This window comes from Phoenix dactylifera, chromosome 2, assembly GCF_009389715.1.
Source record: "Phoenix dactylifera cultivar Barhee BC4 chromosome 2, palm_55x_up_171113_PBpolish2nd_filt_p, whole genome shotgun sequence".
In the NCBI taxonomy this organism is placed as follows: Eukaryota; Viridiplantae; Streptophyta; class Magnoliopsida; order Arecales; family Arecaceae; genus Phoenix; species Phoenix dactylifera.
Window position 1 is genome coordinate 16,283,881 of NC_052393.1, and position 71,012 is coordinate 16,354,892.

The window sequence follows — 71,012 nt, forward strand, 5'->3', positions numbered from 1 at the left end:
CTTGTTGGATTTGGTTTAAGCTTTTGCTGTAATTTACTAAAATGTCTAGCAAGAGTTGTTTTTATTTACAAGCTTCTTCTTCTTCTTCTTCATTTTTTTTTTTTTGCTTATAGAAGCTTATGTACTTCAGTTATCATTATTTATGTGCCTTCATGGATACCGAGGACGAAGATGAGAGTATTAAACATTTGTGCTAGTTAACCAGTTTAGTTAAGCAAATTCAAACATATTATGCCAAATTTGCAATCTTCCATTTATCATCACTTACTTGTCATATAAAATTGTTATGTAACTAATTGATCAAAAAAAAAAGCTTCAAAATGAAATGAAATAGTTCCACAACATATATTAGGGTTAACAAAGAAATTTCTTGGAAGATGGCTGATCATTTGTTGGGACATTCAACCCTACCGCCCACATGGCGAAGACAAACGAGGGAAACAAAAGGGGCAGGGAGGCTCCAACAAAAAAGCTAAGCAATACGAGAGACAAAACCTGGTGGGGAACTCCAACTTGGAGTCCACACTGTTTAAGAAAATAAGTATGGACAATCTAACTTCTCAACAAGTTTTCGAACTTGACAGAATTTTGCGCAGCCTCGTTCTCTAGTCACAACCATAGCATCATGAAGAGCGAGCGAGTGCTTTTGCCTCCTAGGTTGATGTCGCGTTGCACCGATGAAGGTTTAACAAACGAAGAGTAAGCGTTGTGATCCCGAGCCACCATTCTAATCCCAAAAACTTGATCAAAACAAGAAAGAAGCGTCAGCTGTTGAACTTAGTAGTATCTATAGGAGAGAGAGCTCCCGAACGGTTCAGATGGGTTCGAGTCCAGACCAAGACTGCTTGGATCGGGCTTGGGCCTAATAATAGGGCCCAAACAATTTTAGATCAGCCTTGGGCTTTAGTCCAGTCTCGAACTCCAAGCTTGAATCATTCTAATTCTAATATGAATTCATTATTAGAATCCTCTAAAAGAAGCTTTTTTTGCCGGGCCGAGTATTTTGGGCCAGCCTAGAATTTTAGATTAGTAGGGTCAATTGGAGTTGGGCCTAGCTTTTAGGCTAAAATGGGCTTATATGGATTGGGTCAAACTGGTTGCAAGTTGGGTTTTAGAAGGAAATTTCAGGTTTAACCCCAGCTTAAAACCTTAAAAATCTTTTAGGCCAGGTTCGAACAGGCGAGTAGCCTAGCCTAACTCCAGCCCTAACGGGTGATGCTGCCGAAGTCACCCCTTCATCTCCAAAATGCTGCTACTAGGGCAGCTGAGCATCATAATGATCCATTGCCATAGCTCATATTTTCCGAAACATCCTCGGTGAAATAATAGCATGATTAATATTTCACAATTACAGGACTTCCATTTAGGTATAACCTATTAAGGAAATGAAGCATGCCCCCATTAAAAGCATCCCTCAATATTCTATGGCACCCGACCCAACCAACCCACATACGTTCCAACGCTAGCGACATCGAAACAAGAGATGCGAGATGGTCTCAGCCTGCAAACTACAAACAGGACAAGCAGAGTCTGAACTAAGATGGATTATAATGATAGTAATTATACTGCATAAAATAATTCAAATTATATTTTATCTTTTCCTCCCTTATGTCTGGATTCCATTATAACTTGGTGGGTGTTGTTTCAAAAAAATATAAGAATTTACTTTAGATCCTTTTTTTGTCGGGGGGGGGGGGGGGGGGGGGGGGGGGGGGGTGAAATTTTGGGATTCAACTTACAAGATTTCAATCTAAAATTTTTAGTACTGAACAAAAGATATGAAAGAGAAGGTAATCCTATGTTCATAGAGAAGATTGCTTTATTATTTTTATTTTTTTAAAACACAGAGTCTCTTCCTCTCAATCTTTGCCAGTCTCTCCGAATCATTTTGATCCTCTAAATCTTCACTAACTTGGTAAGAAGTCGACCAAATTCTCTATAATTTGGAGAATCAAAATGATTCTTATACATCAGTATTGTTATTGAATCAGTTTGATCTCCTGCATGGATGTTGTTATCACCCATCACTGTTCCATTCTGTTCGTAGCCATTGTCCAACCCTTCCTGTCCACTTTCCTCTCCCTTGCTCTCCATCCTGCCAATTGGCATCAAGATAGCCTGATATTTCCCCGGCCTTTGCCGGCATTATTCTTCTCTACACTGCAATTAAAATGCAGAACTTTACATGCACAAACATACTCAGAAAGACGAAGTCATGACATAACAGGCTGGTAAATTTCAACTTGCACCATCCCAACGCCGGTGTCTCATTTTATTTCACTATACAGCAATCGAGACATTTCGGAAGACTGGTAGTCAGCGACTTTATTTTATTTTTTTTGTCTGTGTGTTGAGTAAAAGAAGACTAACGAGCAAAGAGACTAGAAGTCAGCGACTTTACCTATAGAAAGTTGTATTAAAAAAAAACATATAGAAAAAAAATATTGCATAACATCTCTTTCAATAAAATCAACAAATTAACCAGATTACTTATTAAGAGATTAAAGTCACTGACAAGAAGACTAGAATCATCGATGGACTACAGAATTACGGCCTTCGATAGATTCCCTCCCATGACTAGCTACAGTGGGATGCACTGACAAAGAAGTTGATAGTGTGATTCTCGGGTCACAAACCGAAAAAGAAAACCGACAAGGCATGAAGCGATCGACGACTTTGTTGGGATTGGGAACCGGCGACCAGGGCCTACAGCCATGATCAGCTCGGGCTGAAAAAGAACAAGGAGAAAAAAAAAAGAAAACGGAAATTTAATTGCCGGCCCATCCATAGACTCCACTATGGAAAGCTCCCATTGACTGCCTGTAATTATGAGTCCATGGGACCATTGCTTCCTTAACATGGGGTCCCTATCACATTCCCATCCCTCCTGGAATCCCAACTCTATCCTTCTCCATCTACTTCTTCACCTCGTCAAGTTAAGGATTCAAATCTAATCATAACTACAGCTCACGGTCAGCCTCCATAAATCCGTACTGCAGTGTTCTCTAATCCAAATAGACTATGAGTCGAGCCAGGATCTCATCCAAAATGATGAGACAAAAGATATTTTTTACGTTCATTAATCTTATATAAGCACCCAATATCTACTAAGTAAATAACTGATATAGAACTAAATGCACGCTCACACGAGTCCTCATAAGACCAACACCACATGGCACCATGTGTTGGGCTTTGTTGCCTCTGGTGCTGCAGCCGGTCGAGAAAACGCATCCGTAATCTCCATGATTGGCCGATCATGCCTCAAAGTCCTCGCCAGCTGCATGGGACACGACCTACTTGAGCGCCGCCCACAAATCCTCGTAGGCTACAGGCAATGGATACTTGGGGCGCAAGCAGCTGTCCATCAACATGGTGATGACGTTGGCTTTGGGCACTAAAGGAGTAAAGTAGTCGTTACTTTGGAAATTATTTATCTAAACGGGGTCACATCCGCTCTTCGATTGCCGCCGCTCGACTACTCTACTCCGTCGTCGGTGCCAATGAGCCCCAAGCTCCATTATTGGTGCTTTGGAGGCCACTTTTGAGTGCTCGCAGGGAACATGGGGATGTTGAGTTGGCAGAGAGAGCAGCAAAGCAGCTCTGGAGTTGAGGCCTTTTGATAGCTATTGTAACATTCAATTGTCGAATGTTTATGCATTGATGGGTAGATGGGATGATGCAAGGATGGTGAGGAAGATGATGAAGGTGTGATAAGTTAAAAAGAAATGAAGTTCATTACAAAAAAAGAAAAAAATGATGACATATACATGCCGATGCTAGATAGAAACATCGATAATTTTGACTCCGACACCAAAATTTGCCAATGCTTCTAAGTAGCGTCGACAGCAGGGGGTCGTGGAAAGCAAATTGTAATACGACGCTTATAAGTATTGTCGGAGGCTAAGGAGGGAGGAAAAACAGCAAACAGTGCTTAAAAGCATTGTCAGACTCCTATGCATTAACACTAATCTAAGACGACGCTTATAAGCATCGTCGGAGGCTAGGAGGGGGAACAAGCAAACGATGCTTAAAAGCATTGTCGTATTCTTACGCACTAACTCTCTCCTTTTAGCACTAACTTTCACTAAACTCTACCTGAACACTAACGTAAGATGACACATATAAGCGTCGTTGGAAGCCTAGGACCTAAGAGGATGCTTATAAGCATAGTCAGAGACTAGGGACCTAAGATGATGCTTGTAAGCGTCGTCGATGCCTAACCCACCACACCCTCTTTTAAAAGAACCCACCAAACTTCTTATTTTGCTTTCTACTAGCCCTAGCCCCCTTTTCCTCCTCTCCGACGCCTCCGAATCCCTTCTCTCAGAACAACAGCAATAGCAGCACCTTTTTTTTTCTTAGAACCCACCAAACCCTTGTCGGTACTTTCCTCTTGTCAATCGATGAGATCACCACCATCTCCAAGAGGATCGAGGGTGTTGATCCCCTCTTCAAACGCATCCGGGCATTCAAGATCGTGAGCTCTCTCCCCTTCTCTTCCCCCAACCCTAGAAATTAGCCTCGTTCTGGTTCGCTTCTCATTTTATTCTCTTCTTCGATGGATCGTTGCAAACCATATCGTTACTGAAATCTCTACCTTCTTCCGAGAGCTCCTTGACGAATATTCTTGTAAGGAAACCCTTCTCCTCCACCTCCTCCGTATCAGGTGAGGAAACCTTCCGAGAGTTCCTTTACTTTTTTTATTTGCATGTTTCTGAAGAAATTTAAAGGATGGATTTGGTTGCGCGCTCTTGCTGCTCTGGCGGAGGTCGAGCGGCAAGAAGGCCACCCCAGCGATCGAGCCCTCGTGGTCGCTGGCGATTAGGGAGGAGCCAAAGCACGAGCTTGATGGCGGGAGAAAGAAGGTCACCATCTTCTTTGGCACCCAGATCGGCGCTGCAGAAGGCTTCGTCTAGGTCAGGATCTTTGGCACCCAGACTAGCATGAGCTTGATTGATTACTTGTGGTTTGATTTTAATCATTGGCTTATTTTTGTTTGCTTCACTATTCATCGGATGATTATCCAGCTGATGATGATGAATACTAGGAGAAGATGAAGGAAGAGATGTTGGCGTTGTTCTTCTTAGCAACGTGAGCTGTAATTTGTATGTTATTCTTTCTTTCTAGTTTCCCATACAACTATTTTTTTTATTTACCAATTTTGTTTGGAAATCATAGTTATGGAGATGGTGAGCCAATGGATAATGCTGCTTGGTTCTACAAATGGTTTACCGAGGCTAGAGAAGATTTTAATAGCCTTTAGTAAAACTTTGTCTGATACCGTGTTGTCTTTTGCAAAGGCGTACTGAAGGCAGTGTCTAGCTCATTTGGTTTTAGGGGAAGGAGAGAGGAGTTTGGCCGGATTGTAAACAACTTATACTAATCATGCATCTTTCTAAATAATTTTTTTTAAAAATAATATTTATAACAACGCTTCAAAGTGTTGCTATCTAATCATGCATCATTTTAAATATTTTTTTTAAAAAATAATTGTAATGATGCTTTAAAGCGTTGCTATTAAAAGCGACGCTTGTAAGCATCTCTAAATGCAGCGCCGGTAATTATCGACATTTTCTCTAAGCGTTGGCATTTTTTTTTCAATGCTCATATTGCCGACACTTTTGCAATGCTTTATAAAGCGTCGCTAATAAAACTAACGACACTTATAAGCATCGGTATACACAATAAAAAACGTCAACCGATTTTTTTGTAGTAGTTGTAGCATAGTTGAAGTGGACGAAGCCATTCATGAGTTCCTTGTGGGTGATTGAACATATCCTAATACCAACCTTATCTATATGATACATAACTTGGCTGTGTAAGGAATTTGAGGTTTTCTTCGCTATTTGTCAAAATTAATCATTTCATTGAGGGATGTAAGTCTTTTCCGAGACGTGCCATTTATGGGTGTACAAATTTTGTTTGTCAGTTGATCAGCCATGCATCTACTATGAATATGAAATAGAAGGGTAATTTTGTTCGCATAAAAAGTCAATAATTGAATCTGGTGTTATAAGTCTGGTCCCTAATAATTAAAAATTATTGCACGGTCGACGAACGATCAGGCGTTATTTTTTTTATAAAAAAAATCTTAGCCGTGAATATGGCACCTTTTCCACCGACTCTTGCATTGGTCGTTTCCTGTACATTATTCTACGCTAAAAAAAATCTTAGCCGTGAATACGGCGCCGTTTCCACCGACTCTTGCATTCGTCGTTTCCTGTACATTATTCTACGCAGAAGCGGACCTCCAGTGACTCATAGATGACGCAAATAATATAACCTCTTCCTGACGTCATGTCTCCCACGTCACTAGGCTTGGGTAAGCGCTCATGGAAGGAAGCGTACCAGAAAATAAAGACCCGAAATGAGGAGTTATAATGGGATCAGAAACATCATGATTACCATAAATTTGGCAATGGGCAGTGGCCGGCACCATGCGGGGAACGCCTGAGCTTTTTTAGCTCAAACCCAACAATTGGATTCAATCTTCGTGAGAAAACATGATTTCTGATGTTTGGATGGAGAGCAGTAAAAATATATGTTCACTCAGCGAGAAAAGGTGGCACATTATTATTACCATATCGACCGCTATTTATAGGGGACTCTAAGCCAGTTAGTCATCAGAAACGTAGTCATAGAGTTTAGGTTAATTTCCCCTAGGTTGTCTTCCTCCATGGCCACTGCTTATACCAAGCTTCTCCTAACTGACCTTGTTTCTTCCCACGTTAAACAAGTCCCCCACAATTACATCAGGCCTCTTTCCGACCGTCCCGACCTGCTCAACGTTGAGTCCAATGCAACGATTGCTCTCATAGATCTTCAAGGTCTCACCTGCGAGGATCGATCCCAGGTTGTTAGAGAAATTGGTTTGGCATGCCGGAATGACGGGTTCTTTCAGGTAGATCTCTGCAAATGGTGTTTGAAGCATCGGTTTTCCTTTAGTGCTTTCTCTTCTCTGAATCCGTGGTGCATGGATTTTGTAGGTTAAGAATCATGGCATCCCAAAGGATGTCGTTGATGGCATGCTACGTGTTGCGAAGGATTTCTTTCATTTGCCGGAGTCGGAAAGGTTGAAGAGCTACTCTCAGGATCCTACAAGAACGACCAGGCTATCGACCAGCTTCAATGTGAAGACCGAGAAAGTAAGCAGCTGGAGAGATTACTTAAGACTCCATTGCTACCCTCTCGAGGATTTTGCGCATGAGTGGCCCTCCAACCCTCCATGTTTTAGGTACGCAAAATCAAAGCTTCTACCATTCCCATCTATTTGAAGGTTAATATTACTTTTTGGTTTTTTGTTTATGTTGACATTGTGGTTTAAAATGAGATCCATTTTAGCAGTTTTAGAGAAATATAGGACGTTATATCTATCCATCCATCTATCTATATAGGTAGTATCTAGGTACTTAAATAACAGCTGTTATCTTATGATTATATCATTATAAGAACAATTTTTATACATTATACAGAGAAAATAACAACTGTTATTTTCCATTTGGTTACACCAGCTGAAATTATTTTTTGTTCAACAAATAGATCAAAAATAGTATTTTTATAGGTCAGTAGTTATTTGGGCAGATAATGGTGTTGCTCTTCCATTATATATTGATTGTTATTGTCTAACATAACGATGAGTAATGACTGCTATAACCATTATAATCCTTTTTTTTTTCTGACGAAGGTAACTACTATAATCTTGAAGTCAAATAATTGCATTCTAGAAGTGTTGGATAATAGTGACTGTCATAATTTTTGTAATACTTCATAAGCGTTTCAGCAACAATTCACCATGCATATATAATGGAATAATGCTAGCTGTTTTAGAGAACTCGGTTGAGCTAAAGAAGATTGGACAGCCCTCAATCAGTTCAGCTTTATTTATTAGGCAAAAAAAATGGCAGCTCCACTTTATCTCAAGTAAAAGAAGAAGAAGAAAGGAAGGAAGCTCATCCTCGACGAAAGTTAGGAAGACCCCTGCCAACGACAAAAAGACAAACAAAAAACTCAATAAATAAAAAAAAGTTCCAGTTGAAATCAGTAAAACATCACTTGAATGTTTGAATGCACAAGTTGTCTTGCAGGCAAGTTGTTGGTGAGTACTGCAAGAACGCGAGAGAGCTAGCCTTGAGACTGTTAGAAGCCATCTCCGAGAGCTTGGGGCTTGAAAGTGACTACATGGAGAAGGCACTGGGCAAGCAGGGACAACATATGGCAATAAACTACTACCCTCCGTGCCCCCAGCCGGAGCTGACCTACGGCCTGCCGGGCCACAAAGACCCCAACGCCATCACCATCCTTCTCCAAGATGGAGTCTCTGGTTTGCAGGTCCTCATCAGAAACGGCAAATGGGTGGCTGTCAACCCAGTCCCAGATACCTTGGTCATCAACATCGGTGACATGATACAGGTATATTTGGATTCTCTTGTTCCATTCATAAGTTAATGCTGGACTCCGTAGAATAGTAGCTGGTTACATATACATATATACCGGACGAGTCCTCGCCCACATCATTTTTTCGTGTTTTCCCCCCAAAATTCGCCTACTTTCTCGAGCTAGTTCAGGAAATGATTGGTGTGGTAGTTGGATTCATTTGGAGTACTATCTTATATTATTAAATCTAAGACTACCATCAAGCAAAAAAATATTACCATCGAAAAAACAAGAAGAAATTATTGTCTAAGGGCGCGTCGTTATCTTCAGCATAAAGAACTAGCTGCATCTAGGAGCTATTCCTGACACTGTTGTGATCTGGCTATCAGATTAATAGTGAATGGAACATGTATGTAGCACAAGGTGTCATAGTATGGCCTGCTATCATTTAGAAAAGAGCCAAGTTAAAATAATCTAAGCTATGGTGGATCGTGGTCAATTTCTGCAGTTGCTGCATCGGCATCAAATCCTCCTCTTTGGAACAACACCAGCATGCACATCAGGGATTCCTTTGGAGAGGATAATTTATTCGATACATATGTGCAAGAGCAGGGCAAACTGGACTGTGGCCCAATGGCTGCATCCCTGGCCCATGGGAGCAGGGGTTTCAAGTTTGAACTTTAGATGGTGTTATTTCCCAGTATTTGAGACTAAGATAATTCCAATAGGTGCTACCTTACTGTAAGATATTCTATACAAGAAAAGAAGAAAGTATATGGTTTGGAAATCGCGGACTCTTAATTTATGGCAAGGACTGCAGAAAAACAGAGTTGATGACTGTGCATAATTGTTTTATCCTTTTAAAACTAGGCTCTTATTCTTCTAGCTAGTTGGTCAGAATTACTTCTTGAAATATCTATTAATTAACTCCAACAGAAATTTGAGCAGAACGTACATGGTTTCGACATGGTTTTTAAAATACAGGAATGAAGTTTAGGTAAGTTCGGTTATGGGCTTGGTGCAATTTAAGTGTCAAGTTGGCTGCTGCTACATGTAGGAGTTGGATAATATCATATAGACTTATTCGACACAAAATTGTATGTTTATTTTTTCTGTAGGTTCTTAGCAATGATCGTTATAAAAGTGTGCTTCATCGTGTAATTGTGAATGATACAAGTGAGAGGATCTCTGTCCCTACTTTCTATTGCCCATCTCCAGATGCACTAATTAAACCAGCGGAAGCTATAGCTGATGAGGAGCATCCACCCATATATCGAAGCTTTACCTATGGGGACTACTATGAGAAGTTTTGGAAACGAGGGCTCCAATCTGCAAGTTGCCTTGATGTGTTTAAACTTTAAAGCCGCCTAGCAATTGTTGCTCCAAACTATCTAGTTTGCTTTAAATTATCTTGTTTAAAGTATGTATTATCGAGTAGCCTTATTTGGTTTTCTAAGCCGGAAAAATGGTTTCTATGTTGAAAGATCCTTATTCTTAACGTCAATAAGGTTCGGCCTTTTATGGTCTTTCACGCGGGCAAGCATCCGGTGGCCCGGCCCACGTTACGTGGAGCAGAAGCCCGTTAGTCGGGCCCGATCAAAAGAAAACTCCCTTGTCTCCACCAGTCTAGAGCAGAACTGAAGGAAACCAAGTAGAAACATCAACATAGTTAAAATATCCAGGCTGCGAACCCTTCATTAAGCCATGAGTGGGTCCACCACTCCACCGTCACCAGATTCCTGAACCATAAATGTGCCACTTCATGTATATAAAAAAAAAAAAGCGACGAAAAAATATCAGAAATTCTTAACATTTTGCAATAAAAAAACAATCAGTCAGAGCCTATGGGATGTGAAACAAGAGGAAATGTATACATATTTTTCTTATGGTATCCTTCTCGACTTGTCATGAGCCTTGATAAATGGCAACTATGGGCTTCCAAAGATATTTTTTGGTGGAGCAATGGAGAACTTTGGGTTGATCCCTTCTCATGATACAGTTTTGTTGTATAGAATATCGCTCTGAAGCTGCAAACAAGCAATGGGTGTCTTATGTTTCCTGCACTATGAACATAGACTTCAGCGAACTTTTAAATGACTCCATCCTCAAAACAAACTCCAAATAACTAAAGTGCAATTCTAATTATCATGAAATTCATGTGAGCCACATTGTATTCGATGCTGAAAAAATCCAATTGAGGGCCTGTTTGAATAATCCTGTGCGATCTAACAGGATTCATAAGAACACAGGCCAAGCAAGACTTCATTTCACAGTATTCACAGGATTTTTTTTTTTTTTTGTATACCCATAAACCAAGGATCTGCTGTGTATCTGAAATGTCATGCATATCAACTTGCATGTACGTGTTAGCGTGGACTTTCCAAAACAGATGCAGATGTCTGAGTGCAGTAGAAATCTGAAGAAAATTTGAAGGGAGCTGTTGGATTCACGAACGGATGACGGATCCGTTCGTTCCTTTTTTCCCTTTTTATTAACACAGGGGACCGCTTTAGATTGGTTGATTTCAATTTATGCAGGCCACCAATAAAAGCCCAAATGAAACACACGATGAGAACCCACTAATCAGCCACAGACAGCAAACCACTAATCAAAAACAACTTCTTTATACTTTAGATTACAACCTTTATGACAAGCTACGAGTCCTTAGTCTCTCTTGATTCTCTGAACTAAATTTTAAAAAAGATATCACATTAGTTGTGGTTCTCTTGATTATACAAGATTTTATAGATGTGATTGTTCTGGTGATGCTGCTGCATTTCGCGGGATAATGTTTGTCTATTTGGATCTCTAAAAACACTTGCAATAGTTGCCATTCTTGTGTATAAGTGGTGAAATCTTTCATCTTATCATTCTGATACACTGCTTCTTCTCCGATAAATCCATGGTAGGTGAGATTTCAATTGGTTATCACAATATCAAAAGGATAATCTAGTTAGGCATCTGCTTGCTGTTCACTGAAGCTTCCATGTACAGCATTTCACTTGACTTAATTCTACTTTTTTATAATTCTAAGTCCAAATCAGGATATCATCCATTCCTTTAGAGAAGATCATTGTGCTTCTTTATATTATTTTATAAGAGGAGAGTCTTCTCGGGGAGGGAAAGGGAGTAGGGGTGGGCGATGGCGCAAAAGAAGTCGAGTGGGGAGAGGAGGCGGCTCGTGATCTTGGGTCGGAGCCCCACAATTTGTGCCATTTTGCACCGCATCCCAACCCCATAGCGACGACAATGTCTGGCCTCCTCACTTCCTCCTACTCTTCCTAATAAAATTAGAAAAGACATAACACAGGAACAACAACAAATGCTCAATTTATTGATATTTTTTTAACAAATTATAATAGAAATAATACATGAAGCATAATTACAAGTTACAAATTAAAAATTACAGTAGAAATAGAAGCATCCCTCAGCCTTCATCTTCATCTTCATCTTTATCTTGGTCTTCAAATGCTAGCTCCTTGAAAACCCAGCTGCCAGCGAGATCAAAAATGAATTAAAACCCAAAAAGAGGACAACCTGAGAGCGAGAAGATTTAGAGTTGCAAAAAGGCGAGAAGAAAATTCGAGAAGCTGAGAGCGAAGAATGATTTAAGAATTTGGTTGTATACTTTTTCAGCAGCTCAGATCTCGACCTTGAGCTTCACGATATGGAAGAGCGAGCAAAGATCTAACTCGTCTATGCAAAAAAAAAAAAAAAAGATCCAACTCGTCTCCCTCAAACATGATGAGTTTAATCTCCACAATATCCCCAGTCTTGATGTCTGGCACTAGCCTTTCCTTCTCAGCAGCCTCGACTGCTCTCTTGTTCACTAGTTTGCATCAAAAAGAAATGAAAAAAAAAAATCTACACATCAATCCACACTCTCCCATAGCAAAAATTTTTAACCATATAATTTATGAAAAACAGAGCACCTTAAAAGAATTTACCCCCATGATATCTTCAAGCTTGATTTTAGGTTTCCTCCTCAACTTCACCTCGGTTTCGCCATCAGAGACCTTCGACTCTTCCTTCACCTCCGACTGGTTTGCTAGGGTTTCCCCTTCCTCCACTGCCACCTCCTCCGCATCTCCCGCCGCAGCCACCTCTCCCTCGGAGCTCGATTTTGCGACCAGCACTGCGGGTTCCCGGCTCCAACTAGGTAGAACACGGGGACCTAAGGGAGGGCGGCGGTGGAAGGGGAGGGGGAGGCGCACAAAATGGAGAGAGGGAGAGCATGAAGGGGGAGAGGGCTAGAGTATGGTTCTTGATTTGAAGCTCGGTGGGGGGATTTGGGGGGAGAGGGCTAGCCGATCAAGTTGGGTGAAGGAGGGGCTTGCAAGATGATGGCGGCTGGGTGAAGGGGTTAGGGATTGCGAGAGAGAGAGAGAGAGAGAGAGAAAGGGATTGGGGAGGGGTGATCCCGCGATTGTTCTCCAACGATGCTTTAGAAAGCGTCGTCTTAGTCTATTATTAGGCCTCCAACGATGCTTTTTAAAGCATCGTTTTTCGGAGAGATTAGCCCAGAGGTGATTAGGCCTCTGACGACGCTTTATAAAACGTTGTCTTGGAAAAAAATTAGGCTAGGGATGATTAGGCCTCCGACGATGTTTTCAAAAGCGCGCATTAGTACACTAAGGCTTCTGACGATGCCTTCTAAAGCGTCGTCTTAGTTTGAGAGGGCTTTCGGCGACACTTTTAAACGTCGTCTAATCTTGATTTCTTCCGACACTACTAAAAAGCGTCGGTAAATTTTGGCGGGGTACCCAAATTGCCGACGCTTCTTTCTTGCATCGACAGAAAATAGTCAGGAAAACCCATTCTTGTTGTGGTGTCCCCCGCCTTCTTCCACAACAAAGGCCACAGCTGTCGCCCAAGAAGAATCCCATCAATGGCTCGTCGGATAACCAAGACTTGGTCCCTGAGTTGGCCGGAATCTTTGTGGGGAGCGAAGGCTGAACCAGATCAGAAGCCCCTCTCAGATCCATCTCGCCCTACGCAACTCCTCCTCATGCTCTCCCCCTAGCTGCGCTTTCTCTGGAACAGGTTAAACTGGGGACAAGTCTATTCAGAAAGAGCCCCTTAACTTCAACAAAATTATGCTTCCTGCCATTCGAAGCAATGTGAAAACAACCTTAGAGTTCAAGAAAATTACGACAGTAGCCACGCCTATCACCCGCCATAGGTGGTATTGACTTGGGTTAAAGATGATCTTACCCTTTGGAGAACCATAAAAAATTTCAATATAAGATATTATTATATGGTATATCATATTATTGTTTACATTCTATATCAATAATCTAGCCGGCTGAATCAAGTTAGATGGAGCCCGAGCACATAAAAGTTGCATGTTCTTTGCTAAACTTGATAAGACTCGACCATGATAGATCTTACTAAATATGGAGGCATAAGTCGAAGAGGTAGAATTCAACCATAATATTGGTAGGCAGGACGAAAGATCGGACTTTAACTGTGAGCAGCCATAATGAGTGATTATGAGTCACAGGCTGAAGAAAGTTGGATCATGATCTATTTTGCAGTTATACTACATGTGGGATTATGGAAGCAAAACTCTGAAACCGCTAAGGATCATAGCAACATAAATAGTTACAAGAATCATTGGTTATATTCTAGTTATTGTACTACGTATAAATAAATGTAATTGTATTCTATGAAGGAGCTTTCGGCATCCAATATATCAATAGATTTTAATTTATTTTAGCTTTATGTTATCCTACACTTTATTTTTCGGAAGAATTTTACCTTTAGACTAGTGTTAACTTAGACTTCCTCCACCACAGTCTAAGCTACATATCCCAATCAATCTTTCTCGGATGATGATATGATGATGGTAATAAAAGTTCTTGAAAATCAAAGTATCTGAACCGACGCAACTCTCGAATCCTCCATTCGATTATCCTCTTTTCGACTATTCTAATATTGGGGGCATGTCTGCTCATTTTTCTACCAATCTTGTCATCATTGACTTGTTAAACAAACTTTCTGAAAATAATTATTATATTAACAATAATATGGATTTGGATGATAAACTTTCTAATTTTATAAGAATCACTTCTTTTTATCCACTAATTTCCGAGTTATATCTAAACAACATTGTTTATTCCCCCATCACCATTCAAATAGAAAAAAAAATAACTACAATTACAACACTGTATTTTTCAAATAAAAATAAAGATTTTACATCATTTTACACCCTGACGTGAAAGAGTAAAATATACTTTATTCTCCGTCCTGGAAGTTTTTAAAAGAGTTAAAAAGGACAGATAGTCGGATATCATTTTCAAGTACAGTGAGTGACTGGCATCGCAAGTGAATAGTGAAATTGGACCGGTCAAGAAACCGGTGATTTTAATAAATTTTATGTGAAAAAAAAAATCTGGATTCCAAAAATTTATCCAAGTAAGCCAATGTTTTTTAAGAAGCCGATGCAAGAAGTGCGAGCTAGCATCTGTACCATGACTTCAAATCAGCCAAACTTGTTGTGGACCGCACGTATGTCCTCGCCTGCGGTTCTCGTCACGGAATGCTGCTGCCCATCTGACCACCGAATAGCCCTTGGGTACCGCCCGCAGGCCATGTACTTTTTTTTTTTCTTCTTATTTCTTTCTCTCTCTTTATTTTTTTATTTTTTTACTTTTTTTAGCCCACGATTTATATACTTTTCATATGAATATATTCAAAAAAAAAATACCATACATCACATAGTATGCTAGGCGGCTCTCTTTTTTCGATCTATAGGCTTCTTTCAGAATTAATCGACCACATACGAAATCATCCAGTCCGCAGCTTTATTAATTTTTTTTAAATATTTTTAGCTTGAAACTCAACATCATCTTTCGTCATGATCCGAATATTTTGAAATAGAAGATAGCGCTCATCTATCCGCGCTCATCTATTCTATCAATGTCTTCAAATTTCAGCCACTCACCGTGGCCAAATTACTCCTTAGAAGGACCGCTCTTGGTGAGCAAATCACATCATACCAGGGCGATTCATTAATTGAGATGCGGCTCCCCGTCCTCATCATGAGCAGAGGAGCGTCCCAAGGCCATGTGCGCTTGTGGGCGCAGCTCCTCTTAGTCGTAACCTACGGTCCAGCGAAGCAGAAGGTGAAGGCTCTTATCACAAATAACAATAAGAATATATAATAAAATAAAATAACAGGAGGTAAAAATTAATGACTCTAATTACTGCAAGAAAGAGGAGGGCTTGTTTCTTATTTAGATGAGGTACCGCTGCTCTAGAGAATAAAAGCAGCAAAAAACCAATGAAGACAGACAAATCCAAATTTTACTAGGCTGGTGGTAGATATTTATACGCCAGTAAGTAAGTCATGCTTGACTCAGCTTCTGAACCGAACTAGCTTCAGAGTTAAAATTTAGATTTGGATCTTAACACATTCGCATTGTCAACATGTTAGGTCACATTTTTTATTAGGACTCGTCAAGCTATGCTGGATGGGTTCCATACCTTTCAACTCAAACCACTGGAACACCAATGACATTTTCATCAATCATAATGTAAGGAAGTTATGCATTATGTTTGCTAGAGTCTTTTGCATATACTATGCATATACTAGGAGCATGCTTTTTTATTTTTCTTTTAATCATTGGGTCCGCGCAAGGAGAGAAAGTGGCATGGCGGAGGCATTTATAATTTTCTTTTTTTCTCTCATGTATTATATGGTATAGCTGGAAAAATTAATACGATGGAAGCTTACAGAAGTGCGAGATTTTGGATTTTTCTAATAACATGCAGCCCCCAACTTCAAGCTTTAGTGCCATTTGGTTGAAGCCATTCTTAAAGCCTTTCTTATTGTATATTAGTAGATATTAGCAGATGGTGGATATGGAGAAGGCTCTAATGCATCAAATTGACTATGCTAGACTCAAAATTTTCTAAATGATTTGCATTACTTGGTACAAGGTGATGCTTGGGAAGTATTTGAGACGACTTTGTTACTTTTATGCCTCAATTTTCTTTTCTTGTATGGAGCATCTGACCTCTTTCATCCTACTTACAATAAATAAACAAATACATAACTATGACTATTTGGTAGGTAACGTATTGTACTAACATTTCTGCTATTCATGTAAATCAGATAATATTTAATCTTTATATCAACTAGGAAATAAGATTATTCAGTGATAATAATTTAACAAAAAACTGTTATTCTTCCTTTATTGACCATTATTTGTATTATAATAATAAATAATGATTATCATAATAGTATTTTATATGAAAATAATTTAAAAGTAAACATTTCCTCAGAAATAACAGCTGTTAGGGTAGCATTTTCTAGGAGAATAAGGAGAGCATAAGATATAGAATAAGTTTTATGCACATAGAATTTTGGAAGACACATATTAAAAGGAAATAATGTAGAATCAAGCTTGCTTATGATAAGTATAATTATTTTAGTGGAAAATTATTATAAACCATGCCTAGCACAAGAATGTCTTTTGCATCAACCTTATTATTTTCATGTGGATAAATAAAAAGGCCTTTAATTTGTATTACACCCTAGCTATAAATATTGCTTATTACGTATTATCCTTCAAAAATGACCACTGCATATATAACTCTGAAATTTCTTTGCAAAATTTGCAACGATGCACAAAATAATATTTAGTTTATATTGTAAAAAGCTATATTTTTGCATAATTTTTGAGGAGCGGTGATATAAAGGGTAATAAAGTAGTTTTCCAAAAAAAAAAAAAGAGAGATAACTTCAAAAATATGCATGCAAAAAAGTAGTTTTAAAGAATAAATGCCTAAAAAAAAAATTGTAGGGATGCATGCAAAAAGTCCTAAAATGGCTTTTCTTCAAAGATTAATATAATATTTGCAGTCAATAAATAAACTTATGACGTAACTACTTCGATAGATATAATGTTATTTCTATTTTTTTCTGCAGCCCATAATTATTTAAAACAACTAATAAATATTTTTGAAGCCGAAGTATTGCATCACCCGAGGCCGAACCTCGCATCGAAGGCCATGGAAGCAAAAAAAACGCAGAAAAGACACAGTCCGGATCCTCTCCGGTCCGCGCCGTTGAAAAGAAGAAGGCAGGTTTAATTGTTCCATCGAAGTCAGCTGACAGCCTTCCAAGCTGTTGGACCGTCGGATTCCTGTCAGATGCTTTCCGTAAGGAGGACGGAATCCTGCAAGGTCAAACTTCCGGACAGCTTCAGCTAAAAAAAGGTACGCTTGTACCCACCATCCCACAGCCAAGGGGACAGCTTAGAAATGAGTAGTTATTACTTCTTTTTTCTCCTTTTTTTTTTTTTTTTTTTTTTTTTCTTTTCCCCTCGAGGAAACGCGCTCCTCTTCCGGACAAAAATCATACGAGGAGACTTGTCCATCTTTTCACCTCCCTTCTCCCATCACACACAAATTTATCTTTCAACGGAGAGGATGATGGTAGTAAAACCCGTCCGCCATAAGTGAGCTGGGTACCACCAAGATAGTAGTCTGATGGTAAGGAGGCGATAATTCCGTTCTAGTTGTCCGGGTTCGAAACGCACGGACGTCGATTAAATTAGGGGATTGAATGCCCCACGTCCGGCTAGCTTGTTAGCGATTATGCTTTCCTTCCACTTGTACCAAGATGGCACTAGGGTGACATACCCATACGTGAGGCGGTGAACCCAGTGGGGTGAGCCCACGGATCGGAGAAGGCACGCGAAACCTGCGACCTGTATCGAACATTTCCTAGTGGAAGGGGGGCCCAGTAATGGGGCTGCTACGTGGGTGTGCTGGTCCCTCCCCTCCCCTCCTATTATTTACCAAAAATAAGTGAGCTGGGTTGAATGTAATAGACATAGTTCTTGAACCCGAGCAACATTTTATTAGAGACAGTAAAAAAATTAAAAATATTATAAATAAATTTATATTATTTTATTAGCTTAAATTTTTGGAACAAATGGTGATTTCAACCTAGTATCAGAGCAGAGATGCGGAATTTAAACCCTGTCTCCGCACTTTTTGACTCCATTATTAAAAATTTCGCATGTTGGGATTATTCATTAAAAAAAAATGGCCCACATGTGAGAAGGACTGTAAAAGAATATAAAATATATAAATAAATCCACTTCATTCTATTAGCTTGAGCTTTTGAAGTAAGTGGTGATTTCAACAGAGACAATGATGAAACTTAATAAATTTGTTAAGAACGCTTGTTCTATTCTCCACTGAAAGTATTAATTTTGGTAGCAGATTTTATCGGAGAGATCGAAGATGTCCGATCACCCGCTTCTAGATGACATTCGAAGGTTACTGAGAAAGTGCGATGCCTACCAGGTTATGCATATATTCCGAAAGATGAATCGAACTGCTGATTGCATCGCCTCTTTTACTACTCACTATTCTGAAAATATTTTTGGACCCATTTTATATATGTTCCTCCACCTCTGTATAGTATTTTGTTTCTTGACTCTAATGGCAATGCTCACGTAAGACTAGTGTGAGCTGCCGGTATTAAAAAAAAATTAGTTTATAATGATAATTAAAAATTGCCATGAATAGATCATACTTATTATCTCACCAAATATAATTGAATGATGTGGTGATTTTTTTTTTTTTTCCTTCCTTTCTAGTTGCGTTGCCAAACAAAAAAAAATTCGTGCATGACAATATTCATTGCTTTGAAATTTATAACAAGGTAAATAGGTGTACGCCGTAGAGTTCATTCCATCACCTTTCGCGCGTTTTACCGCGACGCTTTACCGCAGTTTTGGAGGGCGGTAAAAGATATGGCCGGAGCGCACCGAGGACAGGCAGGCCTCGGGAATATGTATTCCGCGGTCAAAAGGAGGACAACTACGATCGACTGAAAAGAAGGACAAGGAAGCAGGACGCAGAGAGGAACGGAGAACGAGGGGATGGAGAGCGTACGTGTTGCTCGTCTATCTAGTTCATTTCAAAGTTAAAAAGCCCAAGGGAGAGCTGTCCAAAATTTTGCATACATCCCTCGAACCAAATGATCCTTCTCCTGCGAATGTTTACCAGCTTCTTCCAAGATTCCCTGTCCATGTGCAATCTTATGCGATTCTTAGAGTATGACTTCTCACTACAACTTGCTAATCAAAATCAATGTATTCTTAAGAGCCATGCACAAGGAACCATGGCTATAAAATGTAAAAGGTATATTGGACAAGGTGCATTAATTGTCACATCTCGCCTCGGAGGGACCGTGCCTTAAAAGGTGCATCTATAACTGTTTCGATTTGAATAATTTATTTCAAATAGGTCTTCTTTCCCTTTCCCGAGACCAAGACTATGTTATATGGGTGAAACAGATATTAATGAAATATTTTCCAAACATAGCACATGTTTCTCTCTCTCATAAGTCGTCTTGTCCATGTATCTCCATATGATATACGTGGCAATTTGATTGAACTGATTAATGGCCACCGATATTTTGAATAAAGCAGTTATGCTTGATAGATAATTTACGACTCTTCAAAAGACCATATCTAAATATTCTCGGTTTACTTATGATTAAAAGCCATATGAACAAAAACGCCATCATTTACTTATGAGAAACAGATTTTTATCATATCTAAATATTCTCGGTTTTTCTGGCTCTAAGCTGCCCAATAAATTAAAATGGACTCTTATCAGCTGTGGGCACTCTAAATCCATCCAAGTTCAATCTATGGGATCCCCCTCCTGCATGTCCCTATATCTTCCACCTGGGCATTGTCCATGCGCGCACGACTCTCCGTGGGTGGCACTTTGTGAGGCCACAATCCTTTTAAGATAAAGATACGATGATTCTCTGTACTAGCGCTGACGTACCACAACGGGCAAGACTGGATAGCAGACCAAGTGAGGCCTTTTGGTAGGGCTTGCGTCACATCCAGTTTATCCCAAAAAAAAAAAAAAAAAAAAAGGGAAAACTTAGAGGCTAAACATGTATATAGAAAGACCAATAAAACTGTAGATTGAATAGCTTCATTTGTGATTGACCATTCTACTATTCTAGAGAAGCTATGGAGTTAGAGACATTTGTTGTATTTTGACTTTTTTAAACGTATTCATACTAAACGTGTATAAGTCATCCGTTGAAAAAAAAACAAGAAGAAGAAGAAACAAATATAAACGGTTAAAACTAAAAGGTTGATAGAATGAAATTTTCCTTCCCATATTGTTGGATCCTTCCGATTTCATCACAAAATATCTTGAGATATGTGCTTGAGCTAGACAGAATGAAATTTTTTTCCCCATCTAAAGATGGTAATTTATGATCTAACCATCAATCCGACCCATGAACGATCCACTTTAAGCAGATTTAGGTTTGACGTGGATATATTTGGGTTACAAACAGATCAACCTGTTTAGACCTATTTATTCAACGGGTTGGGTTCAGGTTTAGACTTTTAATCCGGTCAATTCATTTTGACCTGTTTAATAATTAGGTCAGATCATTACCCGACCGATTTAACCTATTTAAAACATGTTTAACTTTTTTAAAACCTACTTAATTTGTTTCTGACCTATTTAACCTGGCCCGCTTAACTTATTTAACCTATTTTAATTCATTTAATCTGTTAAAAATTGTTTAACCTAATTTTATCGTTTAATAAATAGATTATGTTGGTCGGATGGAGTTATTTGTTTAATAAATAGGTTGGATTCGGATCAAAAATTTTGATCTGTTTTAGTAAACAGATTGGCTTCGAGTTGATGAATTTTTGATCTGATCTCCATTCAGTCCGACTCATCTTAGACTCGACCCGATTTGATTGCCGCCCCTATAATCCCATCCCATCCCATCACGGAATGCTTTCAGGTTTGTTCTTGCTTCCCTACAGCTATTTGATTCCGTCTGGAAAAAAATACAGAACGTTCAAATGTTTTGAGCTATGTGCTCGCTTTCCATGTAAAGCCGTTTGAGTCTGTTTGGAAAAAAAACAAAGAAAAGAAATGTAAATCGTTCAGAATGTTTTGAGATATATAAATCGTGGAAAGAAGGGAATGCAATGGAAGGAGGCACGAAAGTCACAAATAAACCTACATATTTTTACCAGCTGGTCTCATAAACCAACAATATCATTATAGAATATAATCCGAATGGTTAGAAACTTTTTGGAATATTTTAGTACAGTTTATCAGGACAAAAATCTATAGGTACCAAATCAGTCATTTTCTTTTGGTAGTTGAAATATGAAGTAATAGAAAGAGAACTACCTGAATTGAATCTTGAGGACCGGAACACTGCCTTCCAAACCTTTGTGTGACCACATCAAGCGGACCGTCCCTAAATTATGCTTCTCATTGTGAGTTCGCTTTCTACTTCTGAGAATGTCAAATGAGCTTGTCATTGACTAGTAGCTACTTTTGGGGTAGAAATTATGTAATCAATCGCTGGTTGAGCCAGGCTTGAAATTTACCAAAATTTACGTTTTTTTTTTTTCTTTTTTAAAGAAAGAGGGCCAAAGGGGAGGTTTTTGTTTCAATGGAGCTTGAATATTTTTATTAATAGATAATATATATTTTTATTAGTTCAATTATTATTATAAGCAAGTAGTTAGATAAGCTTTTTCATAAAGATTAATAGAATACGTTATGATGCCTAAGTCTAAATAGATCTCATATCTTAGAGATAATCCTAAACCCAAGACTATAAACTGAGCAAGTCATTTGTCAGATCACTCATTCATAACTAGAACTAGGCTTTGGAGACCTCAGGTTGTCATCAATCTATTAAACGTATTATTTTTGAACATGGGTGTTGGATGGTCATTTTTCGTAACAGGGTTTTGACTCGGCTACAATATAAGTTGAATTGGAACACTCCGTGCATTGTTTTAGCTCAACTTTTTTTTTTTTTTTCTTTTAGCAATATTCAAAATTTGAAGTCTAGATCTCTCAACAATAGGTTCTAAATCTTATGTGCCTAGTTTAAATTCTTTTGTTACAAGACATGATAGCATGGAAGAATATATTTCAAGCTTTGCAGGTTTCTTATGCATACCGAGAGGTTAATCGGGCTGCTGATTACTTAGCAAATAAAGCCCGGATTGCTGACTTTGTCATTCAATTGGATGACCAAGTCCATCCAGAGTTTGTTACCCTTGAATCGATGATGCTGAAACTGAGCATGTATATCTGTATGATTAATATCTATAAAGGTGAAATAGGGACTCTTGCGTTTCCAGATCAATTTTATTGTCCTTGGAGATCAATTTTATAATGTATATCTCTATGAAATGTTTGTTATCCTTGCCTTTCACTTGATTAGCTATGAGTTCCCAATTGTTTACATTTACATCCTGTCATGGCACTTGCATAGTTCCTTCTATCTTGCTAAAAGAAATGTAAACAAGTTTTAAAGGCTAATGATGTCTAACATAGTTGTTGGAGTCTGTTCGTGGGAGACAATGGATATGCAAGTCTACTAGAGCTTACCTCTCTAGAAAATTTAGAGCGGATCGTAAAAAATTAATTGATATATTTATATCTTATAGTTGTCTTTTGGTTTGTTATATTCATTAAACTTTCAGCTATATAGTTTCTTGTTCTACTTCAATATATATATATATATATAATTCTGCGAGTGCACAAGCGGAAAAAGGGTCATCCTGGGGATTACGAGTATCGATGTCTTCCCTCTCAACGCATGTATATATACTTGTTAGTATTCCATAATTGCTCGTTTCCTCTTTATCCTTCTTGCAGGGATTCAGAAACTTTTCTCGCCCACCAGAAATTTTCTTATACTTGTAATCTCTCTCCTATAATTAAAACAGCGAGGGAGAAGCGGTGTAGAGGAGGGGTGGGAGTCCCCACGGCTGCTTGCCGCCACTTCGGGACAAATCTGCCATCCAGCAATAATGCATGGGAGCTTGCAAACCAGACAGGGCCACAATCCCCAGATCCGGACCCCCATCCCTAAACCCTAACGCAAAGGTCCCCCCCCCCCCCCCCCCCCCCCCCAATGCTCTTATCTCACCCACTCCTCCTACTCCCCGGTCCATATATTGCCTTCATATTATGATACTCAACACTACTTCCCAAGATGCTAAAGCATATATCTTTAGCTGCAAGCCTTTACCTACCTTTCTCATTTATCACCACACTCATCACTTTTTATAGTTTCTATCACCTCCTCATCTCTTTCCTTCCTCTAATTCCTGCTTCTTTTTCCTCCTCTCCTTCCCCCTCTTATACGGCCATAGCACTATATTGTTTCACAACGCAGGCGTAGAAGGGGGGCAAAGCACAGAAGAAGAAGAAAACAAAAGAAGAAGAAGAAGTAGGGAAGGAGCGGAGAGTAATGAGCTCTAGTTCCTTTCTCTCTCTGCAGCCTGTCTTTGCCTCCATATTTATTGCTCCGTGCGGGTGTTGAGGGGATTTAATAAGCCTCCCTTTTTTATTTGATTGTGAAAGAGAACAGGTGGTTGAGTGCGGAGTTTTAAAAGGTACTTCACACAGCTGGTAGGAGCAGGAGTGCTCAATTATCCCCACCACCTCCAATGGAGAGGCTCCAAGGGCCCATTAACCCCTTTGTAAGTGCACTTCTTAATAAGTTCCCTCTCTTTCTGGAGATTTCATTCAATGCGGTACAAGTGGTATATAGAAAAATTCTAGGTAGGAGAAGAACAGGATAAACCTTGTTTCTTCTTCTTTGTTATGTATTCCTTTTGCACTTAATTCCGCCTTTCCTCTTGGGTGGCGAGTGTAAGCTGCTATTTTTAAGGAAATCCGTTTTCTAGTCAAATCTCTTGCTCAATTCGGTCCAGTTTAACTTTTTTTTTTGGGGTTAATTTCATAAAAAATAATGAAGTTGGCTGGAGAGGGGAGGAGCTCGGAGTGCTTGGAACTGGAAGTCTGGAGCCCGAGTTCTGGTCCTGAGACGAGCTACGGCAGCTTAATTCCAGACCATTACGGCCACATGCCCTTCCTCCAGCTGCTCCAAAGCGCAATGCAAGTGGAGGAGGAGACGGAAGAAGAGGAAGAGCAGCAACTCCACTTCCAAGTCGTCCAGCAACAGCAGCAGCACCACCACCACCAGCAAGAGCTCTTGGCCTCCTTCCCACCGGAAGCCAACTTCCAGCTCCTCCTCCGCCTCCAGAGCCACCAAGATAAGAAATGGACGGCCGAGATCGACTCCGTCCGTGCCGCGGAGCAGCTGGAGAGCTGCGTCACCCACGCCTCCGAGTCCCAGTCCGACGCCAGAGGCGCCGAGGGCCACGAACCCGACCACCACGGCCAACTCTCCGCTGGAACCACCAGATCTCCGGCGGCGGCGGGGACGAGGGAGCGGAAGAAGAGGAAGCGATTGCGGGCGGCGGCGGCCTCGACGAAGAGCACGGAGGAGGCGGAGAGCCAGCGGATGACCCACATCGCCGTTGAGCGCAACCGCCGGCGACTCATGAACGACCACCTCGCCGCCCTCCGCGCCGTCATGCCCTCCTCCTTCGTCCAACGCGTACGCTCTCTCTCTCTCTCTCTTCCATCTCCTTCCAATTCCATCCACGTTTCCTCATTTGACGACGTCGTGTTTGGCCCCAGGGAGACCAGGCCTCCATCATCGGTGGGGCCATCGACTTCATCAAGGAGCTCGAGCAGCTCCTCCTCTCCATCCACGCCGAGAAGCGGCGGCGCACGTCCGCCGTCGTGTCCTCCACATGCACCGCCATCCGGAGAACCAGCAGCGAGGAGGACGCGTGCCCCGTGGCGTCGGCGCCGGCCTCGCTGGAGGGCTTCTTCATCTCCCCTCAGTACACGAGCTACTCGCAGTCCCAACAGCAGCGCCGGCGGGTCAAGGAGGAGGAGGACGGCGAGGAGTCGCCGGAGGCGGTGGCGGAGGAGGTAGGGGTGGACGTGGAGGCGACGGTGGTGCAGGGACACGTGAATCTGAAGGTGGCGGGGCGGCAACGGGAGGGGCAGCTGGTGCGGGCCATCGCCGCCTTGGAGGAGCTCCGCCTCTCCGTCCTCCACCTCAACATCACCTCCCTCGACCCCTCCTCTATCCTCTACTCCCTTAACCTCAAAGTTAGTACTAAAAAAAAAGTCTTCCATTATTAGTCTTAAAAACTAAATGCTTTCTTCTAAGCACCAACTCTAAGATATTTTGTCCGGTAATTAAAACGAGCAAACAGATGGAGGAGGGGTGCAAGCTTGGATCCGCGGACGAGATAGCCACGGCGGTGCACCAGATATTCGGCTACATCAACTCCTGCCGATGACGCTGGGTCTTGTCATGATTTCAGAGAGATGACATGGGCCAAGAAAGGCAGTCCAAAGCTATGCTATTATGCTGATGCTGCACCGTGGAAGGGGAGAGTGGGGGGTTACAGCAAGGGAGCAGCGGGGGCAGCAGCTTTTTCCTTCTCTCCGGAGACCAGAGAAGTGAGAGAATTTCTTGCTGTTTGGTTCCATCTTTCGAGCTTTCAGTCCCTCTACTTTTGGCTTTTCTTTTCTTTTTGTTCTCTCTCTCTCTCTCTCTCTCTCTCTCTCTCTCTCTCTCTCTCTCGGAAGGAAAGGATGCGCCTTTTGAGATCGCTGGCGTTGAATTGCTTCGTTCATGATTGCAGATGATGCTCGAGGCTAGCCTTCTATGTGTTATTCTAATGTGTTTGGTTCCCTTTTTTTTCGGTCTTGTGTTTGGCTCCATGGATAAAGCGGCTGTATGAGTTGCCCATGATGAGAGGTTCCTGACCGTTTGTTAAAATTCCGTTTTAGCCATTGATTTATTTATGGAATGGTGGACTTCCGGCAATTGGGCTGAAACAAGATATTCACAATTATTTTATTTATAATTCATATAAATTAGATTTTAGATATATAAATATAAATCTGAATATAAATTGGATAACTAAATTTTACGGATATAAAGTTAAAAGAAATTACTAAAGGTAAGGAAAATCAACTTAGTAGTTTGTTCATATAGTTATTTATTCTTCTTGATTATTATATAAAATTAAATAGGATTATATATAAAATATAGATTAAATAATTGTTTGTCAATTTATATATATATATATATATATATATATATTATAAGTATTGATATAAATATAGATATTAATTAATTGGATGCTCAAATTTGAATAGAGAAAAATATATCGAAAGTAAAAGAGTGGGCGACAACAGCCCGGTTTTCTCTGTTGACATTTCCCATGCAACTTATAATTATATTATACATTACTTTAGCTCGTGATAATTCTTTGATAGAGTTAAAGGTCTATTATTGGTTGGTCACATTTAAAACTAATGGTGCCTTAGGGTGGATAGAACTTGCTAATTATTTATCTATTTATATTTATATTTTTAATAAATATGGATATAAATATAAATATTAATTAATTGGATGTTTAAATTTATATCTACATGAGGATAGATTTGGATAGAGAAAAAATATATTGGAGGTAGAAGAGCGGGGGACAAGAACTGGAAAAGCAATTTATAATTATATTATGCATGGCTTTGGTTCATGATAACTCTTTGATAGAGTTAAAGTTCTATTATTGGTTGGTTGCATTTAAAATTAATGATGTCTTAGGAAGGATAGGATCTGCAAATTGTTTATCTATTTATATATATATATATTTGACGAATATAGATATAAATATAAATATTAATTGATTGGATATTCAAATTTATATTTATATTTAGATAGATTTGAATAAAAAAATATATTAGAGGTAGAAGAGCGGGAGACAACAACAGGGTTTTTTCTATTGACATTTCTAAAGCAACTTATAATTATATTATACATTACTTTGGTTCATGATATTTCTATGTTAGAGTTAAAGTTCCATCGTCGGTTGGTCGCATTTAAAATTAATGATGCCTCAGGGAGGATGGAACCTGCTTTGATGGGTCGCTGGAAACGTCTTCCATGTTCACGCTTCTCTAGGCCTACGGCAGTGCACAGCAAGAATGTAATTTTCTCGACTTTTGATTAATAATTTTATGATTCTGAGTCCTTCATCTACCCTCGATAAAAAAAAAAAAAAAAATCTCAGACCTTTGTAGCACCCTCAGTGGTTACAGCTGATCATAGGAAAAGATCAAATTTTAAATAGATCTGGCTAAAGTTTGACTAAAAATAAATAGAGTTTAGCCCTGAAGCTCCGCTTGTGATCAGCTCGGCTCCCAATTAACTTTTCCTTAGGGTGTGCTCGATAATGTAAAAACAAAAAACTAGTAGTTGGACATATAGTATAAATTTTTATAATTATTATTTTTTATAAAATAAATAAGTTTTTAAGGAAAAATAAGTTTTTTTATTAAATCAAATATATTCTTGAAATTAGTTGATGATATTAATATCAGCCGATGATATTAAGCTTTGTTTTTTTACATGTTGTGCATGTTTTCGATGAATAGAAATTAGAAACTAAAATAAAATAATGGCTAATAAAATAATTCTCTACATTCTTTATGGATTTTCGGATAACTATCTACATGTTTAATTGCTATAATATTACTCCTCTATTTTTCACATTGTTGCAATGTGGCTCACTCTCCCTCTATTTTTTTTTTTAAAAAAAGAATCTAATATGAACTCAATCGACTCCAAGCATCAAATTTTAATAACCCTTCTATCGCTCCTACCATCAGCAGTCGTCATGAGCCACCACCTCTTTTGCCAAGGCCATAAACTCATCTTTCTATTTTTGTTCTCATTTCTCTCTTCTATTAAGGGATAGCAAGTCGGTACATTAAGAGCTTAGAAACAGAATAGCTATTATGGGGATACATTAATTAAGTTATTGAACTCCTCAAATTATAGTGCTAATGCAACTAACACAATTTGAGCATTTTTTGGAGTTTTAGTTATTAGAAATTTTAAAACAATTAGCGAACACTTATATTTAATATTATGTACATATTGACCATTTTGATATATGATACAGCTTTTGTTAAACAAACTATTACAAAGCAATCATATAATTTCATCTATATATATATATATATATATATATATACCCTGGAAATGCTTTAAAGCGTGGAATTTACCAAACTGGCGACGGAAAAAAGCATCATCATCCATGCCACGAAACAACTTTCTTGGCATCCAGTGGCAGTCTAAATGAAGCAACAAAGTATGGAGACCTTGCAATGCTTTTCAAAAGCTTCATCAATCATCGACGTTCATAAGCGTCATTCAGAAAAACGACAATGCAAGTGTTACGCGTCAAAATTTTCATTTCCCATGTTTATATAGCCGATATCTAGGTGAGATGCTTTTGGAAACATCGGCGGGAAATTTAGCTTATCACTTTTTGGGTCGGCAAATGATTTGCAAAATATCTTACCATGGATCATAATAACTATAGCGACGTGAATGTCGGCACCGTCTCCGGGGATGCACGCATTGTCTTAATGATATTTTCTTAGTAATGGAATTGTGGATTACGTGAGAGGAAGGAAGACATTATTGGTTGTTCAGGCCCACAAGCTGTCGCAACCCTCAAAGAGTTAAATCTGATAACCTTATCAGGAGGGAAGCATAGAATGGAGAATTTTGTCCATGTCGGAGGATGAGATATGGTTCTAATTTGGCCTGATATCATGCATAAGTCGCTAATATGGCTTCTCGACTGCATGAAATCTTTTATCGTGCGCCACTGCACCAGAAAGATAAAACTAGGCGATATTTGAGAAGAATTGCTACCAAATCAATGACCCTGTCATCATCTATCTATCTGAAGTGTCATGGAGGAAGCTGAGATGCTTCCCCAAGTTTATTAACTGAAAAATCTGAAGCAAATTTAGAGGTATATTGAGGACGAAGAGAGAACGGCCTGTTCGTTGATGGAGGAAGCTATCATTGAAATTAACTACCTTCTTTAACATAAAGGGGTGAAACAAGGTTTCGTTTAATCCTCTTCAACAATTCCACCATGAAGACACGTTTTAGAGCAAAGGTTTGCTCGGCAGTTTGTCTTAGGCCGGTCCTAATGTTAATCTCATCTCCATAGTGAAGATCTAAGCTACTATGATGTATATCTTGGATGCTTTCAACCATCTTATCTCGGAATTTCTCATTCATCCTATATCCTTCCACTATATTTAAATAAAAGAACATTTTTATGTACCCCGTCGTTATTATGGATATGGAACAATTATATGATGATGGTTATTATTTTTTTTTAATCAAAGATGATTATTATTATTATTATCTAAAAGATTATCATCAATAACATTCAATGATGTTCGAGAGATCACAAAAAAAGCAGATGCTCATCTTAAAGCAGGGAACATGGAAGAACACAATAAACCCGTGTGCTCGAGGATCAATTACAGATATGCTTGAGCATATCAATTGGCTCAATTGGTAAAGTCATCGAGGGACATCGATTAATTTTGACTAAGTTTACTTCTACCCTACTTGTAAAAGAAGTTATTTTTTAAAAAAGGAAGTGTGCATGCATAAAATGCAAATGCTGCGGCAGAAATTCCAAATTTCATGACAAATGGTTAATTCTCAAGGTCCAGAATGAGAAAGAACTCTCGAGGAATCAACCCCTCCTTGTATCACCTATGGCATGCTCCAAAAAAAGTTTCTTATCCGGTAAAAACATCCCATCCTCTCTTTTTGAAAGAATAATAGCAAGTCAGCTTCAATACTCAAGGAACCTAACCCTCCTTTTTGGTTCCCATCATCCTTGAGCTCCTGACGGCTTCTCTTCCACGGTTTCTACTTTCCAACAGCCTTCACGCTGTGAGCAGTTAATAGGATTAGGAGAAGACATCCCCACCATGCCTCTCTAAAAGATAAAACACATCCCAGCACAAACCCCCTAGACTACAGGAATTTGAGAGAATTAGAGGTGTTTGAAGGAGAGAGATGCCTGTGGACGCTTCCTAAGAAAAGAAAAAAAAAATGAAGAACACCACAAACTTGAACTGTGGGCAAACCTTCTGCACCTATCAAGGACTCTAGCCCTCGTAACCAGCACCGAAAAAAATAGAAGTAGGTCCAGATAGATGGTTTGGATTCTTTAGAACTTTCATAAATGATAACTCACAGCACTATTGTAGCTACCTTCAGATGGAAAACTATTCCATGCCAAGTTTTATTCATAGTTGCCTTTGGACTGGCAAAAAAAAAAAAAACAAACATTTTCAGGATTCCCGCCTGCAGTAGAATTTATGCAACAAAAGCCTTTGCACATTGGGGATAATTAGAATTACTGTTTGACAACTTGTATACAACAAATGAGTTCCCAAAGAATATAAAGTAGGGCCAAAAATTTGTTTAGACCGAATAGGGATGCCAACACATAAGTGGAAATTACAAGCCACTGATTCCAATTGAGAAAAAATGACAGTGGAATAAGAAAAATACTTGCTATCGAAGTACTTTCTTCTTGGGTTCAAGTACTGGAGGGTCGATGTCGATGCCCATGTTAGCTGCAGTACCTGCTACAATTCTCATGGCAGATTCAATATTTTTACAGTTCAAGTCTGGCAGCTTTTCTGTTGCTATGGCACGTAGTTGCTCAATGGTTATCTTCCCCACCTTTTCTAGCTTTGGTTCCTTTGAACCTTTCTCAACTCCTTGGCATCACAAATGGGACGATCAATTTAGCAGACCGCTAAAAATAAGCAAGGTTGGTAGAGAAAGATAGGCAAGATAAATCTATTATCATAGAATAAGTTTGTTTTTCCACATGCACAAAAAATTCCATGAGGGTGCCCGATCTGCCATTTGTGTTGCCTGTCTGAAGAAATTTTATTTTACCACCTGGTGTATAGTGTGGACCAATGGAAAAGGATCATGTATGAGTGGTGTTGTATATGGATTGGGAGATGTATATGGGGAGCAACTTACAATGCCCAATTCAGACCCATGTGTTTGGAGGACAACATTGTCCGTCTCAAATATGCATACATTCGTAGAGACATACAAGGTGTATGCACAAAATTTGACACAACTATCAACTATACTAAAAAAAATTTGATGCAATTCAGAAAAAAAAGCCAGATATTTTATTTTCAATATTAATGACTCGCCAAACAAACATTAAAAATACATGACATATGCAACAAGGTTCGCCGTCTCGGTACTAGACCCCATACCAGTGCCACACTAGCACAGTGTCGTTATGGTACGGTATGAAATTTTTTTGGTGTATCGAGTGTTGATACGCAACCCATACCGAGCACCAGTTCCGAACCGGTACAGTATGCTTCGTACCGCTAGATTCAGGCCGGTACAGCATTAGTTGATATGCAATCACCACATCAATTAAAGGCTGAATCACAAAATTGTGGTTGACTGATAACCACGACAAACATCAATTTATAAAGCCGTTACCTTGTGATGATCATATGTTCACTGAATGTATCATACCTCTTTCCCTACTTCCAGTTCTCTGTCTTAAGCAGTATGTATGGTAAATGTCAATACATGAGATGGCAGCATAGATTGATAAAAGCATGTGGTACTCATTTTGTTCAACAAGACATGTCAATAATCTATGAGATAGCAGAGAAAATTGGTGGATTGGAAAAAGAAATATAGTGTAACATTTTTTGGCACTTCATTAGTGAATGGCCAAAAAAGGGGGAAAAACATACAAATCAACATGAGATGCCAGATTTGGATAAGCTTGCGTATCTCTCCACATGAGAGTGCATCCAAAGTGGCAATTTGGCATGTCACAAAACTCAAACTGTCATAATATGCGATGCTTCTAGGCCAACCTCGACAATCTCATCTTTGCTATGCTTGTGTTTATGAGCCCACCCAAATCTCTATTGATATTCAACAATCATATCCATAAGCAAATCTCAACTTATCCACTTTTATATTAGTAGATAACCTCCATCTTTCTGAGAATTGAGAAGGTGAAGGAGTGGGAGTGAATGGGGATCCAATGGAGGAAACAATCTATTAGTTTGAGTTGCAGAGAAGTGTGGCTCATAACAGCTTGAATATTTTTATCTAGCAATGGATGCCTTTTGAATTTATCATGGCATCCTTTTGTGTGATGGAATCAAGATAGTGCTGCACCCAAACTTTTTCCTTACACGAAGGTCACACATTATGAGATACAATTATCCTTATTAAACTTTGTATTCTCTACAGAGGGACATAACCAAAGGATCTTTTAGAATTAAATATTACTTTTCTTTTAAGTTTGCGCTATGGTGTTAAGTTTTGAAGGAAACCAAACCGAAACTGACCCCAACTTCGGTGTTTTGGCCAGTTTTGGCGGGAAGTCCACTTTTGGCTGTTTCGATCAGTTTTGACCAAAACTAACTGAAAAATAAATATGAATGCTTTTTTAAATCTCTGTTTTGAAGTTTGCTATCATATTTTTTTGTCCTCTGTTTGTTTATTAAGTATATAAGTTATTCAGTATCAATTTTTAATGGATTTTCCTTTTGTTTTTTGAGTTAAAAGAGACACATAATGATATAATTCTTGATGGTCAAGGTTTCTAATATCCCCTATCATAGTATTTTACAAAGATCATCATAAATAACAAAACACAATTCATTTCACAAAAGTAATATTTTTTCATATACAATAGATTAAACATTGTATAACTACTTGGATTCGTGGTGAGCTACCTCATTATTATCCTCATCTTTATCAATACTCCCACTTAGATCCTGATAATGATGATGATGGCTATTATCAATTATGTAAATCTTGCAATAGTATGCAGTATTGAATAGGCAAATCTAATTTATTTTATAATCATGTATACATATCTTGTGAGTTTATACTTGATAGATTGATACTTGATATTTTACTTTGAGATTAGTACATTTATGTGATATATTTAATAAATTGAGATTCAATATAGCTTAGTTACAGCTTGAAACTACCCAGATTATATAAATTATGATCTTAGATAACTTAAAATGCACTCAAGTCAAAGGAAATGACTTACAAATACTTTAAACTCAGCCGAATCTACGCAGACAAAGTTATGAACATAGATAATATGAAACACAGTTAAATGATGGAAAATAATTTTCCTTGTTTTTTTCTTTATTTTTTACTTTTTAGACTGTTTCCTAACTATTTTGACCATAACTCGATGTGAAACTGCTGAAACCACCAAAATTGCTGAAACAGAAACCAAGTTTCTTATTCTCAATATATATATATATATATATATATATATATATATATATATATATATATATATATATGGCTGTCGTATTACTATATTTAAATTGTCTATTTAAGCCTAAACCTTGCCATTATTGTCCACTTGGTACTTGCGCAGACGTGGTACTTGTTAAAAATAAAAATGTAAGAATAATGTCAAATCCATCTTCTTTTGTCATGATATAAGATGGTTATATAAGAAATTGCTTCCCATTGGAGCAATCGCGAGATGTAACACGAAATATGACTATTAAATCAGTGAAATCTTTTCTATACTCAGTCTGGTGAAAATTGTTTATGTCGTGTATTCACTGATTGTATGGATCCGTCCTAATAATTTGGATGCTGTTTCTCTGAAAAGTTTTATGGCGTCTCAAAGTTTTTATGCAATGGAATGAACCACTAGTAACGCGTTCGGATACACTAAAATTACCTTTGAAGGATTATTAATGATCTTTTTATCTTCATAAACATATCATGTCCCAGCAACACTAATGTCAAAGTGAAGATGCTTTTTATGTGCTTATCAAGCAATGCCTCATATGGATTAAATCTAATCTGAAATGTAAAATAGACTTCTAGTGGATGAGCAGCATCTACATTTTCAGATACAAAACTGTGGAAAAAGTAGGATCCCAAAAGTTTTCCAATATTTTATAATCCATGAGGTTCGTTCAACAATCATGAGAAGAACCAATCCCATGCAACTAACCTCATGAAACCTAGATGGTAGACACAAAACAGCAGACCATTCACAGGGTCAGAATGAAATTCATTGTTGAAGTACAAAACCGTCAGTTTAAGCGAGGCATTTGTTCATATTTAGGAAAAAAATAAACTGCTTAACAAAATTCGTCATATATGTATATCTTTTACTAGAATTAACGGTAAATAATTACAGGAACAGACAGCCACAGAGTACAATTGGCTAAATGCTTCATAAAAAGGTTCTCAAGAAAAGCAATCATCGATTCTCTCTACATAGATGGCTTATATTTTATTCAATAGCTGCTACATGTAGTCTAATATGATAACAGCATTAAACTTTAGAATTCTGTATACTTCAGTAACAAAGAGGCACTGCATTATCAAATACTTTGAAAATAATAACAGAGGGGAGCACACCTGCAGCCTTGAGAAGCAAAACCGAAGCAGGAGGAGTCTTCAGAATGAAAGTAAAGCTCTTATCCTATTCAAACAGCATAGAAGAAACGTATCATATACAACCATGTCACTTTTTCGAGATAAATTGGCCACAAAATTACTACAGTAAGCATTCGTTTCCGGAAATCAATCCCCAGAATCGCACTCAAATGGCAAAGAAGAAGGGCGAGATTGCATGCCAGAACCAAACAGGAGAGAAATCAAGTTAACAGGAACCAAGTAAAGAAAGTAATTAGATAGCTCACATCAAAAACCGTGATTTCCGCGGGAATCACGTAGCCGGCCTTATCGGCGGTCTTGGCATTGTACTCCTTGCAGAAGGCCATTATGTTGACGCCCTTGGACCCCAGTGCTGGACCCACCGGCGGGGCCGGAGTCGCTTTCCCCGCCTCCAGAGCAAGCTTGATAACACCCACCACTGCAGCACTCACAGCAGAAACACACAACAACAACAACAACAACAACAACAACAACAAAAGTAAAGGAAAAACCATAGCAATTCGAAGAGGTTAATCAAAGGGAAGTATAAAGAAAGGAAAAGTATGGGTCTGGAGATCTACCCTTTTTGGGTTTCCCTGAGGACTTGGGTGGAGCCATGGCTTTCACGGCGGGAGGCCTCGGAGTGCGAAGAAGAGAGGGTCCGCCGCGGAGGAGTGGACGGAAGGAGGAGGAAAAGGGAGGGAGGAAAGAGGATGAGAGGTGGGGTTTGCAGGGGGACGGGGAGGGGGCGCGGGGCAGTGAGAGAGAGGTCGACAAGGCGGTCGCCATGGGAGAGAGGAGGGGATGGTGAGAGGAAGAGATAGACCTAGGAGATGGGTTCGCCCGTTATCTAAGCTTGGATGCGGGATTTGGGTCAAAATCCCTGACATGGACCCGATCCGTTTGATTATTGGACCGAACCCAACCCCACCCCAACCCTTCTTTCCTGACTGTATGTTTGCTTGATGAGGCAACATTTTACACCGAGGACAAGAGTTCTCCAAAACAACCTCCCCGAAATAATTAGCCACATAAGATTTAGTATAATATACCTCACAATACATATGAGTTTACTTCAAATCCTGCAAGGCTCCTGATAATCTTCCACACATCGAACAACAACTGGTGGGCATGTGTTATAGTTGATGACCATGTCACGATAGAACTCAAACCACCTTCCAGGATAATACTATAATAGTAGCATATGGGAGTCACTTCCGCTAAAAATGAAAAGAAAATAAAGAGAAAGTAAAGAATTTATACCAAAGGAAAAAAAAAAAAAAGGCCAGATAGACCGTAATCTTAGCCTATGAACCACAACATTTTTATAATGGTTCTTGGAACTCATTTTTTGAGATTAGGCCAAGTGGAGACTATATCGTTTTTCCACCTAACTTGATGAACATGATATAATCCAGCTCAACCCAAAAATTCAATGAGCTTGGAATCCCTAATTACTCTATCACAACATTTATTCCTAATTACTCTGTCACAACATTTAGTGCAATTTTTTGTAGGACGATAATTCAATCAAGGTTCCACAACTTGTTAGTTTTTTTAAGCTTTTTCGACCAAGTCCTTGACTTGATCAGACTTGGACTTGAATGCATTGGGTTGAGTTCGGATCACGTTTACTTTGGAGGCCCAGGCGACGGAGGCTGCGCCGGAGGCTAGGAGGGCCCTGACGGTTGGAATGTCTCCAACAAAGCAAGGCGGAGAGGTGGCACGCGGTGGCCGCGCAATGGCTCACGGCGATGGCGCGGCGGCCACACAGCGGTGAGAGGTGGTCATGGTTCGGTGGCCCGCAGCGTGGAGCAGTGGCCACGTGATGGTGAGCCATGGCCACGGTCACATTGTCGTGGAAGACCGGCGGCGATGAGCGGTGCTGCCCGGGGTGAGGAGTGGCATCAGAGCGGACTAATCTAATGCGGCGTGGTGGTGCTGCATGGAGGCAAAGCTACAATAAGTTGAGCTGGGCCGGAATCTTGACCTAGGGTGCCCGAGACTGAGGAGAAGGGTCGGATGGCGGCCGGAGTGACGAAGAAGCCAGGGAGAATAGGGTTGCAGCGTCCTCCTTGCGATGAAGCCTGAGGCGGAGGTATGGTGAAGGGATGGTGCTTGGAATGCCCGGTAGCGGCGGCAGGTGGAGAGGTAGTGGAGCATGTGTGAAGGTGTGTCGGTGCCAAAAGAGAGAGCGAGGATAGCAAGGGAGTGGGCTGTGGTAACGGCGAGGTTGACGGAAGTGATGAGAAATCTCGGCTGTTCGACGAAATGCCTAAAAGAGGTTCTCCATTAGTGCTGATTGGATTGGAGTTTGCTTCCCGGGGGGGTGGGCTTTTAGGCTTGGACTAGTTGGGTTGGGCTGTCCTATTTTGTTGGGCTCCCCTCCTTCCCTCTCTCTCCCGCTACCCCCCTCCTTTGCACTTATTTCGTCTCTAATAAAATCTATGGCACTGTATTGTTCAAAAAAAATAATGTTGGAGGTTAAATTGTAAAAAACATTTTTTTTCTCATCCCAAATGGCAGATGGCATGTATCTCAATTTAAATACTTTATTTTGTATTTAGTATACTAGTATAATAAAAACCATTTATTTTGTATCCGCAATCTGCATAAATTAGAAATTATCAAAATACATAATTTCGATTTCTAGATATTTTAACATTATAAATAATGATCAATAATATAAATCTTCAATTTGAATGTCTTATTGTTGATTTTGAAATTTAAAAAGGCATATACCTTCTTTTCTTTAAAGGAGTAAAATCTGTTCTTACATACCTTGTTTAATATGAGATTGGGCTGGTATTTGGAAATCTTGACAGACTGCAAATATTTCAAGAACATGCTTGTCACTAAATCGAAAATTTAAGTGTCTATGGTGCCACCGTAGGGTCCAACAGTGAGGCACATTTGGCTTGATAACCTGTTAATTTTTGACATTTGGAAAGCCTGTGAAATAAAAACTTTAAACTGGAAATCTTAAAAAACAAAGACTCCATTTAATGAAACTGATGAGACTAGTCCCCTCCCTATTGTCAGGGGTAAAAAAAAAATCTACCAAAAGAAGCTTGTGCGCAGAAAATAATTGAATGGATCATGGTGGAGAAATCAGCAGTGGTCCTTTAAAGTTGCCTTCAATGTCAATGCTATCCTGCTAGACAGTTGAAAAATTTTAGTAGGAATATTTTAAAAGAAACCTTCATTTACTTAATGAAACTGGTGAGACTGATCCCTCCCTATTTCTCAAAAAAAAAAAAAAATCTATAAAAAAATCTTGTAGGCAGAAGATGGAACACATAAACTGCCTTGGGAGAAACGAGTAGCGGTGCTTTAAAGCTGTCTTATATGTCAATGCCATCCTTATAAACAGTTGAAAAACTTGAAGCTGAAAATCTTACAAGAAACTGTCTTCGAGAAATGAGTATCGGTCTTTTCAAGTTGTCTTGTGAGTAGTCTTTTTTTTCTTCTATTTTACCAAACCGAGGAGGGTACAAGGGGGCAATCTCGATGACCTCCGATCTAGCGAGAACGAGTCAACCATAGATTGCGGTCTGTCATGGGTTCTCACTACTGTGACCTTTATGGTGGCAGAAGCTTGCCCTGCCTTCACGTTGAGGTCTGCTCATTGTAATACAACTATTATATAATTGTGTACTTTCTCAAACAGTTTATGTCATAGTATTGCCTTGCCTGCTGACGTATTTTTGAGGTCCATGCGAGCGAGCTCATGGAGAACATAACTCTACATCATTAAGTTGCCACTACTTCACTTCAACCCTCCAGACTAGCAATTTTATGGACTCCAATCTTGTGCAAGATCCATGGCAACAATCAAGGGCAAAAAGATGGTCTGTTTGGATCTTTCTGCGGACCATTAAATTTTGAGTGGTCCAAGCACCATCATGAAGGAACTGGTGCCCAGAGCCCATTATGTTGATGCGACAAATCAAATGGGAACTATGACATTAATGAGAGAAGGGATTGTTAAGGCTGGTTGGGTGGAAGGTGGTTGTCTGAAAGTGATGGAAGTGGTGCTGTGGAGAAAATTGTTTGGCCGGTGCCTGCAATTGTTCAATGAATCCGGGCGACGATGGCTCTAATACTCCAAGAACATGAAGGTGAGGTGCTTAGCTAATTGGGCAGCAAAATTTGATCACCAGCAAGCCAAAGATCCTCAGCGCTCGAGGTTTGAGCATGCAGCCTTTTGACCGTGCTTTCAAAGATTTTATCAGGTGTGAGCTTTTAGGCAGATAAGGCGAACTTTGGCTGTGGTAAAGGGAAAGAGAATAAGAGATCCATAGGGAGGTGTGCTCAGGGAAGTCCTTTAGATCGGCTTTGTTTCCTCATGCTATCTTGATAACCTAGGGCCCAACAAATGGCCAGCACAAAAAGAGTGGTAACTTCATGTGAAGGCATCGCGTATTTCTTGGCATCAGAAATCGAGGAGTAAGAGCAACTCTGTAAGACCAGTAACTAGGTTCCAATTGTTCTCCGCAAATTGTCAATCGCCTCTCAGGACCACAAAGTGAGACTCCATTGTTATCCAGAATCTTTTGAGCAAGTCATAAGGCTAAGGCTCTTTTGCTCCGTAAAATTTAGCTTTAGTTTCTCGTCTGTCAGATTTTTCAGCTTGAAATAATAGCTTTGAAACAGAGAATAGAAGAATACAGAATAAGGTGGGATAGAATAGTCCAATGAGTATGTAATTAAACAAGCAATTACGACATTTTACTGGGCCAAAGCTGGACCACATGGGCGAGCTACTACCGAAGCTTCTCTTATGACACGGGACCGAGTGCCAAGGGCCGCAAGAGAGGACAAATTACTTAAAGTCTCCATTGTGAAATGGTAAGAACATGAAGAATTTGTGAAAGACGAAAGGTATGAGTTGGGGTGGGAAGAATACCAGTTCCTGAGTGGCGGATGGGAAGTGACTCCCCATTACCAATAGATACCTGCTCAGGACCATGAAAGGCTGTTGGTTGATTTATTGTTGAAGCATCAGCGGTCAAGTGAGTTGTGGCACCACTGTCTATTATCCAATCACCTGAAGAGGAAGCAGCAGTTGTAGGTGCTGTAAAGAATGCCTGATGACCAGAAGATGATAGAAGTTTTTCTGTGCAGTTGGTATCTAGGCGATACCAACAGTGGACTACCGAGTGTCTTCGCTTTCTACAAATCTGACATTCTATAATGGACTTACCACCATTGCCACGCCCAGAGGTGATCCAAACACCAGCTCGTGAAAGTGGTCTTGTTCTACCACCACCTCTCTATATAGAAGAAAGTCTGCCACCACGTCCTCGTCCCTGAACGGCAGACAGAGCAAACGTAGAGTCATGTGTTGGGTGGTCTTTTTCCTTAGTGGATAAGATGATCTCCTCATTGCATAAGAGAGCATAGAGCACATCCAAGGAAATTGAGGAGGATCGGGTTCGAATTGCCGTTGCAAAGGAGTCATAGGAGGCTGGTAACCCATTGAGAACATAGAGAATAACATCCTCTGGATCAATCTGCGAACCAGCAGCAGTCAGTGCATCAACTTTGGATCGGATCTCATCAAGATATTGAGACATGGGCAGATCCCGTTTCTTGATATTGTATAACTCACTTTTGAGCTGAATGATATGTGTTATCGTAGCAGAGTTTAATCTGCAATCTAGAACTGCCCAGATTTGGTAACAGTGTTCTAGATTAATGACATATGGGAGAACAGAAGAGGAGATGATGGAGTTCAATGCCGTGGCGAGAAATTGATCCGTAAAAAACCAAGCATCATATGCTGAAGAATCCGATGTATCAGATGGTTGAATGTGTGTAGATGAACCATCAAGAAAGCCAAAAAAATCCGCTAGCTTTGAAGATTCTAATGACTTGAGATCTCCATGTAAGGTAATTATCAGAGGTAAGCTGATTTGGTACCAAGGATCGAATCTGATTCAGCAGGAATTTTAGTTTAGGTGGAATAGCTTGAACATCCTGAGCTTGTATGTCTTCTGCAGCACCTGTGGCATGAACAGGCCCGGAAGAGGCCATGGGCAGTCAAACTTCCAGATCGATTGATTTTCTTGACATCTGTTGTTAGAAGTCTTCCATCATGATGAGAGAAAGATTGAGAGGATGCACAGGATCTTAGGCTCTGATACCATGAAGAAGTTTTTGAAGAGATAGATAAAGAGATGATGGGATAAATGGTATCATTTTATTACCATGGTCAGTCGGAATTCATGAGCTTATATAGAGCTCATTACAGAGTTGTTTTGAAGCTCAACAGTACACAACGGATTCTGTTTAACTTTCTGTTACAGCACCAGAATCCGTTCCTGCTGTTATAAGGTAGTTGAAACATTTCAGCTTGAAACGTTTTGAGTGACGGTTGGATAACTTGGTCTGAGCACATGGGGGAGAAACAGTGGGGAAGCTTCTGGAGTTGATGATGTGTGTTGATAGCAAACTCTCACATGTCGATCGCAACGAAGTATAAACATTGACTGTGGACAGCATGGTGGATGCGGCTAGGTTTTGAAGAGCTCCAAGCAATGGTCCTGATCCAAGTTGCTGCTCCAAAACTTCTTGTAGTATTCGTCATATGTGTAGCTCCTATATACGGCTGGGGATCCCTCTCCGGTGAGTTTCTTTGCAGGGCTGATGGCTGCACTGTTACATGGACAAAGGAAAGACGCCACCGAGATCCTTTCCTTGTCTGAATTGACTATCGCCCGATGCCAAACGCTCTTGTACCTACCATTACTTAATGCCTGCATTCACAAATATAAAATTTTGTGCACTGATAATAGCTGAAATTTAGAAGAACTTTCCGACATGCCCAAATGCTGAGATGCAAGCACTTTGAGATGGCATGGAATTAGCTATGAATCGTAGAGCTTTGTAAGCCTATGTCACCTGTATTTGGTCGCCTAGGTTGATCACAAAAGCATTGGGGTGGGGATCCACTCTGATCCATTTGCCATCCCTCTGAACCTGCAAGCCAGCCACCTTCTGGTCCTGAAGAAGAATCGTCACAGCATTTGGATCAGTGTGGGCTGGTAGGCCATATGTGAGCTCAGGCTCCGGGCACTGCGGGTAGTAGTTAATGGCCATGTGTTGTTCTTGCTCGCCAAGAACCTTCTCAATGTAGTCCTTCTCCAAACCCAGGCTCAAAGATATTAGCCCAAGGATTTTGAAGCCTAGATGACGAACTTCCCTACAATAGCTGCTCACCACTTCCCTGATGAGGGAGGAAAACAAATCAGAGCAAGCTTTTGAGATCAACTCATCGAGGTAGTTTACAAAGAGAACAAGTGAGGTAAAGTAGGTAAACTTCAAGATTCTAGAGCCTAGTAGCCATATGACTCGCATGTGACTTCGCATGGATGGTCAAGTCTTTTGTGGCCCTACATTTCCTAGAGGCTCTGCTTAAGGATGGGCTATCTTCTTCACGAAACAGGCATGTTAATGGCCACCATATATGAAGCTCTACCCCCACTAACAGGATTCAAAGTGAAAACGAGAGCTATGCATGTCTGAGCCATGGATTCGATCTTCCTTTTAGCGATAAGTCTCTCCATGACTGCAAAATTGCGACATTTTTGTTGTTGACTATAATATTCATGCCATCAAAATCATGATATATATATGTGGAAGAGACAAATGCCAGGTAGAGTAGACAAATGCTGGCTCATAACATGCTAGAGATTCCTATTATAAAATGCTCCTACTCTAAGAAAATTGAATTGAAAACCATGGTTCCGCCCTTTAAGACAAGAACCAATAATACTAATCCTATGTAGATAAATAAAACTAATCTTAACATTATTAGGCAGTAAGATAGCTTACGAAGGATTAATTTATAGAGCTTCCATCTTATTCAAGTTGCTTTGCTTAAACAAAAGAGGCATCTAGAATCCGTGAAGCTTTTTCCCCTCCCGGTACAAAGTCAATGGTTCATGGTACTAGTTATCACGATTTGTTCGTGTGGTGGTGCACGAGGTGCAGCGTATGATTTCTCCGCTGGAACCTCAAGAACTGGCATGCTCCTCTCATACACACAAAGCTTGTGTGAGATCATATTCCGCGTCTCGTTCCCCACACGACGTTACTGCATAATCACCATTCAGTGGTCCTCATCGGTCATCGAGATACGAGCAGCCTGAGGCGAGAACATCGATAACAGAGTGCAGCCAAATCGCTGCGTAAGACGAGTCCCCATGCCGAAGCTTTGTCTTCAGGTAACCAGGGTCGGACCAGCCTAAGCCAACAAGCTTAGAGATGCAATTAGCTTAAACAAGGAAATTTTGGCACCACGTGAGTAGGTTTTAGTTTTCATATCCTCCATATTCCCTTGGAACACTACGTCGAATTAAAGAAACAGTAGAGAAAACAGAGCTGGTTCCGATACAGACCTGAACGAAGGGGGTTTGGAAGGCCACCCTGGCACGAAGTCCTCCAGAGGATAGCAGTGAAGCCGGAGATAGTCTCTCCAGTTGTGGACTTTCTCCTTCCGGATATTGAAGCTCGTCGACAACCTGATTTTTTTTGCAGGGTCATCGGAGTACAGCTTCGCCTTCTCTTCCGGAGGGAGGCTGAAGAATTCCCGGGTAATCTCCACCATGTCGTCCATCAATCCAATAGCCATCCCATGGTTCACGATCTATGACCAAAAGGATATGAAAACTATGTAAAAATGCATAAGAGCCGCCACGGAATTTACTCAGTTTAGAAGGAGCAAAATAAAGTTTGTGAGTGAGACCTGGAAGAAGCCATAGGATTGGCACGCGGCGCCGATTTGGGAGATGATATGGGATTCATTGTCGGCGCCGAGGTCGATAACAGGAATGTTCGTGTCGCTCTCGACTTCGGCGAGCCGGGGCCTCTCAGACTCCGGCCGGACGTAGCTCTCAGGGAGGGTCCGGCGGGGGGGCCCCGTGGAGAGGAGTTGGTCCGCCATGAGAGGCGGGAAAGGAGCCCTGGGAAGTAATTGTGGCCGGAGATGGGGGAAGAGAGAGAGAGAGGAGTGCGGTGAGAAGCCTCGACCGAATGGCTTTATAAAGCTTGAACCCTCGATGGTGACGTCAGCACATACATTATCTCGTCGACGTCATATGATGACGCTATATATCGTCAACCAAGATGTGGAGAAAAGCATGGTGTTTTTTTTAAAACCCCTTGCGCAACGAAGGCGAGTAGTTAATTTTTCTTGCTGGAGTAGATTCAAAATACTCAAATTTAAAATCAACCTAAGACCGATTGAGCTTCAATATTCAATTCAATATTCAAGCTCGAGCTCAACTTGATTAAAATAATAATAATAATACTCAAAATCAGCTCGATTTGATTCGAATATCAATTGAGTTATACTTAAGTTTGAGGTTGAGCTCTCTGTCGAGCTTTGATCATAATTAGAAGATAAAATTGAAACAAAATATTATAATATTATATTTTAAAATATAAAATTAGCAATATATTATATATAAAATATAATATTATTAAATATATATATTCAACTAGACTTGCGAGCTTTCGAACTGAGTATTTTGCTATTCGAGCCCGATTCAAAAAACTGTTTGAGTTACTTGAGTGCAACTCTAGCTCGGTAATAATCGAGTTGAGCTCGGTCTCTAAGTGGAGCTTAAGGAGCTCACGAGCTGCTTGGCTCATTTTTACCCCCAATTGTCTTTCTAATATACATTTTTTTGAGGTAATTGCCTCATGATTTTGAAATTGAAACAGTTATGACTGCAAATGGTGTTATTATCCCCATGACAACATGGCATGTTTCTTTTGATAGGAGAGAGCTGAATGCAGATTGCCAATAGTAGATAAGCCTCATTCGAATTCGTAGAACTATGACAAGGCTTGTTTGATATTTATCTAGTATGTTGGGAATAAATAAATGTTGCCACTAAAAATCGGTCTTGACAAGTAGACGAGCCGATGGATGAGCCTGCTCAGTTGAGTTGGAGAAAAATAGCATGATGCTAAAGTTGTTCTGCAACCACAAAAAAGGAACAGGAAGTCACGAGAACATATCCGACTAGGGACCCTCCAATGTTTAAGTCAAGCAGAGTTTTGAGAGAAACCAATAGAGATAAAAATGAGATAGATGTATGAGAATATAATATTCGGATTTCTTATTGTACTTTAGGGGTCTCTATGCCTGATATTTATAGAGGAGAGGACGCGAATTTGCGCAGTTAGGATCGCACAATTCGCAGATTAGCAGTTGAGCTCTTTTCATATCTACTGTTCGAGGCAATTAAGATTTTCTTTCTCAGGTGCGTTGTAATTAGGCACTTTTCTTATTTGTTGATCTGGTCGGTTACAATATTTCTTTTTCAAGCATGTTGAGATCGCGTCGAGCTGTAACTATTCATATTAATTGCTCGAAGATTTGATTGATCGTTGATTTTGCTGAACATATATTATCATTTGGTTGACGGGCTAAGTTGTCAGACGAGATTTTAAGGATGGTGAATCCGAGTTATATAAAAAATGTTAGAAGAAAAATGAATAACATCAAAGGTGAAAGCAATTTTGCATTTTTAAAATAGTTTGTATAGTTTTAAAACATTTGATAGCAAAGGTCTACTATTTTAAAAATAATGATTATAAATTGTTGAAGTTTTATGCAAATATATGCTATCCTCGACATCAATCTTCACATAGTAAATTATTAAGATAGTTTTTAGGTACATAAGAAATATATGCAATTACGATAGTATGTGGTTGTAGTTGTTATATTTATAACTACATAACCAGTGTTTGGTTTAATTTTGTAGTTATAATGAAATAAAATCTTGTGTAACTCATACTTAAATCTATGTAAAGATGCTTCTAAAAAATTAGTTTGTCTAATGACCAACTTGGCCATCACAAAATATTGTAAAACAGCCTGCAAGTGCAGTTTAACTTGAAGGATTTCTATCAATTCTGCAACAATTCAAACAGACTTGCAACTGATGGTGAGTTGTAGTATTTGCTCAATCTTTTAGCCATGCCCTCGTTTTACTTCTTGATTGTCCATGTATTTGATGAAGGAAAATACTTAGATGATGGCAATGATTTAGTTTATTCTATCATCACATGGCGATAGGAGAGTATTCTACGGCATTGAGTGTTTCCTACCTCATATTTTGACTTTTATAAACTAGTGACATTGCCGTGGAGCTTTAGAATAAGATGGGTTTGCTCAAGTGATAGACATGCAGTTTCTTATTGACTAATCAAAATATTTTGACAATAAAAAATGCAAGGCGCACCTAACAACTAAGAAAATATATAGGTCCTAAGAATACATTGGTTCTAGAAGAATGCATAATATATATATATATATATATATATATATATATATATATATATATATATATATATATATATATATATATATATATATATATATATATATATATATATATATATAGTGTTTTTTAGTACACATGCATGCAAGTGAAAATCACAAACATTATGTATTATATAATTTGGTTGCAGATATTGGTCCTAAGAAAATATTAGATATTATTTTCATAGCTATGGAAGAAACATATTTCGTATGGTAAGTGGGTGACTTTTACCTATGAATGCAGATATGTAACACTATCGTTATATGAATTGAAAAATATGCATTCATCTTTTGGAAGAACAAGCATCCACATGCTAAATTAAGTCAAGTTGACCATTCGATACATGCTAATGAAGATGCATAACTAAACACGATTTAAGGAAGTGTGCATCCCTAAAAGATTTGAAATAGCTTGATACCCTGGATAGAGCTTAACAAGAATGACTAAAAAGAAAAACGAATCGACATTGAACGTTACTGCAATATTGAAGAGATTTGGATATTAAACCTGTTGAAAAAATTATTGTCTTGAAATTGCTATAACATTATTTTATAAAAGAATAATTCACTAAAATAAATTCAGAAGATTAAAAAGAGCTTGCCTAGATTGAGGCGTGTTATATACACTGCCCTAAGAATGTGATTCGCCTCCTACGTACGGGTTTGCGGTGATTTTGTTCCCAAGGTACAACAATTCGGCTCAACTTGATCCTTCTCTAACGAGCACGATCGCTGAGGAGGCTTGATCCGACCGACTCCTTCTTATGCCCAGAAAAGAATAAAAGATTAAAAAAGAAGAAGATATAAAGCAAAAAGTTGAAGAGTAGAAGAATTCTGTCTATGGAAGAAACTCTTTAGAAGACAGAGTATCAGTAAGAAAGAGAGAAAAATAAGATTAGATTAGGATTAGTCCTGGAGATAGATTCTATCAGAGATGTGATAGTTCCGAAGATAAGAAATGTTTTGGAAATATCGTATCTTTTCGAAAGACAGTGTTCTCTTCTAAAAAGTTACAACTTTTTTTGAAAGAGACGTCTTGTAAAAGATAATTTAAAGAATTTAAAGAGATTAGAAAATTTGATTTTTTTTTTTTTTAACTTGATCTATCCATCTGCCGTGAACAAATTTACTGCAATTATAATAGATTGTGATCTAACCCTTTCCGATGAAACTGCACCCATCTAAATCAAAAGCCAGCTGTTGAGAAAGATTCGTCGTTTAAACTCTATCATGCCCTTGTCATAAGGATATGAGCCTGTACCAAATGCTGCATGGTAAATATAACGTCGCTCCAATTTTAGCCAATCAAAACACTGTAGGCAGACATTTCATACCCCTTTATAAAACTATCTCACGCGGAAATGGAGAAGCGCGTTTGGGTCCCGGCCGCGTGGAAGAACTCCGTGATGCTGCAATCACTTGTCCTTGTCCCCGTTCCTTAACCCAAAGGTTTCGCTCCAATTCCAACGGCCGTTGATCGTCACTCTCACGGTGCCGACACCAAGGAGCATAGCATTCTTAAGTGGACTCTTCCATCATGACTAATTAGATTTGGGAAAAGGACCGGTGTAGGTTTTGGCGTCCATTGTTGCATGATATCCGCCAACTGATGGAAAATTTGAATTTCTTTCAGGCAGTTCATACTTCAGAAAGGCCAATAAGGCGGCTGAATGGGTCGCCTTTTTTATTGTCGGCATTTCTGTGGACTACTGATATAGCTACCCCTTCATGTTTACGCTATTTTTTCTTTCTTAATTTTATTGGTTGTACTCATATTAGAGCTGTTTGAGTTACCGTTGTATAAAAAAAAAAAAAAACAGCATAGCATTTCATACGTGATACGCTTCCTTCAACCGGACTCAATGATACGTACAGCTGTCATGTATCTGCTTGCTATCCTCACCGGTAGTAATCATGGATACAATCTAATCAGATGTAAATCGATTCAAAAATTCACCGGCTCGAATCTGATCTATTTTCGATGGATTAAATAAATTTAAATAATTAAATAGGTTAAGGGTATAGGATTAATTGGAATATAAATAAATTGAGTAAGTTTTAATTAAATTAAGTAGATTTTAAATGGATTAAAAAATGGGTCGAATTATGTTTCGATTTAATTATTATACAGGCTAAATGAGTAAAAAAAATTCTAAATCTAAATCTAATCTATTTAATAACCAGATTAGATGGTTGATTTATTTATGATCGGAATTTATTTATATCTAAAATCTAAAATAAAAATTTAAATTTAAACCCAACCTAATATGAGTCGCAGATGGGATGTTTCCTTCCGCATCTGGAACGACTGATATTTCCCACCGACCTGCACGTTACGGTGTGACAATTAATTATCGATTGATTGGACGGCTTGAATGACTTTCCCCGTACACCGAGGCATTAATAAATTCCCTGCCACATTATAATGGCTCCCATCTGTGAAACCTTTGATTGCCATTATAACAAAAGACAAGGTATCCTCCTTTCAGGCTTTCATGCTGGTTCCGAAGGTATTAGACAAGGAAGTAGCGGACCGTTGCAGTAAAAAAATAAGGTCAATTGATTGTGTCACTTTTACACAAAATACATTATCATTTTAGATTTACAAGAAGCTTTGAATTAAAAATATTATATTATTTTAATTAGGCAGATAGCGAAGGACAGATGGAGAAGATCATCCGATGATGATTGCTTTGTTTTTGGCCACGAATACATGGCACTGATCTTAAAATAAAAATAAAAAGGGCAAGATGGGATGGAACTTCTTCTTCTCACGCAATCCATCCTTTGATTGGCGTCGACCCCATGACTCTCTGCCCGTGAGATCTTCCTCCTCCGTTCTAAGTTTTTTTTTTCTTTTTTTTTCTCATCCTTTCATTGGCACACGGTTCATAACCACGTGATATATATTTGAAAAATAAGTCATCTAGCAACCTAATATATATATGACAAATCGATGCATAATTTTCAGAATATGGTACACACTATTAAATAGTTCATAGCTATTTGATATACATTTGATAAATAAGCTATCTAGCAAATTAGTATATATATATATAGTTAGAAAAATCAGTACATAGTTTTCAGAACATTATATTCACCAGTACACAATCTATGGCCATATGATACATATTCGGTAAATAAGTCATCTAGTGACTCAATATATACCCCCAGATAAATTAGTACATAGTTTTCAAAATATGATATTTATCAGTACATAAACCATATGTGATATATATTTGGTAGATAAGCCATCTAGCGACCTAATATATATCTCTAGAAAAATCAGTATATAATTTTCAGAATATGATGTTCACTCATACATAGTCTATAGCTATATGAGATGTACTTGACAAATAAGTACATAGTTTTCAAAGCATAGTATCCATCAGCGCATGGTTAATGGTCATGTGATACACACTTGACAAATAAATCATCGAAAAGAAAGGAGAAATGGATTTGGGAAGGAGGAGAAAGATCTTATGGATGGATGGAGAGGGATGGATAGCTTCCAAAGGAAGAAAAGCTACGGAACCGATGACATGAGAATGCTTCACATATATTTCTTTTTTTTGGGTTGAAAGTCATGAAACACATGGACTCTGTTGGTAGAAAGAGTTCGGATTTAAAATTAGTGCCATAAAGTATGTGGCCAAAGGGAAAGTGGTCCCTAAACCAACTCCTCTAGTGCATGCACCAAAATTTTTTTGTTAAACCAAGATATAGTAAATGGGAGTTGCTATATTTACCAAAAAATCTTCTTGGAATGATGCAAAATTTGATATTTTTGGTACCAAATATGCTGGCTAGATGATTTAATAGGGTTGAAATGCCAATTTTGCCTCTGAGATATAGAAAAAAAATAATGTCATGAGTAGGATGTTGGTTGTTGGGGGGAATAAAGTTTCCCCCAAATGATATAAATGCCCCTAAGAAGCCGTACAACCTCCGACCCCGAACAGCCGAAGTCAGCGTCCGACCTCGGAACGCTCGGCCACAAGACGACCGACCCCGAAACCTCCGACCTAAGAGAAACCCCGATGTCCGAGGACCGTACTCTAACACCCCTCCGGCATTTATTGCGCATGGCCGCTGTAATCTTCCGGCACACTCAACAATAAATGCGGATCTCCGGCTTACTCCACCATTAATGCGGATCTCCGGCTTACTCCATAATAAATGCGGATCTCCGACTTACTCCACAATAAATGCGCATGGCTCCTGACATCTACGGATCCCCAGCTCTCCACGGCAAATCGACCCAGCAGGGTCTAGTCGACTATGATCAGTCTCTGATCTCGGCCATACCGCCGACATCAGTGCAATGATTCGCCTGACCGAGCGCCGACCTGAACAACATGCCAAGCCGTACTACGGCCTCGCCCTGTTACATCACAGGTAAACCGACCCCCGCATATAAAAGGGAGCCTTGGCCTCTCAAGAGGGGATTGGAACATTCATACACCCAAAAATCACTGTTTATCTCCTTCTCCCCACTATTTGCCCCCTCCCTGACTTGAGCGTCGGAGGGCCGGCGCCGGAAAACCCGGCCACCGGTTCGTGTGCAGGCACCCGGACGGAGGACGCCGCCAGCCAACGGATCACCGCCCCGTTGCGAGGACCTGCTGTTCCTTCTCTCCGACCGCCCCGGACGGAGGACGCCGCCCGCCGACAGACCGCCGCCCCGCCGTGAGAAACCGCCGCTCCCTCTCCTCGACCGAAGATCGCCCCCGGGTCCAATTTCCAGCAACAGTTGGCGCTAGAGGAAGGGCCCGAGTAGCAGTCATGAAGTTGAGAAGTAAGGGAGCCTCTAACGCCTCCCGGCGTCCCCCGCAAAGTCCTGGACACTCTGTCCAGAATTCTCCAACTCCGGCGGACCCAGTTCCTCAGGTCCAGCCGGAACAGTTCGACGCCTTGGTACAGCAAGTCCAGGTCCTGGCCGCCGCCGTCCAAGGCCTACGGCGCGAGGAGGCTTTACCCACGCTTCCCCCGCAGGCCCAGGTCCTGCCGGAGTGTCTCCCCAACGGCCCGGTTCTCCCAAGCCATAATTTGCATGGCTCCTCCAGAGCCAACAACGGAGAACGAGCTTCTCCCCGGAGAGAGTTACCGGGAGAAGGTTTCGACCGGAGACCCCAACTTTCTGAGGCGGAGTCAGCCCCGGATCACCGTGAGCTGGCGCAAACCACAGAGACAATCCCACGGGTGGGGGAGCTCGACCGAAAAGTCGAGCATCTGGAGCGCCAGATTGCGGCACTCCACAGCAAGAAGGCAAGACAGGAAGGGGACTTTGAGTTCACTACCAAGTCCCCCTTCTCCCGCCAGATCGAGGATGAGCCAGTTCCCGCGAGGTTCAAAATGCCTCAGGTGGAGCCCTACAGCGGAATCACCGACCCCCTCGACCACTTGGAGAGTTATCGGGCCCTCATGGCCCTACAAGGGTCCTCGGAGGCCATACTCTGCAAGGCCTTCCCAGCAACCCTCCGAGGGACCGCTCGGCTTTGGTTCTCTGGTCTGAAGCCGAACACGGTGTCCTCTTTTGAGCAGCTCGGCAGGCAGTTCGCCACCAACTTTGCTGCCAGCCGGCGCCAGCGACGGACATCAGACTCCCTCCTGGACATCAAGCAGAAGGAGGGGGAGTCCCTCAAAGAGTACTTGGACCGCTTTACCGCCGCCACATGGGAGGTTCGCGAGCTAGACCAGTCGATAGCCATGTCGGCTCTGAAGACTGGGGTCCGCTCCTACCGATTCCTCTTCTCCATCGAGAAGAGCTTCCCGGCCGACTTCACCGAAATGCTGGCCCGAGCCCGGAAGTACGCCAAGGCCGAGGAGGCAGTCGCCTCCAGGCGGGGGGCAATCGAGCCCACCTTGAAGAAGCGGAAGAAGCGCCGCGAGGAGCGCGGCCGACAAAGGAGCCGGTCTCCCCGCCGAGAGAAGAATCTCCCCAGACCGAGGAGCCCGCCCCGTCAGCAGGGGCGACCTCAGCAGAGGACACCTCCTCGTCCGAGGTCTCCACCACGGCCCCGGACGTACCAGGCGAGGTACGAGAACTATACACCTGTCAACGCTCCTCGGGCCGAGATCCTGATGGAAATTGAGGGTCGGGACTTCTTCCGACCCCTGCCTCCTATGCGAGACACGGGATTTTCCCAAAATTCCAGGAAGTACTGCCGCTTCCACCGAGATCGCGGGCACGACACGGAGGACTGCTTCCAACTCCGGGACGAGATAGAAGCGCTCATCAGACGGGGAGTACTCAACCGGTTCGTGAGGAACCGACATGAGGAAAGGAGGCCGGCAGAGAATGTCGCACCAACCGAAAATCCTGGCGGCAACAGGCCTATCGCCGGCACCATCAACATGATTGGGCGGACCTTGGCAGGAACAGCCGCCCAGGGAGCACCCCCGAAGCGCCCACGCACTGATGAAGTCATCTCGTTCTCGGACGAGGACTTAGAAGGGGTTGAGACCCCTCACGATGACGCTGTGGTCATCTCAATGATTGTAAATAGGTTTGATGTAAAGCGTGTCCTAGTTGACAATGGAAGCTCAGCCAACATTTTGTACTATCATGCCTACCAAAAAATGGGGTTGACAGAAGGACACCTCCGGAGAATCAATGCCCCGCTGGTCGGGTTTACCGGAGATGCGGTCCCGGTTGAAGGTGAGGCTAGCTTCCTTGTCACAGTTGGCCTCGCCCCCCGGGAGAGCACTGTGAGGATGGACTTCCTGGTGGTCCGTCTGCCCTCGGTCTACAACGCCATCCTTGGGCGCCCAGGGTTAAACGCCCTTCGAGCCGTGGTTTCAACTCGTCATTTGCTCATGCGGTTCCCCACCGGCCAAGGAGTGGGCGAGGTCCGCAGAGACCAACTGGTCGCCAAGCAATGCTACATGGCGGCCCACACAGTAAAGCAACCAGCCGAGGCGCCAGACCGCCCGATGGGCCCTTCACTGCCCATAGAAACCCTCGATGCGAGGGACACCCTCTGGAAGAAGCAAGTAGAACCCGGTGAGCTCCTTATTCAAATCCCACTACAAGAAAATTTTTCCGAGCTAACCGTGCAGGTTGGCTCCGGCCTCGGCGCCCATGAGAGGAATCGCCTCGTCAGCTTCCTGCGGGACAACGCTGACGTCTTCGCCTGGTCGCCCGCGGACGTGCCAGGAATTGACCCCGAGGTCATGGTCCACCGACTCCAGGTGAGGCCAACCAGCAGGCCTGTAAAGCAGAAGAAAAGAGGCTCCGCCCCTGAGCGACAACGAGCTGCGGCCGAGGAGGTGGACAAACTCCTCGGAGCCGGCTTCATCCGGGAGGTCTCCTACCCGGATTGGCTCGCCAACGTAGTCCTCGTAAAGAAGGCCAACGGAAAATGGCGTATGTGCGTGGACTACACCGACCTGAACAAGGCCTGCCCAAAAGACAGCTTCCCTCTCCCGAGCATCGACCAGCTCGTCGACTCCACTTTAGGACACCAACTGCTAACTTTTATGGACGCCTTTTCAGGATACAACCAAATCCGAATGGCGCCAGAAGACGAGGAGAAGACGGCCTTCATCACCGACAAGGGCACCTACTGCTACAAGGTGATGCCCTTTGGCCTGAAAAATGCTGGGGCCACCTATCAGAGACTGGTCAGCCAAATCTTTAAAGACCAGATCGGCCGGAACATGGAAGTCTATGTGGACGACATGCTGGTAAAGAGCCAAGCGGCGGAACACCACATAGCCGATCTCAACGAGACATTCGCCAAGCTCAAAAAATACCAAATGAAACTCAATCCGGCGAAGTGCGCGTTCGGGGTCACCTCGGGCAAGTTCCTGGGTTTCATAGTGACCCAACGCAGAATTGAAGCCAACCCGGAGAAAATCCGGGCACTGCAAGAGATGTCGCCTCCAAAAACAGTTAAGGAGGTGCAGCGGCTCACGGGGCGGGTAGCCGCCCTGGGAAGGTTCGTTTCTCGGTCAGCCGAGCGTTGCCTCCCCTTCTTCAAGAGCCTCAAACGGTCGAAAGACTTCCGGTGGACAGAAGAATGCCAGCAAGCCTTTGAAGAGCTTCGGAGCCTTCTGGCCTCTCCCCCGCTGCTCACCAAGCCCCAGAAGGGCGAAATTCTTTACTTATATCTGGCCGTCTCCCCAGCTGCGGTAAGCTCGGTCCTCGTCCGGGAAGAAGACAAGCTCCAAAAGCCGGTCTATTACACCAGCCGGGTTCTCAGGGATGCTGAGACCCGATATTCTAAACTTGAGAAGACCATCTTCGCTCTCATCATCTCGGCTCGGAGACTCAGGCCTTACTTCCAAGCCCACACGATAGCTATATTAACCGACCAGCCTATGAAGCAGATATTGCAGAGGTCGGATCGGGCGGGGAGGATCGCCAAATGGGCGGTCGAGCTCGGGGAATTCGACCTAGAATATCGGCCCAGGCCGGCTATCAAAGCTCAGATACTCGCCGACTTCATCGTGGAGTGCACCCTTCCGGACGATCCCGAGCCGCCATCTGAGTCCGTGGAGGAGACCCCGAAGCAGCCATGGGTCCTGCACTCGGATGGGTCTTCGACCCCGGGGGGCAGCGGGGCCGGGCTTATCCTCACCAGTCCAGATGGAGTGGTGGCCGAGCAAGCTCTGCGCCTCGAGTTCCCGGCCTCGAACAATGAGGCCGAGTATGAGGCTCTCATCGCCGGGCTCAAGCTGGCGAAAGAACTAAAAGTGGGAGACCTGACGGCCTTCAGCGACTCCCAGCTGGTGGTGAACCAGGTCCAAGGAGATTTTGAAGCTAAAGAGCCGTCCATGCAAAAGTATCTCCAAAAGGTGCGGAAACTCATATCTGCCCTGAATTCTTTCAATATTCAGTACATTTCCAGAGCGAAAAACCTCAGGGCAGACCAGCTATCCAAGCTGGCAACCTCCCGCATGAGCGAGCTTCCTAAGGGAACCCCGCTCAAGTATCTTCAGACCCCCAGCACGGAGGAACCTGAGCCTACCATGTGCGTCGACTCCGAGCCAAGCTGGATCGATGGGCTCGTCTGCTACCTTCAGGACGGAACCCTACCTCATGACGAGACGGAGGCTCGCCGAATCAAGCGCCAGGCTCCCCGGTATGTCTTATACGAGAACAGGCTCTATCGACGATCATTTACTTCTCCCCTTCTCAGATGCCTCCGCCCCTCCGAGGCGGACTATGCTCTCCGGGAGGTCCATGAAGGGATCTGCGGAAATCACCTGGGGGGTCGAGCCTTGGCCCATAAGATCCTGCGGCAGGGATACTACTGGCCCACACTCCAGAAGGACGCAACAGATTTCGTCCGCAAGTGCGATCGGTGCCAACGAAACGCCAATATCCAGCGCCGACCTTCAGCTCTGCTGACCTCCATCATCGCCCCCTGGCCGTTTGCCCAATGGGGAATCGACATCCTAGGGCCCTTTCCCCTGGCCGCCGGACAGAGAAAGTTCCTGGTCGTCTCCATCGACTACTTCACCAAATGGGTCGAGGCCGAACCTGTTGCCCGGATCACCGAGCAAAAGATGCGGGACTTCGTGTGGAAGTCTATAATCTGCTGATTCGGACTACCCCGTATCCTTATATCTGACAATGGTCGACAATTTGACAATGTTCATTTCAGGGAGTTTTGCTCTGAGCTCGGCATTGATCATCGCTTCACCTCGGTTGCCCGTCCCCAGACAAACGGGGAAACTGAGGTAACTAACCGAACTATTTTGCAGGGACTCAAAGCTAGGCTTGATCGGTCCAAAGGACAGTGGGTCGAGGACTTGTACAATGTCCTTTGGGCGTACCGGACCACGTTCCGACTGCCCACGGGAGAGACCCCCTTCAACCTAGCATACGGCACTGAGGCCGTCATCCCATTGGAGATCGGCTTGCCTTCTCCGAGGGTGGAGCATTACGACCCCGATACCAATTCCTCCCAGCTCAGGAGCAATTTGGACCTCGTCGAAGAGACAAGAGAGGTCGCCCGGGTGCGCATGGCGAGATATCAACAGCGAACGGCCCAATACTACAACTCCAGAGTTAAGCCCAAGCTCTTCAAAGTAGGGGACCTCGTCCTCAGGAAAGCCGAGGCTTCTCAACCAACCGAGCAAGGAAAGCTCGCCCCAAACTGGGAAGGACCGTATCAAATCGCCCGGGTACAACGGCCAGGGGCGTACAAATTGAAGTCCCTGGAAGGGACTCTGATCCCACGAAGCTGGAACTCCGAGAATTTACGAATGTACTACCAGTGAAACCCCAAGGGGTTCAAGATAATCGGGATAATGGACTCAGCTCCTTTTTCTGCAAATATTTCTCTCATTTTGATGACTGTAATCCTCTTCTAATATTGGGTCGTCTGTGATCCTCAGATTCCCCGGCCAAAATCGGGATGCCTCGAGGCTCGACCGTAGAGTCCCAAACTCCCTCGACCTCGGGAAGAATCGCAGGACGGTGAAACGTCGACTGGTGCAAGATTCCTCGACTAAGGTCGAGATGCCCCGAGTGTCGACAATGCGTGCCCAGACCCCTCGACACTTCGGGAAGACGGGGTAGTACCTTCGCAGTCCCCCGTGGCGCTCAACACCAACAACGGGGTAGTACCTTCGCGGCCCTCCGTAGCGCCTCCTCGACTAAGGTCGGGATGCCCCGAGGGTCGACCGTAGAGAACCAGACTCCCTCGACCTCGGGAAGGCGCCGTGAGGGGTGGAAAGGGTGGCTCCACCCGGGGTGCCACAAAGTGGACCCCCGGGAGCGGTCGACGATCCCCGATCCCCGAAGCGAGCGATCCCTCGACTAAGATCGGGATGCCCCGAGGGTCGACCGCAGAGAACCAGACTCCCTCGACCTCGGAAAGCGTCGCAGGTCGACAGTGCGTACCCAGACCCCTCGACCTGACGAACGATTCCTCGACTAAGGTTGGGATGCCCCGAGGGTCGACCGTAGAGAACCAGACTCCCTCGACCTCGGGAAGGCGCCGTGAGGGGTGGAAAGGGTGGCTCCACCCGGGGCGCCACAAAGTGGACCCCCGGGAGCGGTCGACGATCCCCGATCCCCGAAGCGAGCGATCCCTCGACTAAGGTCGGGATGCCCCGAGGGTCGACCGTAGAGAACCAGACTCCCTCGACCTCGGGAAGCGTCGCAGGTCGACAGTGCGTACCCAGACCCCTCGACCTGACGAACGATTCCTCGACTAAGGTTGGGATGCCCCGAGGGTCGACCGTAGAGAACCAGACTCCCTCGACCTCGGAAAGGCGCCGTGAGGGATGGAAAGGGTGGCTCCACCCGGGGCGCCACAAAGTGGACCCCCGGGAGCGGTCGACGATCCCCGATCCCCGAAGCGAGCGATCCCCCGACTAAGGTTGGGATGCCCCGAGGGTCGACCGTAGAGAACCAGACTCCCTCGACCTCGGGAAGCGTCGCCGGTCGGTAGAGCGTGCCCAGACCAGCCGACCTGACGAACGATCCCTCGACTAAGGTCGGAACGCCCCGAGGGTCGACCGTAGAGAACCAGACTCCCTCGACCTCGGGAGGTATCACAGGTCAGCAAAGCGTCCACGAACCCGCCGACCTGACGTGAGATCCCTCGACCAAGGTTGAGGCGCTCCGAGGTCCGACCATAGGGTCTTAAGCCCCCTCGATCTCAAAAAGGGCTACAAATCAACAGAGCCTCCCCAGATCCTCTCAACTCCGGCAGGAGTCGCCGGGTCCATGGGAAGCCCGAGCCCCTTTTACAAGTCAAAAATGACTCCGGAGGTCGACGAGGAAGGGAAGCAACCTACTCCACCATGCGAAGCATGACCCCGAGAATGCAAGAGGTACACCCAACTAGACGCCCTCCTTGTCAAATTTTATCTACATATTGCCGAGCGGGATCTCGTCCAATGTTGGAGTCTTATTTTGCCCCAAAGCCGGGCTTCTTCGCTGGGTCGGCTTAAGACCGACCTCCCAACTTCATTATGCCTGCTCTGTTCGTCAAGTCTCCGCAATCCGTACTAAGGCTTCATAAAGTAGGGCCCAACTCGGCTCTTCTAAGTAAACTCCGACGTCCAGCTGAGAAAGTGGTCCCGGCCATGAATGTACCAGCCAAGCACAGGTACCAAGGCAATCTTTGGGAATCCCAGCCTTGTTCACCGAAATCTCGGCAGGGTCCGAGAACGATAACTACGAAAACCTTCGGCAATAACTTGTTTATTAGCCCGCGCTCCCTATGAGAGGTTCGGAGTTGAGTTCGGAAACCCGACTAAACTCCCCGAATAGCGGCACGAATAGACCTATTCCGGTCCCACTTGAAGGGCTAAGGCCCGACCTCGGTGCCTTAAGATTTTCCTAAAGGCCAAACGCGGCAACTCCCACGACTCTAAGATCCGAGTTATAGGACTTAGAGAAATTTTCTAGAAACCTAAGCTCGGAGCTCCCTTTGGTCGAGACGACTGGAATCCGAGAAGGCTAAGATATAGCCAGGAAAAAGGGCAGCTTCGTTAAGCAGCCCAAAGATTAAAATACGAAGTTAGAGGTCGTCGAGGCGGTTAGCTAAGGTTCTAGCCTCATCCACGACAACAGAGGAAAAGATGAACACAGAATGACAAAAACATTTCTTCATTAACAAAGGGCCGGAAGGCCAATTACAAAATTGGAAGTCGGCCACTCAAGGGCCGACCCCGGATACAATGAAAAAGAAAAGAAAAATATGCTAAGTCCTAAGCGGCGGGAGCCACATCCGGGGGGTCATCCGGCACATTGATGACCTCATGATCTTCCTCCGGAACAGGCTCGGGGCCGGGAGCAGGAGCTTCGGGCGCCGCCTTCGGGACAGCGTCGATCTCGGCCGCCGGAGCCGCCTCCATGACACCGTCCGCCTCGGCTACCCCCGTCGAAGGCTCGGCGGGGTCCTGCTCGTATATTCCCGCCTCGAACGTCAGGATGGCAGGAAGGGCTTGCACATCGGACCCCCAGCCCCGGTCCTCCCTCGGACGGACCGTCGAGAAGTCGTACTGAGGGCAGTATCGGCGCACCTGCTCCCGGAAGTTCTCGAAGCCTCGAAGGAAACCGTCGACCGTCTCCTCCTCCAACATGTCGCGGAACTCTTGCGACTCTTTGAAGAGTTCCACAGCATGCTCGGCTCGTTCGAGGGCCCTCCTCTCCCGGGCCTCAAGTTGCCCGAGTCGGAGGCGGAAGACCCCCTCCTCATACTCGAGGGCCGCGACCCTGGCCTGGACCTCCCCTAAGCGCGCCTCCGTGCCACGCATGGTTGCCCTGGTCAGGGCATGAGCCGCCTTCTCCTCCTCGAGCGCCCCCACCATGGCAAGGCGCTCAGCCTCGGTGGCTGTCCACCGAGCCTCGGCCGCGGCCAACGCCGCCTCCAGCTCGGCGACTCTTTTCTTGGCCGGCTCCAGTTGCTGGCCGAGCTGTTGAACTTCTTTCCGATACCCATGGGCGATGAACGCCATGGTGTCGAGCTCGAGAATATGCTGAAAAGAAAGAAACGAGGGTATTGTGAGTTGAAAAGCACATATGTACGCTAAAAACTCGGGGAAATTAAGAAGGAAGCTTACCCGGGCGGTGTTGCAGTAAGCACTGCCGACGACCTCCTCCAGCGAAATACCCCGGAACACGGCCCGGTCCGCTGGAAGCACCGCACGCCGCAACATGGAGCGTGCGACCTCGGCATCTTGAAAGGCCGAGCGCCCCTCGGGAATAGAAGAGTCCGGCTCGACCGACTCTTCTCGGAAAGCCCGGGAAGAGCTCGGCACGATCGAACTCGAGGTCCCGGAGCCGCTCGCCTCGGTGCCTCGGGTAAGCCCGGGTCCTGGCTGCTGCGGCCGGACCACGGACGGCTCCCCCCGCTGGGCAAGGGGGGTAGGGCAAGGAGGGGCCGACGGGCCCGCATCACCAACAACCCGCTCCCGCCTCGGGTCGACTGCAGGGGCCCCCGCCTCGGGGCCACTCGTCCCGGCCGACGAAGAAGCGCCGTCCGTCCTCGCCCTCTTCCGAGGCTGGGGCGCAGCACCCCCGGCCTCGGCCTCTCGCCTCCTCAGGCGAGAGAAAAGTGATGTGTTGCTGGTCGGCATGCGTGGAATATCTGAAATCAAGAATTTTGTTAAGAGTCAGACCAGTGACCGTAAAGACGGAGAACAAGAAATAAATAAATAGAATAATGCAACCGCCCTTACCCTCGGGGCGCGCCGAGCTCAGACCCACGCTCGCCAGGGCGTCCTCCCGCAGGAGCTCGGTCAGGTCGTTGCCCCTCCCGAGGGCTCGCAAAGAGTCCAGGGTCCTCAGCTCCCTCCCCGTGGGCTCGGAGAGTTTGTTGAGGGCCTTCAGCCGAGGGTGTCCCCACCTTGGCTCGAACCCCCAAGGCGCCGCAGACGCCAGAAAGAAAAACTTCCTCTTCCACTCGTGAATCGAGGAAGGGGCGCCCCGGAAGAGTGACATACCGCCCCGAAAGGCGAAATATAACCACCCTACGTCCGCCGGGTTTTTCTTTAACAGAAAACACCGGCGAACCGAAATCGGGATCCCGTGCCCGAGGCACAGGGATAAAAACCCGATTATGGTCCTCCATGAGTTCGGAGCCAACTGCGCCGGGACGAGCTGGTACTCGGCCAGCAAGTTGCTCACGAACTCATGGGCGGGAAAACGCAGGCCCGCCCAAAGTGTCTCGCGGTAAACCGCGATCCGACCTGGGGGCGGCTGCGTCACCCTGTCTTCCGGCCCTGCGGTTTCAAGGCGAAACCCGGGCTGGAAGAAGAAACGGGAGCGGATTAACTCCAGCTCCTCTTCCGACAGACTCGACCCAACCTCTTCGGGACCGGAACCCATTCTCATAGAAGAGTGGAGCAAAAGTTAAGAGTAGAAAATGGAAGTTGACGAGGAGAAGAAAAGAGGAAACCCTAGTGAAAACAGGAAGAAAACCTACTGGACATTGCCGGAAATCGCTCCGGGCACCACCGGCAAGATTCAGCTGAGGGAGGAAGCAGGGGGAAAGACGACGAAAATAAGAGGCAGCCAAACAAGACCTTTAGGGCAGACTCGTGGGGTTTATATAGACCCCCCTGACGGCCCAGATCGACGGGGTCGGTTCCCATCCCCCCGACCGGGTTGCGCCACGTGTCGACCTCGGAAGCCGAGGCACCGTATTCACTCCGGTTTAATAAATCGGATACGAAATCGAAGCGTTGTCCCATCGGATCTCGGGGCCTCATCATGGGTCCACAGAATCAAATCGTCTTGAGGAACGAGCGGACGTAACCCCCGCTCCCCTCGTTTAATAAGATCTGGGACACGTGGAGCCCCGATGAGGCCTCCACTTCTTCGGAATTATGATCCAGTAACATGAAATCGGAAGCGTCCGACCTCGGGTCGCGCCGCGTGTCCGTTTCAAACCCCGTAACGGCACACTCATTAATGAGCCAGAAACGTCGATTACGGAATCGAGACACCGCCTCGACGAGCTCGAGGTCCCCCATCATTAATCCGCCGTAAAATGATCCTGGCGATTCAAGAAGCATGATGATACGAGCTCCATCATTAGCTCACCGAATAAAGCAGCCTCGAGACGCCAAAGGGCGCATATCTCACCATGAAAGCTCCGGAAAGCACAAGGGGGCGGGCGAGACCTTCCCCCCAACCTTAGTGACAGACTTTACTTCCCACGTCCGAGCCCCACAAGCCGCTCGAACTCGGAAGTCGGGGGGTAGTGTTGGGGGGAATAAAGTTTCCCCCCAAATGACATAAATGCCCCTAAGAAGCCGTACAACCTCCGACCCCGAACAGCCGAAGTCAGCGTCCGACCTCGGAACGCTCGGCCACAAGACGACCGACCCCGAAACCTCCGACCTAAGAGAAACCCCGATGTCCGAGGACCGTACTCTAACACCCCTCCGGCATTTATTGCGCATGGCCGCTGTAATCTTCCGGCACACTCAATAATAAATGCGGATCTCCGGCTTACTCCACCATTAATGCGGATCTCCGGCTTACTCCATAATAAATGCGGATCTCCGACTTACTCCACAATAAATGCGCATGGCTCCTGACATCTACGGATCCCCAGCTCTCCACGGCAAATCGACCCAGCAGGGTCTAGTCGACTATGATCAGTCTCTGATCTCGGCCATACCGCCGACATCAGTGCAATGATTCGCCTGACCGAGCGCCGACCTGAACAACATGCCAAGCCGTACTACGGCCTCGCCCTGTTACATCACAGGTAAACCGACCCCCGCATATAAAAGGGAGCCTTGGCCTCTCAAGAGGGGATTGGAACATTCATACACCCAAAAATCACTGTTTATCTCCTTCTCCCCACTATTTGCCCCCTCCCTGACTTGAGCGTCGGAGGGCCGGCGCCGGAAAACCCGGCCACCGGTTCGTGTGCAGGCACCCGGACGGAGGACGCCGCCGGCCAACGGATCGCCGCCCCGCTGCGAGGACCTGCTGTTCCTTCTCTCCGACCGCCCCGGACGGAGGACGCCGCCCGCCGACAGACCGCCGCCCCGCCGTGAGAAACCACCGCTCCCTCTCCTCGACCGAAGATCGCCCCCGGGTCCAATTTCCAGCAACATTGGTGTTTGGCATTTCCCACAAAAAATGTAGGCTCAAAAATTGGTGTTTGGCATAGGATGTTGGTAAGACAATCCCCCCATTGTAATGGAGATCAGTGATGATAAGGTTCCCAAACCTTATCATTATGAAACTTCTAGTTGCATTGTTATAAAATTTTCATTATGAAAACGAGCTAAATCAAGCCTTGCTTGTGCACGCAAGTAGCTCTAAAGCGGACTATCTTCGTGCCTAATGCCATGCATGTGCAGCTGCATGTGAAAGGAAACATGATTGATGGTGATCCCTAACTAATTAATATTTTTTTAATTATTTATTATGTAATATTACAATCTATCCTCTATTTCGAAAGATGTACATATCAGGACTCGTTTGGTTTGCAGGAAAAAAAAGAAGGAAAGTATGGTCAATAGAAAATTAAAAAAAATCCCTTATTTGATTGGAGTTTTTTTAAAAAAAAGATAAAAAAGTAGCATTTCAATAGAAATAAGATTCTATATTTTAATAAAAAAATTCATGGTAGATATGAAAAGGCTAATTTTTCGCTAGTTGAAAATTAGATTTTTTTTTTAAACTACCCTTAAGCCACCAAAATCAATGTTAAGATCTTTTTCTTTATTAAGGATATAATGGATATTTTGCTTAACTTTCTTAAGAAAATAGATGTTCGGCCAATTATTTTTTCAGATATTATATTTTTAAAAATCAATTTTTGAAAAATAATATTTTGATTTTTTTTTAGGGAACTAAATAATCCTTCGAGTTTTATAAATAGATCAAGAAAGGATGGTTACTGATATGATGAGAATATTTTCGGTGATGCGGACGGTGCGTGTGATGAGGAATCAAATTGACATCTCGCCCGCACCGCCATGCAAAGTGCCGGCAAGCGCACTATGGCTTGGCCCGTAAATCACGTTCATGTTGGCCGTCTGGTTGCCCTCGGGAACTCTCCTTGGTACACCAAACGATAAAATGCCACCATCCACCAACACCTCTACTGCCTTTGACCTCAAGTCAAGCAGACTTGGCCTTAGCAAAAAAAAATAATAATAAATATGCAGACTTGGCTTCACGTTAGTCTCGACGGTCACGAGTCCATAGTAGATCGGGCATCCATTGTCCTTTTTTTTTTTTGGGGTGAAAGCAACAATATATTCGCCTTAAAAGGAGTCCCATAGTTAACTCTGCAGCCGATATTATAATTAGGTATGCTGCCGTAGTATTATCTGGCATGTTACGACTTACGTGCAACCAAATCTAGCTAGGTCTAGGTGATATAGTGTGAGATAATATGAGGCCTTTGCCTAATAGTTACTTAAGAGAGGATTCTAGGTTCCACTCGGGTGCCTTGCAAGCTTTTGGGCTTGTGTATAATAATCGAAGTTTTGTATATATTTTTGATCGGTCGCTCAGCACCTGAAACACGTTGTTCGATCATCGTGCAGCGTGGCCAGACATGACTTTTCTCTGCCACAAGGATGGTACTCAGAATGGCAGCAACAATGGTAAATGTGAATTAAAGCGACAGAGAACCATGACCAAGAATCTTAAAAGCTAGCTGCTCGGCATTCGTGGTCTAGTCGAAATGATATATATATATATATATATACATGACAAAGCTCAAGTACCGGAAGAGCTACTATAATTCAAGGAGCACATAATTCATAAGAGCTGCTAACTTGCTTTCCTAAATAAGTCTATCCTTTATTTATTATAAGATCGTTTGATACAAAATAACCATGAACATGTAGAACAGTCAACAAAACCAGTTCAAGCTGGTCATTCCGGGGTTGCCTGGATGGTCTCTAAAGCTCTCTTGATGGATATATATCTTCTTCGTTTGGCTTGAGCTATCATCAGAATATATATAACCTAGGAAAAATATCATGAATGAAGTAGAATATTTTGAAAATAAAATACATTATCTTTTACTCTTTTGTGATGAGATAATAAGAGACTTTTCCGATTACATCGAATCCTTGTATCCCAAATTAGTCTACGTGGTCAAGGCCAAGCTTATCTTGTAAACAGGATAGGCTTTTATACAGACCCCCTTGGGGTCTACTCAACATTTGAAGAGATAAACTCTACGTGGTCCCAAATTAGTCGTCATAATCCAACCATGCTGCAGCAACCGTGGAAAGTTTCATAGCAGCAAGCACTGTAAATCTGTAATAGCTAGAGCTCAGCTTGGCAATGGATCACCTTTGTCTTAAGTTTGATATACTTTGCTATACTAACTAATTATTTAATTATCCCATTTATTATCTTTTTGGGATTAATTAGTTCATCAACATGGCATAAGATATAGGTTTGTTGGAGATTATGAGCTTGAGTCCTCGACGCGTACGCTAATTATTTATTTAATACTTCTGGTTATTATTTTGATATTTCAGTCATTGTTGTTCCCCTACGTGCACGGCCGGAAGCCGCATGTGAGGAGGGGTGGTGCTAAGCTTGTTAAGCTTTTAAAAGTTTGGTTCAGCTAGAAAACAAGTCGAACGTGAACATTTTTTAAATAAAAACAAGTCATGCTTGAAGACCTTAGTCTTATAAAATGAATAGGAGCTCAGCTCAGCTCGACACATAGCTTCTACAAACTTGGTTCTTGTAACAACAAGCTAAGTCTGATATCACTACCAGAAAACACGCGTATAGTGACGGAAAATTAGTGACGGACCGTTATCAGTTACTATTTGTGACGGATTAGTGACCGACAGAAATTTGGTCACCGTGGTGTAAACTTAGTGACCGTTTAGTGACAGACCGGTCACAGAATGCGCGGGTAGGATGGGCGCCAAACCTTAGTGACCATCAAGTGACAGGGTATCTGTCAGCAATATGATAACCAAAATTGCAACCAGACAGTGACAAATGCAGCCGTCACAAATATAGTAACCCTAGTATTTATAAATTTTTAAAAGATTATTTTTGGCAGTAACAGATTATTGACAAAAATTTCTGTCACCAAATTTAATTTTTAATTCCAAAAATATTAAAAATATTATTTTTGAGTAAACCTAAATTAAAAGAAAAAATAAAAGGAGGAATATCCAAAATGAAACTAAGTGTGCCCGCCGTTCCGCCCAAATTTCTTCGACAATCCAAATTCCAATCGCTCTCTATAAAACTCAAATTTCTTCTTCTCATTTTAAAATCTCATGGTGTCGGCCATGACCCATTTGCACCCCTATTGCAAGTTTCCTGCTTTATAGAATTTTTTTACCATACTTTATAGTTCAAAAATATTTTTGCCTTGCAAGTCCCATCCAATCAGCCTTATAAATAAAAAAAAAATTGATATGAAATTTGGCTTGCAAACCGATTTAGCCCAAATCACGATTTAGCCCAAATCAGCCTTTGGCTTGCAAACCGACTTAAATAAAAAACCCTAACCTTTCCCTTCCCTTCCCGTCCCGTCCCTAGTTGAGAGCAGCCGCCGCCCCCCCCACTCCCTCGCCCCCCCTCCCTCGCTGAGAGCTAGCCGTCGCCGCCCTCCCTCGCTGAGAGCCGTCGCCCGCCGCACCCCCTCGCTGAGAGCCGCCGCCGCACCCCCCCTCCCTCGCTGAGAGCCGCCGCTGCCTCCCCTCCCTCGCTGAGAGCCGCCGCCGCCGCCGCCCCCGCCCCCCCTTTTCCCTCGCTGAGAGCCTGATAGCCGCCTCCTCTCGGTGTCGTCGCCTCTTCAACGACCGGCCGGCGGCTCTTCGCGTCCTTCTCCCCCGGACGGCAACCTCCGCGGCTCCGGTCACCGACTCACAACCTCCCCGGACGGTAAAAGTTTTCTCCTCCTCCTCCTCCTCTTCAAGCTCGATCCCGGTAGATTTTGCCCAAGCCCGGAGAGAGAAAGAGAGAGAGAGAGAGAGGTGGTGGGGCAGCGAGAGAGCTCAGAACAGTGGGAGAGTGGGGAGTGGGGACAGTGGTTTTGTTTTAGTTGCCACTGCAGGGTAATGGAAGCAGTTTGAATTTTCTGACACCCGAGAATTCTTGGTGTTGTGGAAACTCAACATTGGGTTGAAATTTCAGCACTCTAAATTCTTTGGCTCTGCTGAGTGATGATTACCTTTCCAGTAAAAGAATTATATAATCAGCAATTAGTTTATTTTAAGTCATCTTAAATTCTTCAAATTCCGCCAACTAAAAATTCACATTCTAGAGTCTTAATGCTGAGTTGAAATTTCCGTGCAGAGAATTCTTAGTCTCTGCTGGTTTCCCTCCCAGTAAATGAATTATATAATATGTGTAAATTAGTCTAAGCTGTATGTAATACAACCAAGGTCTTGCACGTTCTCAGCTGAAAAATCTTCATGAAATTTCTTGGGAGCCTTGTCTATCATATTTTTTTTTTGATAAATATGATACGGGCACTTTTTGCTAAAATAGACGAAAGAGAGGAGGGATTTTTTTTTTTTTTTTTGCTAAAATAGACGAAAGAAACTTTGATATATCTGAGTAGCTGCTTTTATTATGATACTTGGACACATCACTTGGTTGGATAAATCATGATACGGGCACTGTGTCGAATTTACTGTTGCTAAAATAGACAAAAATAATGTTGTACTTGAGGAGCTCCTTAATATTATGCATTTTTATTCTGACACATTTGTTAGTCCTACCAATGGTTTGCATATATTTAGACTGCTTCACTGATTATTGTTGTAATTTTGAGGGTTGATGGGTTGGGATTATGTAAAGTTCATGGATTTTAATTTTTTCGTCATGTTATTCATTTTTACAATCATTGTTCATCTGCAAGGAATAATGGAAAGTGGTGGAAAGTGGTGTTGCTTCATGGTTGTGAGTTATTTCCAGTGTGCAATCAAGAAGCTGGTCAAAAAGCTTGCTAAGAAGTACCATGCTTTCCTAGCATCAGAGGCGATCATGTATATTCACATTTGTTCTATGTGAAGCAGATAGTATTCCATATGTAAATTTGGATGATTTGACTTGTATTCCTTGTCTTTGTAAAGATTAAATGCTTTTTGAATATTGCTGGTATTAGATGAATGAACAGATAACTTGTAAAGGTTAATTCCTTATGTTCAGCTTTTTGTAAAGATTGAATGCCTTCTTAATGTCAATGATGCTGGGACAAGATTGAATGACTTATTTTTGTCATGCTTATGATAACTTCTCATCTTCATAAATATCATACCAGTTTTTGTTTCTTTTACATTTTTTACGATCTTGCCTTTCGTGTTTTTAATGATTCGGTTTTTCTTATGTTGTTTTCTTTTTTTATCATCTCTCTAATATTTTCTAGAGAAGTGAAGCTGTCATGGTAAGTATAATTTTTTTATGATTCATAAATATTATTGGGCTTGCTCATGTTTATCTCTTGTTTGATCCACCATAATGTTTTTCTCTTCTTTTAAATCAACTGGCAGGCAAAGTATTCAGCTGAATACTCCAAAAAATATGGTGATGCCTCCACCTCAGATGCTCCTCCACGTGATTATGACTTGTGGTTTGAGGCAACTGGTGTCCCAACTCATGGCCATGTCTATGGCTTTAGTCCCCTAGAGGATCTCACTGGAATTATTGGGCAATCATCATCTGCTTCCACCTCTACAAGTCAAGCTCCAGAGCTGTACACTCATGAAGACCTTCTACGTATTCTTGAGCAGGAAAAGAAAAAATGGCAAGAGGAGGTTCTTCAAAAGATGAGAGAAGAGATTGGCTTTGGACCAAGGCATGCAGATCGGGGGAGTAATGGTGATTCTGGTTCTGCTGATCATGCTTCATTATAATTGTTTTTGCCTTAGATGATAGGTCTTTGCATTCCTAGGAGGAATGAAATCTCTGTTGATCTTTATGACATATTTTTAGACTTTGATTTTGATGGATTCAGGACATGTTGATGCCAATTTTGAATGACATTTAAAATGACTTTTGCGTAATGTTGAATGCCTTTGCTATTAATGATATTATTGTTATTATTATTATGTGCCAATCAATGTACCAAATGTACCAGGTTATTAGATTGTGATCGGTGACCAAATTTTGGTTACTAAATTGTTTACCAACTATTGTGACGAGCAGTCATAAACTTAGTGACAGGATTTTGGTCAATAAAAATTGATTTTGCTCAGCGCGTTTGTAACCAATTAGTGACCGTAAACTTATCACTAGGTCAGTGACGGGATTAATGACAAATGTAGTGACAAAATGTGTGACCATGTCTGTGACGACTAAATCTGTCACTAAAGGTCGTGACAGATTAGTGACCAAACTTGTGACCGCATTCTGTGACAAAATCAGTGACCAAGTTGCCTTCGTCACTAACTCCGCAACTGGATAGTGACGGGAAATACATAATTTCTTAAATATTTAATTCTTGAATTTGTAACGGCTTAGTGACGGCGGTTCTGTCACGGAGGTTAGTGACGGGAATCGCCGCCGTCACGGAGAATTTAGCGACGCGTGTTTTTGTAACGAAGTCAGTGACGGGAGCTCCGGTCACAAATTCCATATTAGTAACTGGAAACACGGTATAGTGACGGAAATCTCCGTCACTATACGCGTGTTTTCTGGTAGTGTATTTAGTATATTTGAAGTTTAGAATAATTAAGGCAAGCTCACTGCCAATCAGTTTGGCATAGTCCTGAACTTCAGTAAGGTTAAACTTTAAGGTGCCAAGCATTTCTGGATCTCTAATACGCCTAAAAGAGTTCAAATTTTCTGCTGGATTCCTCTCCTTTCTTTAGACTGCCCACTTGACATATGTGCGACTACTTCAAACTGGAATATAGATAAACCTCAAGTGTTAAGAGGCCCATGTTCCATCTACCCTCTGGACGGGTTGGATCTTGCAAGCTATGGTTGTGTGGCGGAGAATTTCCTTACTACGAAATAAAAAAAAAAATAGAAGATGATGAAGAATGAAGATCAGCTAATTTTAACAGTTTTTCATTACTATATACCTCTTCTAAAGCTTCAAAAGCTGATGTATTTTAACAATTTATACTCTTTCTTGTATTCATTTATTATCCTTAATCCGTGGCTAGGCTCGGCTCAGCTTGTTTGCACCTCTAACGGCAGCAATAATGCATTAAATTAGGCTGTTTTAGTATTATAAACATGGGTTATCGTCGCCCATCACCATGCTTGGACTCAGTGCCAACGCCCGGCGTGCAAGGCGTGTCGGCCACGTCTCGGCGCAATGGGGACGGCAGACGACTTCAGAAGTCACGGGGCAGCCTCTGGATTTTCCTATCAAAAAAGAAAGGCGCAAAGCTTTCCAGCTTAATTACTTCATTCGGCGGGCGTGGCCTTGAACCTATCCATCTATCCCTTATCTCTTACTTCCCAGACAAATGGATGAGGGGCACCACGTCGCACCAGGCGGTCGTATTAATCTCATCATTCCATGTCTTATGGCGGAGAGAGAAACAAAAACCAAGAGACCGACCTAGCATGGCGATCATCGTCTCAGTCCTCAGACGACTTCCCTATCGATAGAAACAAAGAGCGGAGACCCGCGAGGATAAAAGACATGCAAATGGATAAGTACGTGTGCGTCACTTTTTTCGCCACCATGACATGCCAAAATCCAGAAAAGCCAGAGCCCGTGGAATTACAACTTATAGAAAAAGAAAGGTTTCCAACTGTGACACCCAAACGTGCCCACTTGGAGCAGTGCTCTAGCAGTAAGCTGTGCGCGCCTGCTACACCGCAGAATACTATACGTTTCTGACCATTATGAAGATGGACAACCATCCAATAATATTTGTCATTTATGATATGGTATGCAAACAAAATAGATGGCCGTCCACAACTGTATGGCGTCTGTTTGATGCAGTCGTTGAGTGAGTTGAGCCATAAGCTGTTCATGGTGTTAGAATCATTGTAGAACATTATGCCAAACTTAGTTAGATTTACTAAATTTCGTCAGCCTCCTAGTTTGTATAAAGACTGCTCCTGTAAATTGTAAACCTAGAGAGAAATACAATTCTCTTTCTTTATTATTCTTTTTCAATTCATGGAGAATTTCGTGGAACTCTAGTGTAGTTATTCATGCAATTTGTGATTTTAAAATGGCAAGGTAAGATTTTTTTTTAAATATTAATCTATATATTTTACTTTGAGAAAAGAGAGCAGTCCAGGATAAGTTTAAATTGGGCACGGGACTTTCTCTTTCCTTTAATTTCAGGAGAACTAACAATTGAGAGCTTGAATGACACAATTGGGTAGTACATAAATGATTGAGCACACTATGCTTCAAAGAGGCATTTAAAGTAATGATCTAAGATCAAATTTTTATGAAGAAGGACGTCAGGTTACAACGTCGCCGTTTAATGAGGCCCTCGGGTTCTTAAAATTTTGGAAGTGGTCAGGAATGATTCATGCATTCGAACCTTTTTTAACTAGGCTTCCTTCTTGTCTGTTGGAGTGTGAAACCTTTCAAACCTCCTCCATTAGGAATGACTTCCTTAAATTGACATAGGTCCTTCTCTAATTAAAGGCACATTATAAGCATTTGTAAGGCATCAAAC

The 71,012-nt window shown here is 42.6% G+C and overlaps 4 protein-coding genes and 2 long non-coding RNA genes across 7 annotated transcripts; 3 read left to right on the plus strand and 3 right to left on the minus strand.

Moving 5' to 3' along the window:
- The first annotated feature begins 6,460 nt into the window (after positions 1-6,460).
- Positions 6,461-9,843, plus strand: LOC103712790 (protein DMR6-LIKE OXYGENASE 1-like). The gene is made up of 4 exons (XM_008799413.3): positions 6,461-6,901; positions 6,987-7,234; positions 8,085-8,409; positions 9,492-9,843. Exons 1-4 carry the CDS (start codon positions 6,677-6,679, stop codon positions 9,732-9,734), a joined length of 1,041 nt encoding a protein of 346 aa, XP_008797635.1. The 5' UTR covers positions 6,461-6,676; the 3' UTR covers positions 9,735-9,843.
- Positions 9,844-11,708: 1,865 nt separating this feature from the next.
- LOC113463075 lies at positions 11,709-12,727 on the minus strand. Its single transcript, XR_003386741.2, has 3 exons — positions 12,321-12,727; positions 12,002-12,202; positions 11,709-11,864 (listed from the first exon to the last, which is right to left on the minus strand). It is a non-coding gene; the product is annotated as an uncharacterized LOC113463075 (long non-coding RNA).
- Positions 12,728-23,373: 10,646 nt separating this feature from the next.
- Positions 23,374-26,121, plus strand: LOC103712791 (transcription factor bHLH57). Of its 2 annotated transcripts, XM_039123505.1 has the most exons (5): positions 23,374-23,674; positions 23,798-23,909; positions 24,188-24,832; positions 24,916-25,398; positions 25,506-26,121. In XM_039123505.1, the coding sequence occupies exons 2-5, from the start codon at positions 23,877-23,879 to the stop codon at positions 25,590-25,592; spliced, it is 1,248 nt and encodes a 415-aa protein (XP_038979433.1). In that variant the 5' UTR covers positions 23,374-23,674; positions 23,798-23,876; the 3' UTR covers positions 25,593-26,121. The 2 variants fall into 2 exon arrangements, with proteins under 2 accessions (XP_038979433.1, XP_026662619.1); XM_026806818.2 differs by having other exon boundaries at positions 23,374-23,909.
- A 4,386-nt stretch (positions 26,122-30,507) lies between these two features.
- LOC103712792 (50S ribosomal protein L11, chloroplastic-like) lies at positions 30,508-35,465 on the minus strand. The gene is made up of 4 exons (XM_008799418.4): positions 35,215-35,465; positions 34,900-35,072; positions 34,616-34,679; positions 30,508-30,918 (listed from the first exon to the last, which is right to left on the minus strand). The coding sequence occupies exons 1-4, from the start codon at positions 35,420-35,422 to the stop codon at positions 30,710-30,712; spliced, it is 654 nt and encodes a 217-aa protein (XP_008797640.1). The 5' UTR covers positions 35,423-35,465; the 3' UTR covers positions 30,508-30,709.
- Positions 35,466-40,816: 5,351 nt separating this feature from the next.
- On the minus strand, positions 40,817-43,649 carry LOC103712793 (flavanone 3-dioxygenase 2-like). The gene is made up of 4 exons (XM_008799420.3): positions 43,386-43,649; positions 43,039-43,286; positions 41,540-41,864; positions 40,817-41,394 (listed from the first exon to the last, which is right to left on the minus strand). The coding sequence occupies exons 1-4, from the start codon at positions 43,581-43,583 to the stop codon at positions 41,152-41,154; spliced, it is 1,014 nt and encodes a 337-aa protein (XP_008797642.1). The 5' UTR covers positions 43,584-43,649; the 3' UTR covers positions 40,817-41,151.
- A 22,458-nt stretch (positions 43,650-66,107) lies between these two features.
- LOC120109892 lies at positions 66,108-67,622 on the plus strand. The gene is made up of 2 exons (XR_005510639.1): positions 66,108-66,291; positions 67,274-67,622. It is a non-coding gene; the product is annotated as an uncharacterized LOC120109892 (long non-coding RNA).
- Positions 67,623-71,012: the final 3,390 nt, after the last annotated feature.

Excerpts from the sequence above, each read along its gene's own strand:
- LOC103712790 (XM_008799413.3), top strand. The coding sequence starts at position 6,677 with ATGGCCACTGCTTATACCAAGCTTCTCCTAACTGACCTTGTTTCTTCC. Across the intron at positions 6,902-6,986 it reads GGAATGACGGGTTCTTTCAG|GTTAAGAATCATGGCATCCC; the intron begins GTAGATCTCTGC and ends TGGATTTTGTAG. Across the intron at positions 7,235-8,084 it reads TCCAACCCTCCATGTTTTAG|GCAAGTTGTTGGTGAGTACT; the intron begins GTACGCAAAATC and ends GTTGTCTTGCAG.
- LOC103712791 (XM_026806818.2), top strand. The coding sequence starts at position 23,877 with ATGGAGAGGCTCCAAGGGCCCATTAACCCCTTT. Across the intron at positions 23,910-24,187 it reads AAGGGCCCATTAACCCCTTT|TTGGCTGGAGAGGGGAGGAG; the intron begins GTAAGTGCACTT and ends AAAATAATGAAG. Across the intron at positions 24,833-24,915 it reads CCTCCTCCTTCGTCCAACGC|GGAGACCAGGCCTCCATCAT; the intron begins GTACGCTCTCTC and ends GTTTGGCCCCAG.
- LOC103712792 (XM_008799418.4), bottom strand. The coding sequence starts at position 35,422 with ATGGCGACCGCCTTGTCGACCTCTCTCTCACTGCCCCGCGCCCCCTCC. Across the intron at positions 35,073-35,214 it reads CTCAGGGAAACCCAAAAAGG|TGGTGGGTGTTATCAAGCTT; the intron begins GTAGATCTCCAG and ends TGAGTGCTGCAG. Across the intron at positions 30,919-34,615 it reads TTTGCTTCTCAAGGCTGCAG|GAGTTGAGAAAGGTTCAAAG; the intron begins GTGTGCTCCCCT and ends TGTGATGCCAAG.
- LOC103712793 (XM_008799420.3), bottom strand. The coding sequence starts at position 43,583 with ATGGCGGACCAACTCCTCTCCACGGGGCCCCCCCGCCGGACCCTCCCT. Across the intron at positions 43,287-43,385 it reads AATCCTATGGCTTCTTCCAG|ATCGTGAACCATGGGATGGC; the intron begins GTCTCACTCACA and ends TTTTGGTCATAG. Across the intron at positions 41,395-41,539 it reads ACCTAGGCGACCAAATACAG|GCATTAAGTAATGGTAGGTA; the intron begins GTGACATAGGCT and ends TTGTGAATGCAG.